The sequence below is a fragment of the Lynx canadensis genome, chromosome D4, assembly GCF_007474595.2.
Source record: "Lynx canadensis isolate LIC74 chromosome D4, mLynCan4.pri.v2, whole genome shotgun sequence".
Classification (NCBI taxonomy): Eukaryota; Metazoa; Chordata; class Mammalia; order Carnivora; family Felidae; genus Lynx; species Lynx canadensis.
This window is the reverse complement of record NC_044315.2, coordinates 87,767,297-87,835,125: the sequence shown is the minus strand read 5'-3', so window position 1 is coordinate 87,835,125 and position 67,829 is coordinate 87,767,297. Positions and strand designations below refer to the sequence as shown.

General features: G+C 60.3%; 3 protein-coding genes across 8 annotated transcripts; 1 reads left to right on the top strand and 2 right to left on the bottom strand.

Moving 5' to 3' along the window:
• The first annotated feature begins 9,322 nt into the window (after positions 1 to 9,322).
• ASB6 (ankyrin repeat and SOCS box containing 6) lies at positions 9,323 to 15,610 on the top strand. Of its 2 annotated transcripts, XM_030293230.2 has the most exons (6): positions 9,323 to 9,583; positions 11,075 to 11,256; positions 12,306 to 12,412; positions 12,518 to 12,626; positions 13,928 to 14,014; positions 14,124 to 15,610. In XM_030293230.2, the coding sequence occupies exons 1-6, from the start codon at positions 9,471 to 9,473 to the stop codon at positions 14,789 to 14,791; spliced, it is 1,266 nt and encodes a 421-aa protein (XP_030149090.1). In that variant the 5' UTR covers positions 9,323 to 9,470; the 3' UTR covers positions 14,792 to 15,610. The 2 variants fall into 2 exon arrangements, with proteins under 2 accessions (XP_030149090.1, XP_030149091.1); XM_030293231.1 differs by lacking the exon at positions 12,518 to 12,626 and having other exon boundaries at positions 14,124 to 14,323.
• Positions 15,611 to 15,808: 198 nt separating this feature from the next.
• Positions 15,809 to 25,698, bottom strand: NTMT1 (N-terminal Xaa-Pro-Lys N-methyltransferase 1). Of its 5 annotated transcripts, XM_030293234.1 has the most exons (6): positions 23,041 to 23,346; positions 22,699 to 22,862; positions 18,871 to 19,082; positions 17,784 to 18,036; positions 17,500 to 17,595; positions 15,809 to 16,734 (listed from the first exon to the last, which is right to left on the bottom strand). In XM_030293234.1, the coding sequence occupies exons 3-6, from the start codon at positions 19,030 to 19,032 to the stop codon at positions 16,478 to 16,480; spliced, it is 768 nt and encodes a 255-aa protein (XP_030149094.1). In that variant the 5' UTR covers positions 19,033 to 19,082; positions 22,699 to 22,862; positions 23,041 to 23,346; the 3' UTR covers positions 15,809 to 16,477. The 5 variants fall into 5 exon arrangements, with proteins under 5 accessions (XP_030149094.1, XP_030149096.1, XP_030149092.1 ...); XM_030293236.1 differs by lacking the exons at positions 22,699 to 22,862; positions 23,041 to 23,346 and adding an exon at positions 25,478 to 25,698; XM_030293232.1 differs by lacking the exons at positions 22,699 to 22,862; positions 23,041 to 23,346 and adding an exon at positions 24,865 to 25,009.
• Positions 25,699 to 61,316: 35,618 nt separating this feature from the next.
• Positions 61,317 to 62,199, bottom strand: LOC115499146 (40S ribosomal protein S2-like). The gene is given in 3 exon segments (XM_032595528.1): positions 61,317 to 61,645; positions 61,648 to 61,722; positions 61,725 to 62,199. Coding segments are annotated over 3 exon segments (879 nt in total).
• Between the last annotated feature and the right edge of the window lie 5,630 nt (positions 62,200 to 67,829).

Sequence of the window (67,829 nt, the reverse complement as noted above, 5' to 3'; positions counted from 1 at the left end):
CAGTGGCTGAGGACCAGGCAGGGCTGGAAGGCGGGGGGACGAGGCTTTCCGCTCACCAGCTTAATTGGGGATATAATATTTATTGTTATTTATAACTTGCTCTTGAACCCACGGCAGGAGAGTGTGTTTGCAGCCTGCACAATCCAGGCAGGCGTTAAATAATTAAACCAAGGGCCTAATCGGCAGTGAAACTCCCCAGGGCTCCCACTTCCTTTAGTTTGCTGATTGCTGATATTTTGGGGGTGAAATATGACCATTTTACCATCAAAGAGATCAGAGTTCCAAAGGAAAGAAATGGGGGAGAAAAAAAAAAAAAGGTAGGGGGGTGGGTTCTCCCAGTTTTCTTTTCCTCTGACTTAGTGGTCTGGTAAAGTTTCTTTAGACACGCAAAGATTTACACACCTTTCTGCAGGGAGCCTTAAATTACTCCCCGATTCCTCACACATTTCCCCGAGCGCGGGAACAGTAAGTCATTGAGGAATGAGCAGGCCGCCCCATAATCGCTCCGGCGGCCTTTGAGAAGGAGAATGTCTAATGACTTTTTTTGAAGTGGAGGTCAAGGTTTTTTAAATAAAACAATCTGTATTAATGCAATTTCCTTTTTAGCTGTAGCGTTGGATTTTTTTCCCCCTTTTGGGCGGGGGCGGGGGTGGGGGGAGGGGGGCGGGAGGCAGGGGTGGGGAAGGGCATCATTTTTCTCCTGCCAGACAATACGGCCCTAATGAGATACATTTATTTAAAACTCTGTATATCATCACCCTGTCAGGGCCTGCAAGAGGGACCCCACGTCTCCCTCTGCGTTTGTTTCGGATTAGTGCGGGCCCACCGATGGCCTTGCGGATCTGGTGGCTCTTGGGGCCTCTGGCCTCTTGCTCCGGCCCTTAGTATAGCCTCGACCCTTGCATTCTGTGCCCCTGCCCCACCACCCCCCATCTGATCACCCGGATCGGATCGTAGTACAGCCCTTGGGTCCCAGATCCCCTGCCTTTCCCCACCTGCCTCTCGCTGCTCAGACCTGGTCCCCCCGGTCCCTGGAGGCCTTCCTCCCTGCACCCGGGACGAAGTACGGCCCTGAGGTCATACCAATGATGCCGCCCCAGACACAGCCGAGTTCCAGTCCTAGCTCTGCCGTTCAACCCCATAACTGTGGGCCAACAACCCAGTTTCTCCAAACCTGCATTTCTTTATCTACCAAATGGGGATAACAAGAGTCACCCACCCTCCCTCCCCGGGGTTGCCATGCGGCCGTGAGAAGGTTCTGCTGGGCTCCCCGAGCATCTGCCTGGTCCCCAGCGCACAGCACGTGTCCACTTACAGCCGCAGCCCCTGTCAACACCACCTACCTTTACAGCTTCCCCAGACCTAGAGCAGAGCCGGCGGGCAGGACCTGGCCTCTTCCCCCCCCCCCCCCCCCCCGTTAACAAGCTGGCAGGACCTGAATGCAGGGCTCAGTACACCTATAGACACATTTTCACGGGGTGCCTTCTGGTGTGGGGGGCCGGGCTGGGACACGGGGATGGAGTGGTGACCCAGACAGCCCAGCAGAGAATCTAGAGAAGCAGGAAGATCCGGGGAGCATGGGGGAAGGGGTACGGGGAGGGGGCATTGAGCGGACTGGTGAGGCACGAGCAGAGTTCGGCAGGTGGAAAGGGCTGGGGTCCAGGGACGGCCAGGCAGGGGACCCACAGAGGCTCCCCCCTGACCTGGGCCCTGCTGCAGCGTCCCTTTTGGTCTCACCGTGACTCACTTTCCCCTCCCTGCCAAGAGCTTGAATTACATGATTAAGGGCTCCGTGCGCACCAAGGTCATGAGACATCCATTCCACAAATGTGTGCCACGCTCCTTCGTGCGCCCCCTCGAGGCTGGGCCTGGGGCCACTCTGAGGACAGATCGGAGCTGGCTCCCACCCTCCCGGCTCCCGGCCTGCAGAAGGAAAGGACGTGGGTGCTGCATATGAGCTGGACTTCGGCATCCCAGGGGCAGGGCGTGGTCAAGGGAGGCTATGCGGGCTGCAGGGCGGGAGCTGAGTTTTAGGGGAGGAAGGGAATTAACCCCAGAGTCTGTCTGCCTAGAGCAGAGACCATGTTCTCCCCCTACAGCCCTGGATGGCAGCAGACACTGGAGCCTTGTTTGGGCCCAAGGGCTCTGGGACCCGGGGGGGAAGAGGGGGGAAGCTTGGAGACCAGGGGCAGGATTGCTAATGTGCTAAGGCGGCCAAAAGAGGGGACTAGGCCGGTGGCGATGGCTCAGCCATGGGGTCAAGGCTGAGAAGCTGTCCACTCGTCCCCATTCCCACGAGCACCTACTTGACCCAGCTCAGGGCAAGACCGTGGGGCCTGGAGGGTCCCGCCCCTGCAACAGAGAGACCCCGATGCCTCCGTCCCCACCTCCTCTCTTAGGCAGCAGGTCCTGCCCAGGCATAGGACCCACGTTAACCGCTGCCGACTGCCCAGGAGAGGTCCGGAGTTTCACGCTGCGGCCTCCCCAGAGCCTCGCCCGGTGCCTGGCACTGGGGAGCGCGACACGAATAGCCACCAAGTAATTACCAACACAGTGACCCACGCAGCATGTCTAGACAGCATCCAGATGGGCCTGAGATCGGACACCAGCGCTGCCCCGCGTGTGTTCTGTGACCTTAGCTGAGTCACCTCCTTCTCATCTGTAAGTGGGAGGAGCCACACCCCGCGGCGTCTCAAGCGGGGCCGGGGCTTGATAAACGCTGGCCACCGGAGGGGACCCTGGCCAGGCGTGTGGTGCTCTCTCGGGCTACACGGGGACCCTCCTCCTCTTCTCACTTTTGACACCTCTGAGGCCAAACCCCGAGGTGCAGCCCTGACCCCACAGCCCTTCCTGCCGCCCCCCCCCGGGCCCTCCCCCTACATCTTTGTCCCGGCCTGTTCTGTTTTGTCCCTTCTGTCTGCGTCTCCACTGGTTTCACTGCCTGTGGTTTCTCTCCGCGTCTGCCAGGAATCCTATCCCAGAGGAACCCATACTCCGGGGCTGTACTGGGTTCCTTTCACGCAGTGAGATGGGAAGAGAGAAGGAGAGAGAGAGAGACAGAGAGGAGGAAAAAAATCAAAGCCCACATATTGGTTCCAGATGTGGCCTGCTCCCCCAGCCCTTCTCCAACTATTTAATTAAATTCCCCCAGACAGCCAGGAGGGTTTCTTAATGATCAAATTTCCCGGCTCCCCTCCACTCTGTCTCCCTGACGGATGGCCGGCCAGATTCTTCCTGCGTTCGCTTTGCCAAGCAGGGCCGGTGGGGGTGGCGTGGAGGGCTTTCTGGGGGGCACAAAGAACCCTGTGCCCGCCTCTTGCCCTCCCTCCTTCCCCAAGGGATCTGAGCCATCCCTTGGTGGAGCCTGATGGGGCCTGGCGACAGTGGCTGGAGGGGGGCCCCGCGGTCCCGTCCTTCGAGCTCTGCCTCTGGGCTGGCCTGCCAGGAACTGAAGCCGACTGGGCACCAGCAGGTTTCAGATGGGGGAGTCTCTGGGATCAGGACTCTGGGCTCACGGACCAGCCAGAGATGGGGCTCAGACCTCCCGGGGGCCCTCCCCACGCCCATTTGGCTCAGAGAGGGCAACGCCTGTGCCGAGACCACACGGACCTGCTTGCCAGGAGAGGCGGAGGCAGGGTGACCAGCATTTAGGAGGTGAGCATCTGCCAGGGAGAGGCCTGGCCACTATTTCTCAGGATGGTTCCCCCACGTGGAGCTAAGAGTGTCTCTCAGTAAGCCCCCCGACTTCTGGAGCGGGAGGACACGTGGGCAAGCCTCGAGACCACCAGCTTTTTCTTCTTGTTTTTTTTTTTTTTTTTTTTTTTAAATGTTTATTCATTGTTGAGAGAAAGAGAGGGAGAGAGACAGAGCGTGAGCGGGGACCGGGCAGAGAGACAGGCAGACGCGGAATCCGAAGCAGGCTCCAGGCTCCGGGCTGTCAGCACAGAGCCCGATGCGGGGCCCGAACTCACAGAACCATGAGATCACGACCTGAGCCGTAGTCGGACGCTCAACCGACTGACCGCCCCCAGGCGCCCCGAAACCACCGTCGTCTTGTGTAGACGGGGCAGTGAGGCTGGGAAAGGGCCAGGCCCGAGCCTGGGCCCCAGAAGGCTTCCTGTCTTGGGGCGAGGGGGCCTGAAGGGCTCTGTATGGACCGAACGTTTGTGCCCCCCAAGTTCATATGTTGAAGCCCTGACCTCCGAGCTGATGGTATTAGGAGGTGGGGCCGTTGGAAGGTAATTACCTAATTAGGTTGGATGAGGTCATGAGGGTGGAACCCCAGGATGGGATTAGCGCCCTTACCGGGAGGACGAGAGCTGCTGGAATGCGTTCTTTGCACGCGCAGGAAGAAGTGAGCACAGAGTGAGAGTGGCCGCCCATGAGCCAAGAGGTGAGGCCTCAACATGAAGCCCACCTTACTGGCGCCTTGATCTTGGACTCCCCAGCCTCCGGAACCGGGAGGAATGAATGCTGTTTAAGCCCCCCAGTCTACCGTATTTTGCTACGGCAGCTTGAACAGCTAAGACAGGCTCGGAGCACCTTCACAGCCTGTCCTCCTGGGCTTATAAGGCCCTGAGGACCCACCTCATCTGGAAAAGCCAGGCACCAGGACCTCCTGGTAGCGTCTGGGGGGCATGGGGAGGGACCATGTCAGGGAGGAGGCTGCCCTTGGTCAGCAGGGGTGGGTTCCCCTCGGTGCTTCTTAGGAGAACAAACGGAGGGAGGGAGGGGACAGGAAAGTCTTCCCCGGCCCAGCCAAGATCCCACCACCTGCTCCTCCTGGCTTCCTGGTCCCTCAGTTTCCCCCTGCGCCCACAGAGGATTGGGCCTCTGGGAGAGGAGAATCGGGGCCTTGTCCTTCCAAAGAGGGCCAAGCAGGTTCTGGTCTTGAGGGTCCGGCGTCAGGGTGGGGTCAGGGTGTGGGGGCGGGGAAGGAGGACGGGGGAGGGGGCGAGCGGCGGGGGGGGCGGGGGGGGGTGGCCAGGGAGGAGAGCAGCCTGGAGGAAGCCTGGTGTGTGTGTGGCGGGGAGTCGGGGGGTGAGGCGGGCCCATGACCGAGCTTCAGAAATATGCCCAGCCCTCCAGCTCTGTGCCTCGGTGCCCCTGCGCGCGCGTGTGTGTGTGTGTGTACAACGACGTGTCTGAGAAAGTATGTGTGAGAGAGGGTGGGTGTGTGAGGCTATGTTGGGGAGAGTGTGACAGGGTGTGAGCACATCTTGTGAGTGTGACTGGTGACGGGCACACACGTGTAAGCGTTTCTGAGAACGGGTGGGCACGTGAGGGCTGGGACAGGTTAAGAGCCAGGGTCTTAAGAGCCAGGGTGTGAATCCCGGCTGGGCCTGCTGGCTGTGAGTCGGCCTGTCTCTCAGCCTCAGGCTATGACGAGGTAGGAACCCTGCCACCGCTTCCTTCCGGGGGTGTCACGACTGGTCAATGAGCTCACACACGCGTCAGGCTTCTAATTCAATTCACAGGACACGGCGACGCACTCAACCAAAGTCCGCCACTCAACCAAAGTCCGCCGTTGTTAACAATTTATCCCTCACCTTCCCGCTGGGCCCTGTGATGCCCCAGGGGACAGGGGGGAAGGAAACGAATCAGGTGCTAATTCCAGGCTGGGAGGGCCCAGAAGAAGGGGGCTGGGGGGGGGGGGCCTCCGGGGCAGGTGACCTGTGTGCTGGGCGGATGTCACTTGACAGCGTTGGGAGGAGAAAGATTTTGTGGACAGCGGGGGGCCCGGCCCTGGTGTTCATGGATAGATGCCCGAGATATGGGAGGAGTGTGCAGGGCCTGATTCGCTGCCTGTGGCTGATTCGGCGTCCCGAGTCTCAGGCAAGAAAGACATTCATTGGTACAAAGGCAGGAAATACGCAGAAACACAAAGAAGATAAAACTTCCCGAGATCCCAGCGCTCGGAAGCCATCACCGCTGACATCTTCCCGTGGGGCCGTGGCAATGACCCCTGCCTCCGTACACATGCATACACGGGCACACATATACACGGCACTTTTTCCCAAGGGGGAATCGTACCGTACCTACTATTCTCGGACTCACTTTGTTGAACCGCTCTGGGGCAGAGTCTCATATGAGGTAAGTCCCATAGGGCAGCTCTTATCACTGTTGGCGTTGGACACCCGGAGAGGCTAGACTTCTCCCTTCATGTCTGTTAACAGCTTCTCATCCTTTGTGACTCACCGGGGTGTGTCCTCGGCCCATTTTTCTGTTAGTGCTTTTGTCTGCTTGTTGTTGATTTTCAACAGTTCTTTATATATTAAGGCTATCCCTCTCTACACATTGCGCAGTCAGAGGGACTCCCAAGCTCCCTGGGGCAGGGACAGATCAGCCTGAGTCCGAGCATGCAGTGCCTGGCTCCAGGACACCCAGGCTGCCCAGGAATCCTGGAATTGGGTGGCCGGAGGTGCCTAGGCTGGCAGGGCAGCGAGGGGCAGTGGCAAGGAAAGGAGAGAGAAGGTTCAGAACTTGAAAATCAGAGGCTCTGAGTGACAGGGCCTTAATGGGAGGCAGATGGAGAAAACAAGGTTGCCCTTGCTGACAGGAGGGAGGGCAAGGGTCAAGGAACTTTCTAAAGATAGGGGCCTGGGCGACAGGCAGGCGGCAGGGCGGCTCCACAGTGTGATGCCCAGGGGCTGTGACAGAGCAGGGGTCAGCTCCTTACTCCTGCTTGTGCAGACCCTCTGAGGCCCACACCCAGAGGAGCCGCAAGGCAGAAGGCCAGATATTTGGAAGAGCACCCCCCGCCCCCAGACCTGGGTTGGAGTCTCAACCCAGCTGTGCAACATTGGGCGAGCCTCTAAACCTCTCTGAGCCTGCTTCCTCGTTTGAAAAATAGGCAGATACCATCATTCACTTAATGGGACTTGTTGAGATTGGCGAGTCAAGCATTTAGCACAGAGCTTGGCACATTAGAAGGGCTCAGGACACGAAAGTTAACTCGTTGTTCCTTTACCGGTCACAGGACAATCCCAGTCTTCTTGTCGGCAGAGCCCCTCAGCGGGCAACAAGGACCTCTTCGTGGGCTCTGAGACCGTCAGAGCTTGAAGCGCCTTCAGGTTACAGGTAAGGAAACTGAGGCCCAGAGACCAGAAGGGCCATGCCTGGGGTCACCCATCAGAGCGGTCTCAACTGGGTCGTGCAAAGAGACATGTTCAAGCCCCGGCCTCTGGTACTTTTGACTGGGACCTTATTTGGAAGCAGAGGTTTGTTTTTCTTTGGCAAATGCGATCAAGTTAAAACGAATTCATACCAGATCAGGATGGGCCCTCAATCCAAGGGCTGGGGTCGTTCAGAAAGGACAAGGTGACTTGGACAGGGACACGGATATAGGGAGGAAGGCCACTTGAACGCAGAGGTAGGCAAAAATTGGAGTGAAGCGGCCATAAGCTAAGGAAAGCCGGGGGCCACCAGAAGCTGTCGGAGGCAAGAAAGGAACTCTCCCTTAGAGTCTTTGGAGGGAGTCTGTCCCTGCCGACGCTTTGATTTCGGACTTCTGGCTCCCAGGACCGCCCAGTTTGTGACGCTTTGCTACGCCAGCCTTAGGAAACCAGTGGAGGCAGGCAGAAGCTGGCCTCAGCTGAGGTGGTCGCCCCCGGTCTGCCCTGGAGCCCATTCTCAACAGGCCTCCCCCAGTTACTCACCGCCTGCCCTGGGGCAAGTCAGGCCCCTCCGGGTGCCTCAGGCCCCTGACCTGTGCCACGGAGCAAGGGACCTTGAATCAAATGGGAAGGGCTACGGAGGCTCTGGGTTGCCTGTCGGCTGCTGCCACACCATTCAGGACCTTGGAATCAATCGAGAGGCAGGCTGTGGACCCTTAAAATAGAGGCAGACATCCCTCCCCCCACCAGGGTAACACCTTGGGGGGACCGAGGCACACGGGGGCAAGTGCCCCATTCAGATGCTCATTGTGGCCAGATGGGAATTTGGGCCCGGGTGCCCAATCTTCTGATTTTATGAGATAGCGCCGTATCAACGTGAGCAAAATTTCCCAGTGTCACTCAAGACGACGCTTCTTTTCTGGGGTGAGGGCCAAGGCAGGCATGTGCTGGGAGCCACAGACCCCGTGGTCTGCATCCCTTCTGCCAAGCCCAAGCTGCCCACTCCCACCCCTCTTTCTGGCCCCGTTAGGCAATGATGGTGGAGGCCAAAAGGTGTGTTGAGCGCCCGATGGGGATTTTGACAGCTTGCCACTTGATGGGCACAACAACCTTGTAAATTTAGCAACAGTAACAGCCAGCAATGAACTGTGCAGCCCCTGCCACCTACTAGTCGCTGCTGGGTCCCCAGGGAGCGACCTAGCAAGAGTGCTTGATGGTGTCTCCTGGGTCAATCTGTTCTGCTCTTGGAGGGGGTGGAGGGGAGCACACAGACAAATCACAGGCACGTCGGATTGTCTTCAAACGCCTCTCTAGACCTTCTCTCCTTCGCTCAACAACTCTTGCCTCTGGCAGGTACCAGATGGGAGGGATTTCCAAGGGCACGTGGTGGGGGCGGGAGGCCGAGGCACCATGCCAGCGCCGGGACCCGCACACCTCCTCAGAAAGGGCTTTTCCAGAATCAGTAAGACATCAGGCCTCCAATATGGGACTCCGGGTTGTGGAGGTTCACATGTATGGCCTTACAGGAAGATGCCTAAGTGGCTCCAGGTTTGGGTTCCTTCCTGATAGATTCCACTTCCCTGATATTAACAGAGTTCCTGATCCAAGAATCTCGGGTGCGTGCGAGTATCCCCTCTTTAACGGATTAGAAAATTAAAGGTCACTGAGGCCATCCAGGCGGAAATTGGAAGGAGCTGGCACGGCAGCCTGAAGGGCCAGGAGCTCCTGGGGACAGAGAATAAGGAATTGTCCCCACCACCCGTCGGGGCGTGTGGGCATCCACTCAGCGTTGGGGAGAGGCGAGAGCCAGGCCAAGCCGGAGGGAGTCCTGGTCCGATCCGAGTCCAGGGCGGCTGGGCGGCGCCCGGGGTTCGAGTCACCTCCACCGCCCGGGTGCTAGCGCAGCGGCCAGCCTGGGCGCGCTATGGGCGGAGCTCGGACGGCGCCCAGCGGCCGCGGACGGGATCGCAGGGCGGAGCAGGGCCGGGCCGGGCCGGGCCGGGCCGAGGCGGGCCCGCGGTGGGTGGCGATCAGGTTGGCCGGCAGGTCCTCGCCCTCCACTCCCCGGGGGCCGGTGTCCGGGACACCCCCAGCGCTCTCCCCGGGTCGCGCCGCGGTTCCTCCGAGCCCGCAGGGGGCGCTGTCGCCGCCGCTCGCTTTCCTGAGCGCCGCGGACCGGAAGTGCGGGGGTCACTTCCGGCGCGGAGCAGCGGGGTGGAAGGCGGGCCGGCCGGCGGGGCGCGGGGGCTGGACCTGCAGAAGCCGGGTCGGGCCCGCTGCCTCCCGAGCGCGCACAGTCGGCGTCTGGGCCTCGGCGGAAGGTGCGGCCACCCTGCTGCGCCCGGGGCCGCCGCCATGCCGTTCCTGCACGGCTTCCGGAGGATCATCTTCGAGTACCAGCCGCTGGTGGATGCGATTCTGGGCTCCCTGGGGATCCAGGACCCTGAGCGGCAGGAGCCTCTGGACGGGTAACTAGCTTCCTTGCCGCCGACGCTGCCGCCCTTCGGTTGTCACTGCAAGTGTGGCGGGGACGGGGGCGGCTGTGGCCCCGCTCCGCAGATGAAGTTGCGTTGCTTCGAGCGTGAGCTCCTGCACCTGGCTCGAATCTTGCCCTCGGCAGGATGGAGGGTGCTCGAGGCCGGCGGAGGGAGGCCTGCAGGGTGGAGTGGCGGCCGGGCCTCCGCCTCGGTGCCCCACCCTGTGCGCTGTCGGCCTGCTGCCGGTTGCAGGGGAGCAGGGTGGAGTCCGAGGGCCTCGGGTTTTACCCCAGAGCGGTGCGAACCTGAACTTTCTGTAAATGAGTTTGCATTTTACGTAGACAGGAGCGGGTGTATCCGTGAACTTGTGGGAACGGTGTCAGAGAGTGAGGCGTTCAGGGATACGTCAGCGAGCTAAACAAAACCCCCAGCCTTCCTGGTGCTTGTGCATCAGAGGAGAGAGACTGAGGATCACGAGTCAGGTGTCTGCATATTCCGTGTAATGGAGAAGAGCGCAGAGGAAATGGGGAAGCCGGTGTGTGTTTCTGGGATCCTTTGGAATTTGAAACACAGCGGTTATCATGCGTCTCTCTAGGGACTTGGGTGGAAACACAGGTTTTTCTTCATCACCGCTCTGTTCACTTTGAGACTTGTTCTGAAAACACAGTGTAAGGTGTTTCCTTAACTCCAAGGCAGTTTGGGGGGGCCTTTTGTAGTCCCAGGATTTTTGCTTTGTATGCATGGTGCGCTCCCCCCTCCCCGGGGCTGGGGAACGAGAGGGATTCCTGCCCAGGCAGTAAGGATGGAACCGTGATCTTGAGGACTGAAGGGTGGCGGCGGATGGATGACGCTAAGGGAGTGGGGAGCACTGGTGGGGTGAGGAAGCCTCACTCAGAGGAGCAGGTGGCGGCCGGGGAAAGAGAGCTGCGTGCAGGTTCACGGAGCTGTCCGCGGGCCTGCGCTTTTGGGGAAAGGCTCGGCAGGTCTTGGAGGTCCGCGCTGGCCGGGCAGGTGGCGTTGGGGCTGGGGTGTGAAGGGCCACCTTCTGGGGACTGGGAAGCTAAAAGCCTCCGAGTGTGGGCGGGGGAGGAGGGCCTGGCTGCGGGGGTGTTGCCTGGGCTGCTCGGGCAACTTCTGCAGCTCAGGGATGGTCCGTGCCCGGGGAAGGAGTGGTCGCAGCAGCACGGCTGTGTGAGGCTTTGTTCCCAAGCCAGGGACCAGATTCTCTGGGCACCTTGGGAGGAGGCTGGAGAAAGCCCCAGTTCTTTCTCAGCAAACCCGAGGGGCCGGCTGGGGTTAAAAGATCCAGCTCGCTCTGTCTTTACCGCAGACCTTTTCCGAAGAGACGTTCTGCCCCGCAGAACCAGGGCCCTGCCATTTGGGGGGGGGGGGGTGTGGGGAGGGGAGACCACCCGCCCGCCCAGGCTGGCGGGTCCCACAGCCGTGCCCACCCTCACCCGGTCCGCCCCTCTCCTGCCCCAGGTCCAGTTATGTTGCCAGCGAGGAGAGCCGGATCCTCGTTCTCACTGAGCTGCTGGAGAGAAAGGCCCACTCCCCGTTTTACCAGGAAGGTGTGAGCAACGCCCTGCTGAAGATGGCCGAGCTGGGGCTGACCCGGGCGGCCGATGTTCTCCTGCGCAACGGGGCCAACCTCAACTTTGAAGGTCAGCTGGAGCCCAGGGGGGCCAGGGGCGGGTAGGTGGCTTGAGTGTGGCTGGGCTTTGGGTGGGCCACGTCTTCAGGAGCTGCTGTTCTTGTTCTCTCGGGAGCTGCCTCCCTCCTTCCTTTCGCGAGGGACCACTGAGGCAGCCCGTCCCCCTGCTTCCCACCTCTGGTCCAAGAGCGAGTTTGTTGCTGCTTCCGCCGTGTGACTGATTCAGCAAACTCTCCCGGCTCCCAGCGAAATCCCTGCTTCCGTTATCGTGAAAACGCGGCTGGTGGCACTGTGCCCAGAGCGCGGGGAGAGCAATTTCTGCCGCTCGTTCTGAGCCATCTCACATTTTGGCTCACGCCAGAGGGAGAGGGGCAAACACAGAAGCTACACTGGGTGTAAGTCACGGCAGGACTGGGTTGGCTTCTAGCTTCTAAGTGCCGGCGGTGGGGATGGAACCGTTTTCCTCTCTGGCTTGCTTGCCAGGAGGGCGGGGTCAACCAGGAGAGGTTCAGGGCTGACCTGGGACCAGATGGGGTCTTTGAGCTGACCCAGGCTGCGGCCAGGCGTGCCCCCCCCCCCCCCCCATCTGATGACAGGCTTAGAGGGCGCTAGGGTCCTAGGCTCCCAGAGGGCCGGCCCAAGAGCTGAGGGGCGGGGGCTGTTACAAAGTCAGTTACCCGGACACTGGCTTTGAGGACGTGGCTGTCACTACTGGGGTTGAGGAGTTGTCACTCTGGGTGTTTCTCCCAGCCGCCCGAGAAGGGGCGCCCTGTCTTATGGTTCCGTTTTACAGAAGAGGAGAGTAAAACCCAGACAGATTAGCTGCCCCCCCCCCCCCCACTGGAATGGCGCCAGGACCCTGACCGAGCTCTGACTCTAGACCTTGTGCTCTAGTATCTGATGAGGATGGCCGTGTCCTGACCCTGACCCCTGGTGGTGCCGGGAGCCTGGGCCACCCCAGGGGCGGGTGTGCTGGGGCTGAGCCCGAGGCCAGGTCCTGGGGTCCCGCAAGGAGGTAGTGAGAGGCAGGACTGACATCAGCCGTGTCTGTGCCTTCAGACCCCGTCACCTACTACACCGCCCTGCACATCGCTGTCCTGCGAAACCAGCCCGACATGGTGGAGCTGCTGGTGCGACACGGGGCCGACATTAACCGGAGGGACCGGGTAAGGGCGGGGCCCAGCCTGCTCTGAAGCAGGGACGTGGGGGGGGCGGGGCACGAGCAGCTTCCCAGGCCCCCAGGCCAACTCCGCTGCGCTCTCTTGCCTCAGATCCACGAGAGCAGCCCCTTGGACCTGGCCAGCGAGGAGCCGGAGCGCCTGCCCTGCCTGCAGCGCCTCCTGGACCTCGGGGCAGACGTCAACGCGGCCGACAAGCACGGTGGGTGCCCCCAGCGGGAAAGCGGGACGGCCGTGCGCCAGGTGCCTCGTGAGGGACACCCACAGCAGCCCAGGACAGCGGCTAGGTGGGCGTGCGGGCTGGACGCAGCTCGTGCGATGACGCAGCGCAGCGGACGCACGGGTGCATCTTGCTGACCCGCCGCAGAGGCTTTAGGGAAGTAGAAGCGGCACAGCCCTTGGCCCCGCGCCGGCCGCTTGAGGGCTCTCTGGGGGAGGAGGCGGGGGCACGCGTGCGCGTGCGCTCAGATTCTGCCGAGGGAGCCGTGGCTTCTCGGGAAAGCCTCGGCCCAGGCCTCAGGCAGCGTCTGAGTGTCCAGGAACCATTCTGTTCCTGGTTTTGTGCCGGTGGAAAGACGACCAGAAACCTGTCACCCTCAGCCCTGGCTCTGAGAGGTCAGTCCTTTTTGAAGTTGGCCTTCTGGGGGTGTCTGGCTGCAACTCTTGATCTCGGGGTTATGAGTTCGAGCCCCACGTTAGGTGCAGAGATGACTTAAAAAAATAAGATCTTTGGGGCGCCTGGGTGGCTCAGTCGGTTAAGCGGCCGACTTCGGCTCAGGTCATGGTTTCGCGGTCCGTGAGTTCGAGCCCCGCGTCAGGCTCTGTGCCGATAGCTCAGAGCCTGGAGCCTGTTTCAGATTCTGTGTCTCCCTCTCTCTGACCCTCCCCCATTCATGCTTTGTCTCCCTCTGTCTCAAAAATAAATAAACGTTAAAAAAAATTTAAAAAAAAAAAAAAGAAAAAAAAAAATAAGATCTTTGGATGGGGTGCCTGGGCGGCTCGGTCGGGCACCCGACTCTTGATTTCAGCTCAGGTCATGATCTCAGGTTGTGGGATTGAGTCCTGAGCAGGGCTCCTTGCTGACAGCACAGGGCCTGCTTGGGATTCTCTCCCTGCTCCTCCCCTGCTCATACACACATTCTCTCTCTCTCTCAAAATGAATAAACTTAGGGGCGCCTGGGTGGCTCAGTCGGTTGAGTGTCCGACTTCGGCTCAGGTCATGATCTCACGGTTCGTGGGTTCGAGCCCCGCACCAGGTTCTGTGCTGACGGCTCGGGGCCTGGAGCCTGCTTCAGATTCTGTGTCTCCTTCTCTCTCTGCCCCTCCCCCTGCTCACGCTCTCTCTCTCTGTCTCTCTCTCTCTCAAAAATGAATAGACGTTAAAAAATTTAAAAAGACACAAAAAACAAAGTTCATTTTCTGATCCTGTTTTCCCTGCACCTCAGGGGTTGCCCTGACCTTGGCTTCCTGGCCCAGACTCCTCCTCATTCTCTTTCTCTGTAGGGAAGACCGCGCTGCTGCACGCATTGGCCAGCAGTGACGGGGTGCAGATCTACAACACCGAGAACATCCGGCTCTTGCTGGAAGGAGGTGAGGCGCGTCCGCGGTTCCCTGTCCTCTCGCTGTGAAACGTTACGCGTCACTTTGCAGGGGTTTGAGATCTTCTCCCACCTTCTGTTTTCTTGACCGGCCCTTGCAGGGGCAGACGTCAAGGCCACCACCAAAGACGGGGACACCGTGTTCACCTGCATCATCTTCCTGCTCGGGGAGACGGTGGGAGGGGACAAGGACGAGGCCCAGATGATCAGCCGCTTCTGCTTCCAAGTCACGAAGCTGCTGCTGGCCCACGGGGCCGACCCCAGCGAGTGCCCGGCCCACGAGTCCCTCACCCACATCTGCCTTAAGAGCTTCAAACTGCATTTCCCTCTCCTGCGCTTCCTGCTGGAGTCCGGAGCAGCCTATAACTGTTCCCTCCACGGTGCGTCCTGCTGGTCCGGCTTCCACATCATCTTCGAGAGGCTCTGTTCGCACCCGGGCTGCGCGGAGGACGAGAGCCACGTGGACCTGCTGCGCAAAGCCGAGACCGTCCTGGATCTCATGGTGACTAATTCCCAGAAACTCCAGCTGCCCGAAAACTTCGACATCCACCCCGTGGGCAGCCTGGCAGAGAAGATCCAGGCCCTTCACTTCTCCTTGAGGCAGCTGGAGAGCTATCCCCCGTCCCTCAAGCACCTGTGTCGCGTTTACATCCGCCTCTACCTTCAGCCCTGGCCTGTGGATGTGAAGGTCAAAGCCCTGCCTCTGCCCGACAGGCTGAAGTGGTACCTCCTTAGTGAGCACAGCGGTACCACGGAGGAGGACATCTGATCACTCCCCGACTGAAGGCGGCGGGGTCTGGGCAGCTCGGCCCGCTGGCGGATTTCGGTACCTGTGGCAGCCTTGGGGAGAACCTTCGGGCCTTCTGTCAGAAGGTACGGGTTGGGAGACGAGACTTCATCCGTACTGAGTACCAAGAAAACCAGGTGGGGCCTGGCAGCTAGTCATTCCAGTGGGAAACGGCTCGGTCTTCCAGGGGGACCGCCCCCCAAGTCTCAACCACACTGGGAAAAGGGACAGGGTTTAGATTTGGGACAAGCATACACTCTGTTAATTTGAGGGGAGCGCCGGGCAGGGTAGCTGTGAGGCCGGGTCCCGCTGAGAGTCGCAGGAGGCTGGTCTGTCCTGCGTGGGGCCCGGCGGATGCGAGTTAGCACGTGGGCCCGTCAGGGCACGGCCCGGCCTAGGCCGCCCCCCCCCCCCCCCGTGAGATTACGTCACCCACAGAAGTGCTTCTGGCGGACTAAGGAGAAGAGCGAGCCGAGCCCTGCTGCCTCTGGAGCTCTGGGGCCAGGTCACCCAACGGCCCCGGACCGGGCTCTGGTGGCAGCTCTGTGCCAAACCTGGGATCTCGGGGGACCTGTGCCTTCTGCTACAAAGTAATCCTGCGTGACCAGGGACAGCCCTTTCCAAGATGTCTCCATGTTGCGCGGGGTCCGTCTGGCGAAGAAAGCCACCAGTGCTGACGGCTGACTGTGCTGCTATACAGGCTGAGCCCCCAGCAAGCCGAGTGCGAGTCGCGTGGGTCACTGAATTGTGTCACTGCCTAGGAAGGAAGCTGAGGCAAGTAAATGATTCACGCTAACGTGAGATGTTGTTCTTGGCTCTCAAGATCCTTGTGTAACGTTCCGGCTCCTCGGTGCCCCTCCCCGGCCTAGGATCAAGGCTCCCACCGCAGCCACTGTGTGGGCAGCACGAAGGGATGGCGGCACGTGGGGGGCACGGTTTTCAGGTAGCACGACGCTGCTGCCCCGTAAAGACGACCTCCGCCCCAGACCGGCTAGGACCTTTCCAATACGGGATTCACCCTTTTATTTTGTGACTTTGGCGAACGTTCACCGAGAAGCCGCGAGGCACAGCCCAGAGTGAGGCTACGGACTCCCCTTGCCGTAGGCTGTTGTGACGCTCACGTTAGGGACACCAGGGCTCAATCGCCAAACAGAACTTAGAACGTGAATGTCCCAGCGGCTGCAGGAGGCACCGCAAAGGCTCAGGCAGGGAGGGTGCAGACGGCCGGCCACGGCTCGCTGCCCCGGCCACTCTCCCTCCTCCTCCCCCCCCCCCCCCCCCCCCCCCCCCCCCCGCCCCGGGAAAAAGTCCTCAACGGCCAAGAGTTCTCTTAAGGCACCCAGGCCTGGGGCCGGAAGGCCAGGTGGTGGTCAGGGGCATCCAGGGACTCGCCAGGGGCCCTGGAGTCACACGGGTCTGTAGCGCGGTCCCTGCCTGCCAGGGCAGCGGAGCCGGGCTCCAGCCTCTCCGCTCCGTGTGGGCCACACCCTTCCCCGCTGGGTCCCCGTCAGGCCTTTTGAAAAAGAGTCCAGTGAGCGGCGGCAGACAGGTGTATTTCGAGGTCTCGCTCCGCGTCCCCGAGCCATCGTCATGGAGCCTCCGGGTCTTGCCCCGCTGCCAGCCCCCCACCCTGCGCGGCGCTGGTCCCTTACTCCTGCCGGTCCCTGCTCATCTCAGGGCTAAGCTGTACACGTGATAGATCTCGTCGGGAAGGTTCTCCTGGCGCTCCTGGGCTAGCAGGCTGAGGCCCGCGCTGCGGATGATCCTGTGGACCACCTCGAGGCCCCGGCACACGCTGCTGTCCACGTCATCCAGGATCACGCCCTCCTGGGCCATGTTGTCCTTGATGACAATGATGCCGTTGGGGCGCAGGCCCTGCTTGCAGCGCCGCAGGAACTCGGCCAGGTGCTGATCAGTCAGGTGACCTGGGGACCGCAGAGGCCGGGGTCGCTAGGGAGCGGCACAAGCGCGTACCTGCCACTGGCCGTTCCCTTCAGCTTCCCGACTCACCGAGCTCGCCCTCCGTGTGAACACAGCCTCCCTGGCTCTCGGCAGCCCGGAGACGTTTACCGACCCCCAGGTGACGTAAGAGAAAACCGGCTCAGAAGTCACCCACCCAGGGCAGTCACAAAGCATGCGGCTGGGATCTCACCCTCACCGGGCGACTTCTGGGCCCTGCCCAACCCCACGCTCCACCCACCCCCGTCAGGCCTGGATTGCGGGAGCACGCCGGAGTTCCTTCCCTTCCCTGCCCTAAAACTCCAGACAGGCTTTCTAGAAGCCCAAAATACAGGGCCGGGCCCAGTGTGTCCCTGGCAGGTCTGGAGTCCACCGCGGAACGGGTGGCCAGCTGCTGGTCCTGTGGCCTGCGGCCGGGTCGGCAGCCCAGGAAGAGCACGCGGGGTGCGCCGTTGGGCTAAGTGGGTGCGGGAGGGGGCGGCAGGGCGCGGCTCGCTCTCTGAGCAGCAGGGACAGCCACGGCTTCGGAGCTTCCTCTTACTAAACACTGGGGTGCCTGGGTGGCTCAGTCAGCCAAGCGGCCCGACTGGATTTTGGCTCAGATCATGGTCTCAACGATTCGTGAGCTCAAGCCCCGCATCAGGCTCTGCGCCAACAGCTCGGGATTCTCTCTCTGCCCTTCCCCTGCACGCGCGTACGTGCTTTCTCAAAATAGACTTAAAAAAACTTACAAAAACTCATTCCCACTTTCTTCAGTGTGCCTAAGTTCTTGCTCATTGACGTTTTTTCAACACAAAACTGCCCCCAAATGGGTCCTATAGCAAGTACTGACACAACACGGAAAGGGTACTTGCAGGGAATGTTTCCCACGGTCCTGGTGGACCCAGGGAGGACCGGAGAAATCCCCGCCGCCCCGCCTGCCGCAGGGGCCCCCAAGGCCTCAGGGCGGTGGGGGGGGGACCCACCTCTGCCGCGGGAGGTGTGTGGGAGGTGGAGAGGGCCGCGAGAAGCTCACCTATCACCCACTGAATCCAGATGACGTCGTAGGAATTAGGCTCGGGGCTGAAGTCCTGGAGGCCGCAGCAGAAGTAGTTCCTCACCCTCTTGCCCTCCTCCCCCAGGTAGGTCTTGGCTTTAATCAGAAAGTCTTCGGTCACGTCCACCATATCCACCACTCCAAAGAGCGGCAGGAGCAGCCGCTTGGTGATCCGGCCTATGCCGGCTCCGCAGTCCAAGGCACAGGAGGTCCCCGTCTTGTTTGGGCCTTCCTAAGAAGCAGGGAAGGCACAGACTCCGTGAGGACGGCTCAGAAAGCCAGAGGGACCCTGTCCCCGTGAAGGGGCCGTTCCTCCCGAGCTCCCAGAGTTACTCAAATCAGAGGACCGGGCACAGGCTGGGGGCTGGCAGGCGTGGGGTCGTCAGTGGGTAGGAGCGCGGCACATTCTCGTCCCGGGCCACACGTTTCTAAGCTGAGCGCCAACCTGCACTTACAGGTGAGCGCCTGAATGGGTGCGTTTAACCCCTCTTACTCCCGAGACCCCGTTAAAACAACAGAACGTGAAAAGAACTCAAGCAGTGAGAGAATGAAAGGGCGGTCAGGGATTCTCACCCATTTCCACAGACCTGGAAAGATGGAACGTGGGCAGGGGAACAGCAAGTAGCGTGGGGAGCACGCAGCCTCTGTCGCTCACCAGGGGAGAGAGAGGAGGAGGAGGGGGAGGGCCAGGGAGATGCCAGCCCGGCACAGAGGAGGGCAGAGCGGGCGAGGGGGTGAGGAGCTGGGAGCCTGCCTTCAGCAGAACAGCCAACATCATGGCCCAGGGGCCCGCAAACTCGGCAAGACAGCAAAGGACTCGGCCTCGGCAGAACCGAACAGTTAAGGGGAGACTCCGTTCTGGTGTCCGGGAGCCCCGGCACGGCGGCCAGCGCCCGTCTGGCAGCCTCGAGACAGAGGCCCCGGTCCACGCGCCACCCCCGCCCCAGCCTTTGAGGCCTGGGTCACTGACGCCAACAGCTAACCAGAGGGTGGCGCCCCGTGCAAACCAGGTGGGGCCGCCAGGGCGACATCCTCTGCTCCTGGAGAGCACACCAGACCTGCCTACCCTCAAAAACCTCTGCAGGAACTTCCGGGAGCTGCTGATGTCGATGCTGGAGATGTGGCCATACCCCCCGAGCATGCCGTCCACGGTGGGCGGGACTTCCTTCCAGTACGTCTTAGCCTTCGAATAGAACTGTTTCTCATCTTCGATCACCTCACTCGTCATGCTGTCACCAACCGACTCAGCTCAGGCACCAAACTCAGCAGCAGTGCCTCCTGAACAAGAAAAAGAGCAAGTCAACAAGGCAGAGAGCCCCAGTCTCACCTCCACACTTCAACGGTCACACAACCCTGCCTGCTGCAGGGAAATGTCCAGTGTCCCCAAAACCGCGTATACGCGTTGGATGACAGGGCCTTGCCTCTTGTATTCAAGTCATTTTGCAAAGTTCCCTTTGTACCCGAGGAGGAGACCCAGAGTCCTGGGCTGCGAGTCCTTCCCTTACTGTACGTGACACCTGACCCCACGGCTTCTCACCCTCAGCTATAGAGAACCCCAATCTACACTTGAGGAAAGCAAAGCAAGGAACCCCAGCCTTCCACGGTGGACGTCCCGGCTGGTCCCGGGAGGGCCTGGGGGAGTCCACACACCTCCCTCCCTCTCTCTGCGGAGCACAGAATGAAGCTCGCTGTGGGGTCCGGTCCTTTGTTAACCATGAGCCGGACCCTGTGCCAGGCGCTGTGCTGGGAACGGAGGAGACAGCCCCACGGAAACCGCCCCCCGCACACAATGGCAACCGTGCAGGGCCGCAGACAAACACAAGGTGCGGGCGCGGCCCACCCCAGGGGAGGCACTGCCCCGGGGAGTCAAAGAAGGAATCCCCAGGGATGACAACACGTCAGCCGAAAGGAAAGGTGAGGAAGAGCTCACTAAGCCAACGGGCAAGCCTGCCCCAGGGGGAGAGGTGCGAAGGGCGCACGGAGAGCCGTCGCGACTGGAAACACGGGGTCCGGGGGGACGTGACATTAGACTCCTCCCTAAAGAGCAGTGAGCCTGAGCTACTCTAGGTTAAGCAGGCGGACGTGTTCTGGAAGGCTGTGTTGGCAGCTGTGTGGAATCCGGGCAAAAGAGTGAAAGCAGACAGGACAAGAGGGTGTCGGGAGAACAGGGGAGGGGCAGCTACAAAGCAAGAGCCGGGGCCGGGGGGCGGGGCCGGCCACTCAGGCCAGGGAGGGACAGAAGGGTCACACCTCTGCCGGGAGGTTCCGCCAGCTCACTACACACTTGCAAGTGCTGGTCTGGTTGCTCTGAGATAAAGCCCGGCCCTCAGAGAGCTTCCGGTCCAGCGGGAGACAGAAGCGAGCGGAACACAAGGCAGAAACAGGCCGCGTGCTGAGCCACAAGTGCTGTGGGAACTCAGAGAGGGGCAGATGGGTGGGGGGCGGCCGGGTTGGCAACCCGAGCTCCCTCAAAGACCAGGAATGCTAGGCGGCCGGGGAGGGCACAGGCAGAGGCAGAGAGACGGCCTGGGCCGGCAGGAACGCAGACAGAAGAAGAGGGTGTTATGGGAGGGGGGCCCAGACAGGCAGACTGGGCCTGGATTGCAGGGGGGCCCCCCCGAGGACAGGTGAGGGGCGTGGATCTAGCCTGTTGGTAATGGGAAATCAACCAGCCGAGGGTTTCTGAAGGGCCCCAGGTGGGCGGCGGGACCACGGGCACACGGGGACCAGCAGGAGCCGGGGCAAGGGGTGGCAGCACAGAAGCGAGACCAGACAGGGTCTGGGGCGGGGGCGGCAGTGCATGCTCCGCACGCGTGCGCTTCCCATCGGCCACCGGATCTTCACGACCGACCGTGAGCCCGGCGCCACGATCACCCCGCCTCACCCCGCCTCACCCCGCAGTGCAGCGGGATCTGATGCAGAAGAGGGCTGGGTGCCTCACCCAGGGTCAAGAGGCCACGCTCCTCCCTCGTGGGCAGCTCATCCTCGGCACAGGCTCTCAGCCTGAGTGTCACGTGCTCAGAGGCCCTCCCTGACCAGCCCCGCCAAGGTGGCTTCCTCCAGCCCCCCGATCCCGTCCGCTTGCTGCCTCCAGAACGCGTACGTGTATCTGCAATTACACTGTTGCCTCCGCCCGGATGGAAGCTCCGGAGGCGTGACCGCACCTTTTCACCACTGTGTCCCCGGCACCAAGCCCACACGAGTCCCTTAGCGCGGGGATGAAAGCCCCCCCATCCGCCACCTTTACATCACTCCACTGGGTGGCCGCTAAGTCGCTGACTCCTGGAACGCAGGGCAACTGAGGGAAGCCTCGTGTGGAACCCGGGGAGAGTGCTCGAAAACGAGAGAAAACCCCCGGGATGGAGAACTACTTAAGGGTTCCGAGACAAGTAATCAGACCGGAAGCAGGAAAGTGCCCCCCCCCCCCCCCCCCGAGGACGGGCACGCAGCCCTCGGATCAGAATTTAGAGACCACAAGAGAAGGACGGGGAACGGAACACGAGAAAAGCTGAAGCATTTTCACCGGCCACGTTCATTACGAGCCTAGCCCCCGATGCACAACTGTACTCTGAACTTGTCCTACGAGACCAGGAATCTTCCAGAAGCAGCAGGCTCACCTCTGCCCAACAACTCAGGACTGCTCCTCACTGATGCCTCGGTGAGCCCTTTCCGGGCAACTCAGCCAGCCAGCGGGGCCACCAGGGGAGGGCCCTCCTCCCCACCTTCCTGGCTCCTTCCCGGACTCGGACGTCCCCCACGGACGAGGCCACACGCCGGCCCCCCGAGGAACCAGAAGAGAACCGACAGCTTCCACGTGCCCTAGCGGGTCCAGTTCTGAGATCTGTGACTGTCACCGTGTCCACCCTCTCGAGCCCTTCTGCGGCGCAGGGAGAGTCCTCCAACCCCCCTCAGATCCTCCAATCGGCTCTCAGGCTGATGTTCCAGCTCCACTGTTCAGGTACGAGGGTCTGGGACCACAGTGAAGACAAGTTCCAACCACCGTGTCCATCGAAGAGCCCTTCGGGGGAGCAGGCCGGAGGGGCCCTGGTTCTAAATACGGCGTCTCTCCACGCTGGCTCGCCGCCACGTCCCACCCAGAAAGAGACAGCGGCACACGGCCCGGCAAGAATGAACTCTCGCTGCGACCCTGAGATACACGGTGAGCAAAGGAACGCAGAAACCTCCCGATACCCAGGAACGCCAGCTGCGGTAGAGTGGGCATCACTGCGGGCCCCGGGCGGGCCACTAGCCTGAACGTCACCAAGGAGCTGGGTTCGGGGGCCCCACAGCCACCACCACCCACGAAGGACGGCATCGGCCAGCGGCGCCCCCACGCAGCGCTCACACGGGAGCCTGGCAACGCCGACCCTTCCCCACCAGCCCCCACCGGTCCTGGCGAACCACTGGTTTCGCCCTCGCAGCTGTCTCCCCACTGGCCCGGGAGCTCCTTGGAGAACACCCGCGACACCCTGAGATCGACCCCCGTATCGCTCTCGAACCACACACAGCACACAGGCCTTCAACAGAAAGTTCGCTCCTGCCAGCTGACCAGAATAAATGTGGGGCCCGACCCTCCCCTGGCGGTGTCTGCCTTTCCCCCCAGGAGGTAAGCTTCCTGGAGGCAGGGACATGACCTCACACCCCCTTAGCGCAGCACCTGATACAAGGTGGCTGTCTGCTAGTTGGTTGTTGAATGACCCAAAGAATGAGCCTTGTGTGGCCACAGTCATTTTCCACTTTTCAGAAAACCTACAGAAATCCAACCGTTCCAAACTGGGAACACTGAAGGCCATTACCGACAACGTGAGTTTTTGCTTTACCGAAAGCTTTCCAACATGGTCTCTTTAAATGTCAAGGTTCTCTGAATAATCTAATTTACAAGAACTCCACTTACAGGCAGATTCTAGGAACAGGCCAGGGGAGGGACGTCTGGGCCGAGACATGGCAAGCATAATTTTGACATTTGTTCCAACAGCTGATTCATTAGTAAACGTGACTCCGTGGGGCCCTGTCTACACTTTGTCTCCCAGCGTCCCGACTGGAGTGGGCAGGAGGTCCCTGGGAGCCAGAGGGAACAGTCGTCAGTCAAATGGCAGGAAGTCCCCCTATACTCTGCCCGGCGGGGGTGAGGGGCTGCAGGGCTCCAGGGCTAGGGAAAGGGCAGTCTGGCTCTGTGCGCACGCCAGGCGAGCCGGAAGAGGAAGAGAGGCCCTTTGCTCATAGTGGGCTCTGTCACCTCCTCTTTCCCTCCAAGGTGTTTAGGGTGACAGGTGGGCAGTCGCCCCAGCTACCACTTCTCCTAGGATCCCTGGAAAAGAACGGTGTCCGAGCCGTGCCGGTCAGTGCTTTGTGGAGGCATCACACCCTCTCTGCAAAAGCCTGGAGGCCACAGGAGGCAGGAGTCTGCCTGGAGTTACCTCCTCCCCCTTGCAGCCTGCTGGACAGGGCCTGCTCTCCCTGGATCGGTGACAGCAGCTGGACATAAGGGAATGGCAAGGTGCTCAATGAAAAAGAAAGCAAAGGAAGGAGAAAGAAGACCAAAAAAAAAAGGGGGGGGGCAGTGGGGAGAGATTTAAAAACAAACTAAGGCTCTGGGGCGCCCGGGGGGCTCAGTCGGTTGAGCGGCCGACTTCGGCTCAGGTCACGATCTCCCGGCTCGTGAGTTCGAGCCCCGCATCGGGTTCTGTGCGGACAGCTCGGAGCCCGGAGCCTGCTTCGGATTCCGTGTCTCCCTCTCTCTCTGTCCCTCCCCCCCCCCTTGTGCTGTCTCATTGTCTCTCTTAAAAATAAATTCAAAAACATTTTAAAAATTTTAAAAAAACAACCAAAAAACCCAAGTCTCTGGTGGAGTCAAATACACCAGGTCTGAATCCTAGCTTTGCTTCTCACTGGCTGTGTTGTGTAAGCTCACATAAGACACTTCACCTCGGTTAAGTACACTTCTTTATAAGACAAGAACAGCAATGCTGACGTCACAGGAAGGCTGGGATGATTAAAGGTGGGTATAAAAGCATCAAGTGACCCATAGAGTGCCAGGCACGCATTATTTCTGCCAAATGAGATTCTCATCAATTCTCACTGGCAATCCCAGAGATCAAACGAGATAAATACCCTGAAATGCCCTATAAACTGTAGAGCGTTGGACACATCTAAGGGATTATTACTGTTACGCTGGGTGGTGGATTCGAGACACTCAAACAGCTCTGCAGACCTGCAGGAGAGGGGAGTGGGACGCTATCTCTGTGACTCTATAGCTTCTGGTCGCCACCAAAGCGTTCCACCCCCCCCCCCCCCCCCGCTCCCCCGTCTACCGCTAGAAAACCGTTCCACTAAGGGAGTGATGTGCCTTCAATGCACACAGGAAACCAGGAAGAGCACACGGAGGGAACCCAGACGTCTTACCACAGTCAAGGCCCTACCAGGGCAATGATTCTATACGTCCAGACCGTCTGCGATCCTGCCCCACCCCACCGTCAGGGCCTCTGACACCAGCTGTCTCTGTCCCAGAGACATCCCGCCGCGCTGATGGGCAGCAGAGCCCGGGCCTTTCGTTCGATCTGGCAGCCCCTCCGCAAACAGGCTGACCTTGGCTCCAAGGGCTCTTGGCTGGCGAGCTCTCTTCTGAGCGGCACCTGTGTCGACCGTAACTGGGGCTGGATCCAAGGTGAAATAAGATAGCAACTCCCATGCAGCGGGCACTGCTCTGTGCCCGGCTCTGACCTGAGCATTTTACTGAACCCTGACACCGACTCTCCGAGTGCCTGCTCTCCTTATCCCCGCTTCTCCAGGGGAAACTGAGGCTCAGGCAGGGAAAGGGACTAGCTGCGACCCCGGAAGGGCGTCGGGGGAGGGGCTGCCCCGTCCAGGCTCCCGGTGCCCCGGCCTTCCCCTTCCACCAGCCCCCAGCGACCCCCTTGTCCGACCTCCCCGGGACGCGCACGTGGGGCCCCGGCAGCTCGCGCCGGGTCACGTGACGAGCCGGGACCTCAGGGCGCCGAGGCAGTTGGCGGTCGGGGCCACCTCTCCCCCGCCGGCCGCCGCTCCGCCTCGCGCTACTCACCCCGGATGGGGGCTCCCGGGACCCGGGAGAAGAGGACGAGGAACAGGAAGCCGAAGGGAGGGCGGCGGCGGCAGCGAACCCCCGACAAGCCCACCACCAGCTCCGTCAGACCACGGCCAGACGCGACACCTCGCGGCGCGCGCTGCCTTTGTCCGCACACGTCACTTCCGGGCGCCCGGGGGCGGGGCCGCGACTAGCTCCGCCCCACGGCCGGTTTGCCCCGCCCCGGTCGGCTTTCTAGTTCCTGGAAGCACCTCTCAGACTTAAAAGAGCCTGGGCGCCGCCGAGCCTCTCCTGCCTCCAGCGCGTGCACCGGTTCGTTTGGAGGCTGAAGGCTGGACTTTTAAAAACGAGCGTTCTGTGGGTTTTCCACCGGGGAGAAAGAGGGGAGGAGCCTCATTCCCCAAATCGTACCCATAACAATTTGCACCTTAAAATAATATGCAGAGCCAAGAGAGAGAGAAAGAAAAAAAGAAAAGAAGAAGAAAAAGAACCCTTGATGGCGCCAAGGGGATGCCTCCTCAATTAAGCAGAACAAATCCTTGAAGTTTCCATTCCAAAAAGCCTGCCCTCCCACAGGTTCCTCCCATGTGTAGGAATTCTGGAGGGATACCTGAAAGCAATCTTGATGGAAATATGATGGGTTTGCACATGGGAGGCCTTGTGACCCTCTCCAAGGAGACCTCTTCTTCCAGACTGGCGTGCTTACTCACTTCCCAATGCTCTGAGTGTTAAATTTGTAGGATATTGCCGGTGGAGCCTTCAGCCCTGTGCCTGCAGTGTGCTGTCAGTAAATAGACAATATTTATCATAAGTTCATTTTTCCTAAACTGTCGTCCTGGTCTTAGATGCCTTCCTCTGGGCTTTGCACACAGGAAGTACTTCAGGTGTGTTTGCTCTAATGACATGAAAGCTGGGGAGGGGGACAGGCTGCAGCTGAGTCCCCCAAATCTGTTTATGTATATATTATTTGGCATCCTCTCCAGAGTACTCCAAATCAGACTTGGTTCCCCTGGCCTGGGCCCCTCTCCCAAGCTTCATTTTCCGTGGTCTCTAAGGGAAGAGGATAAATCCCGAACAATCTCAATTGCTGGATGTGGATTCTTCCTTTGGGGGCAGCTCTGAGCCCAGCTTTTCCAGGGGTGCCTAAAAATCCACCCCTCCCTTTTTTTTGGATGGCTCAGTCGGTGAAGCATCCAACTTCATCAGGTCATGATCTCATAGTTCATGAGTTCGAGCCCCGCGTCAGGCTCTGTGCTGACCGCTCAGAGCCAGGAACCTGCTTCAGATTCTGTGTCTCCCTCTCTTTCTGCCCCTCCCCGCTCATGCTCTGTCTTTCAAAAATAAGTAAACATTGAAGAAAAAAAAAAGAAATCATGTAGTTAGTCTGGTGTTCCTCATCCATTTTTTTTTAAAAATTCATGTACTCTTAGAATAAACGTAAAAAATGTTCACCTTTCCAGGGAATAGATATAAAAAGATTCACCTTCCTGGGGTGCCTGGGTGGCTCAGTCCGTTAAGCATCTGACTTTGGCTCAGGTCGTGATCTCATAGTTCATGCGTTCGGGCCCCGCATTGGGCTCTGCGCTGGTGTGGAGTATGCTTGGGATTCTTGCTCTCTCCATTCTCTCTGCCCCTCCCCTGCTCATGCTTTCTCTTAAGATAAATAAACTTAAAAAAAAAAATGTTCACCTTCCCCACTCAATATTCCAACTTCCCAGGGAGGTACACCCTTCCATCCCTGGTTGAAGAGTGTTTGCAGAAAATGGAAATACATCGGCTATGGTACTTCCTCCAGGCCGACTTGTAAAATTGTCAAATTATACGATGCCAGTGAAATTGCTGGGCCAAACAATCCTTCTCCCCCACTCCAATTTCACAACGCAAGCTTCTCCCCTGCCTCCTCCCAGCCAAGAGTCACGGATGGGGTCCAACAGTCTGTTTTACCACGGAGCCCTGAGAAAGGACAGCTTGTCTAGCATTTTGAACCAAATAGAAGCAGAGCCTGGACTGGAAATCAGTTCTCTTGGTTTCCAAGCCCACTGCCTTCTTATGGCCCAGCCTTCCAGTGGAAGCTGGGCTTCCAGACCTACCCAGCCCAAACTTGACCCACCTGGGCCTCCCAAATCCAGAGAGGATAGCGGAACCCTGGCGTTTCCACCACTGGCTTGGGCCCGGCTGCCCTGGTCAGGAGTCCCACCACCCCCTTGTGCGGGCAGCTTTGGCTTTCTGGGCACAAAGCCCCACCCTCTGTCTCCAGGCCTGAGAGACCACCGCTCCTCACATGGCCTTGGGTGAGGGACGGATCACAATGACCCTGAAGAGGCCCAGGAGGGAGGCCTGGAGGGAGAGCAGGGGGAGTCCAGCAGATGGACCAGGCCGGGAAGATGGGCTCTCTCAAGGACCAACCCACCAGTTAGGGGGCTCCAAACTCAAGGGACCTCCTCAGGACTCACCCAGAAGCCCCACTAGGGTGAGTGTGATACCAGGAGCCAGCTCAGAGCTGACACTAATCTGGGGGTGGGGTGTGATAGGGAGGAACCAGGCTCCAAGACCTTCCCCCGACCCCCAACCCAGCGTCAAGATGCTGGGGGCAGGCGTGGAGCTCTGTCTCCCAAAGGGGAAGTTTGTTAAAAATAGGTGTCTTGGCCCCACCCCAGACCTACTGAGTTAGAACCTGGGGCATCCGCATTTTCAGCAAGCTCTCCACGCAAGGGGCCTGGGGCCCCAGCAGGACAGCGCAACTGCTGGGCGGGTCTCTCCTTTCAAGCCTAATTCCCCGTGGTTTCCTAATTCCCCGTGGAGCGCTAACAGCGTGAACAGGACAGCAGCACTCCCGTGTGCTGAGCCACAAAGGGGGCAGGTGCTCTGTCACCCCCATTCTACAGATAAAGGCACTAAGAAAAGGTAATCGATTGGCCTGTCCAAGGTTGCGAAGCTAGTAAGCAGCGGAACCGAGACTAAATCCTGAATTTCAAAAAGTTTAAAATGCTAACAACATCGAAAATAGTAGCGCGCCCCCTCACCTAGACGTCACAGCAACTCAGAGAGGTCACAAATGACGTGACCGTTTGGCAGGTGAGGAAACAGAGGCTAGGCGAGCTCTAGCCTGAAGCCGCTCACTGCCTGGCGAACCGGGGGCGTTACCCCCAAACCACACGACCCGGCTCTGGGCACTATGGCCTGGGGGCTGGTCTACGCCCTCCTCTGCACTTTACACGGCACCCCCCGCCCCCACTGAGGCGTGAGGACGCCCTGAGCTGAGCGCAGGGCCAGACATGACCCGGCGTCACCCCAACCCCTGGACGCAGCAGGTGGCGTCCCCCAACCCCTGGACCCAGCAGGTGGCGCCCAAGGGGCTCCCCGGCGACCGCGCTCGCCGTAGGAAAGACCCGCTGCTGCCCAGTTTGCCCCTGCCCCAAATCCGGGGAGTATCTGGCGCGGGGGCCACCCGGGGCTCGAGGGCCTCGGAGAGCGACGACGGGTGGTGGGGCGGGTCCTCGCTCCCAGAGCTGGGGGTGGGTGTCAGGAGCGCCCCGCTGAGCCTGTCCACCCTGCCCACTGGGGCCCAGCGGGCGGCGCAGAACCGGGGGAAGCTGAGGTCGCTCCTGCTGCCGCCCCTGCTCCGGGCCGGTGCGCCCCGGGACCCCGCGCCCCGGCGCCCCAGGCCTGGAGAGAGCGAAGACCCCTGCAGGGGCTCGGCCAGGGAGACCCCGGACTCCCTGCTCGCGCTCCAAGGAGAGCTCCTCCCCAGCAAGTTCCGGGAGTTCCTGCAGCGGACGGGGGCAGAGTGCGTCCGGGCGGCGCCACCGAGTGAGGCCCCGCCCAGGACCCCAGGGGGCGGGGCGGAGTCATTTCTGGAATGAATGAAGCTACTGTTAGTTGAGGATGCCTGGCAGAGCCCTGACGACCGCCCCTTGAGGGCGGGTCTACCGTTGCCCCTGTAGTACAGATGAGGAAACTGAGGCCCAAGGCCGCGTAACTGGGAAAAGCCTAGTGAGGACTGTCCCCAAGGGAAGGCTCATAGCTCTTTCCCCCTCCTCCTGGCTCCCAGCATCCTCAGCACGGCAATCAAAAAAGAGTGTGTCAGAGCACTGCCAGCACCTTCCCCGGTGTCCCCACTGTTCCTTCCCTTCAGACCTGCGGTGAGTGTCGCTGACCTGCTGGTGGGGACAGGGTTGCCATCAGTGCTCCGAGGGTGGGGACCCTGGCCACTCACGCCAGGTGTGGCTCGTGTGTCTTCAAGGGGTCAGTCATCGTACTTCCAGAATAGTCTTAAGAAGATTTTGCCGCGTCGGATACCTGCCCTGGGGACCCTGAAGAGAGATCGCTCGCAATTCATCACCTTCAAAAAGGCCAACCAGTGAGTTACAAGAGGCTGGCATTATGGGGGGTGGGAGAAAGCGTTTCTTCTGTTCTTTCCTCGTCTTTCACCTGTGAGTCTATCCATCTGTCCACCGATACATACATCTATGTGTCTATCCGTGAGTCAGGTCTTCTGTTGATCCGTCAGTCCCTCCGTTCGTCCATCTAGCCGGTCATCCCTCTATCCGCAAACTCTGACAATTCCACCCACCATCCAGGAATCCAATGATCAATCATCTACAAACCTTTCCACGCACTTGTAAATCCAGGATACTGTCCATCTGTAATCTCGTTATAAAGCCAGAGATGAGTCCACATGCCTGTCTGTCTAGCCATCCATCCACCCGTCCATACGTCTACGCCTCCTCCTAAGATCCAGTCGTTCTATTCAGACCTTTTCCTGAACTCATTCATCAGTCCGTCCGTCCATCCACCCACCCAGTCGTTCGTCCCATTCGTCGGTCCATTTCTTCCTCTAACTCTGATTAGGTTTTACTGTATGTCAAATACGGGGGGAAATAAGACAAGGGATGGAGGCTGGAGAAGAGCCTGGGCATTAGAGCTTACCTGCACTCGATGCCATAGCTCTAACGGAGAGGAAAAAGAATGCAGAAAAAATTCCCCCAGCATACACAGGCTTAGACGGAGGTGAAAGGTGAAAAACATCGCCCATGAGTTTAAAGACCAAAGAGTAAATACGTGACATCCATGCCGTTCCTTCTCGTTCTGGGCCCAGGGCTGACAGTATCATCGGATCACAGCATTTTCCCCCACTGGGCCTCGAACCCTCCCTGACACAGCGCTCCAGGCCGGCGCCACCAACGGATCGGCGCGGGTGCCGGGAGCGAAACCCATTTGCCAACCCGGGAACTTTAAATCAGTGGGGCCAAATAAACACACTTCTCCCAAGATATAGTAAGGAAAAGTATGGAACTCGTTACCCCCACTATGACACACGGGGGAGAGAGACACATTCGCAGCGTTTCGCATTGAAGACCGAATGCTTGCGCACCTTATGGTGTGCGAGATTCCCTGGTCGGCCCTGCAGGGGACAGCGGGGTGCATCGGATTAGGCTCCGGGAGCCTTTGACGGGAGAAGCTGAGATTCCAGTCCTAGGGGCAGGGCTGGGGTGCACCTGTATATGGCCCTGCGGCCAGCACAGAGCAGGGAGCTGGGGGAGCGCTAGGTCCCAATGCCCATAGCCTGGCACTGTCCTGACATCTCCTGGCTTCCTGGCTCCTTAGTGGGCTGATGATAGGATCCCTTCCGGGGATCCACTCAGACACAGAGATGCAGTCGGATAAATGGCTGCGGATATGCCCATCTGCGTGTACTTAAAGTTGAACGTGGCATTTCTGAATAACAGATCCACGGACGGATCGGGCCGGCCCTTCTGCAGCCTTGCCCTTGAGGCTGAAATGAATAGCAATAAATGCGTACTGGATGCCTCAAGTAAGTTATCGGAGACCTAGCACCCTCTCATAAGGATGCTGTTATCATACCTACAATACACAATACATAACTTAAAGGGGGAAACTGCAAAATGGAGACGTGAGTGCGGGCTGCCCCAGGTCACGTGGCCGGGAAGGGCCGTATTCTCGCTGCTGAACAGCTTGATATATAAGAGTGCCGGCTCTGGAGCTAAGATTCGGATCTTGGCTCCACCCTTTACCGGCCGTAGGACCTTGGGCAGTTGCGGAACATCTCTGTGTGCCTCAGTTCTCCTCGTCTGTAAAATGGGAATAATAATCATGTTGCCCAGGGTGGTGTGGGCGTGACGGGTAGACTGATGCCCGTTACGTGCCTGACCCCATCGCCCGGCCGGCGTGGGGTACTCAGGAGAGGCCGGCTGCTGGGGCTCTCAGGATGCACGGCGAGCTCTGGTCCAGCGGGTGTGTGTGGCCCGGGTGAAACGTGGGGCTGGGGACTCAGCCGGCCCCCTTGCCTCTCTCGCCAGGCCCCACGGTGTCCAGGCCCCCAAGCTCAAGACTGTGCCCACTCACAGCTCCTCGGGAGAAGGCTCGAAGCAGCGTAGGCGCTTCTGCCCCTTCCGCGTGCGATTTGCCGATGAGACCCTGCGGGACAGCGCGCTCCGCTACTGGGAACGTGCCTTGGCAGGTAAGCAGACAGCAGGGGGAGCCCCAGGACTCCAGAAAGTTCCAGCCTGGAGCCCAGAGAGCAGAGGCCGCGGCCCTGGGTCCCGGGAGTGAGGGCCGCCCAGAAAAGGCCAGGAATCCACTGACCCTACGGAAAAGGTACCTGCACTGGCTTCTCCGGAGAGTGTCGGAGGCTCCTCGAGGGCCAAGGAGAGGGGCTGAGGTCCTGCAGAGGTGTCCCAACGTGGGTGGCACCAGGGAGCAGCCGCCATGGAGGAAACAATGGGTGCCCGGGCCCGGGCACCACGGGAGGACTTCTTCCTGCCAAGGGCTCGCACGTGTCATATCTGCCCACGTTGGGGACAGGCTCCCGACCCCACGTCTGGTCCCCTCCGTGGCCTACAGGGGCTGAAGAAGACGGGAAGCCACCGAAAGCATCTTCTCCCCATATCCATGAAGGCCTGCCTGGCTGAGGAGGTGCCCAGAAAGCTCCAGAAGATCGAACCGTCTCTCTGGGGGAGGCAGGCACTGCCTGGTCCAGCAAAGAAGCCGGCAACCACCGGGCCTGGGTTCTGGGATGGAAGTTTGCTCTCTCAGCTCTTTGGCGGGGGATGGATGTGGTAGTGTCCGCGTTGGCATAGTTTCCAGTGTTTTCTAAACGTGTCAAGAGGCAGGTGGGAAGAATACCGTGTCCTTGCTCTGGTATAACCTTTATCACCTGCCCTGCCCCCCCCCCCCCCCACCCCCTTCTCCATCTGCCTGGCCTCTTCACTTCACAGGATCTAGCTGCCCCAGGGCCTCCAACAGCTTGCATCCATTTATTGAGCACCGACTGTGTGCAGTTTGAGCAGAGGCCGCTCCAAAGCCTAGCTGTGGGCTAAAGCCCCCAAATCCCGGACCTTCGCTGATTAGGAAGGGACCCTCCCCAGGCCCCTTAAGGTCATAGGAAATTGCAAACAGAAGCTGCAGTTTCGCCCAAACTTCTCGTCGTTTGATGGGGAAGCCAAAGCCCCGAGAGCAGGTGACACACGGTGGCCGAGAAGAGAAGCCGCGGTTCCCCCCGGGAGACACGGTTTCGTGCGAATGGCAGTTGGCTGGGAGAAGCTTCCTTGTCAGCCACGGGCCCCGGGAGCTGTGGTCACATCCCGGGGCGCCAGAGTGGGGCTCGGCTGCTGACTTCCCAGCCCCCTCCATCCCTGCAGAAATCTCAGTATTGTCTCTGGATTTCGAGGGGGGCGTGACTGGCCTTCCCACTACGGGAAAGAAGGCCCTTGTGGGGGCTGCCGCGGGAGTGGGTATGTGTGTGGTGGGGCACAGCGTGGGTAATAAAGGCAGAGACAGTCACGCAAGATAGTTTTAAAACCTGAGCCTTCTCTGGAGGCAGCCATAAGGCGCTGGGGAGCCTTGGGTTGCCATGGAGACGGGGTTCGGCCTGGCCTTGCCTGCCAGAGGGAGGAGGGGAGAGTGGGGGTGCCACCCGGTGCCCCCTCCAGGTACAGTTCTCACTGGAGCCCTCTCTCCTCCAGTCCGGCAGGGCCACATCGAGAAGGGGATAGCCACCGGGTCAATGACGTCAGAACGGGTGCTCAGGAGTGTCGGGAGATGGCTGGAGAGTTTGCCCAAAGCCCTGTGCCCCAGGGCCCAGGAGGAGGCCACGGCCAGCACCTCATTCAGCTGGGACTGCCCGGGCCTGTGAGGTTTCCAGGGGGAAGAGGCAGGATCCACACGCATCTCCAGGGCGCGCCCCCCCCCCCTCGCCCCGTAGACTTCCCCACCCCGCAGCCGGCAGGCTAAGGGTCTGGGCCTCTGAGGGCCCGGGGGAAGCCACGGGGGGACTAGGGATTCGGGGGCCGTGCAGCTCACAGACCTCTGTTCCCCTCAGGGCCCCCCAGGAGCCACAGGGCCACCCCTCTGAGGATGCCTCCATGAAAAGCAGCCTGCCCTTCATCCCCAGGGCCACCACCCAGAGGCCGCGAAGTGGCCTCAAAACCTTCCTGGAAGCCCACGGCATCCTGGAGCAGGTGGACAGATCGCCCAGCTCCTGGAGCCAGAAGCTGGTAAGCCCCTGCTGGCAGCGTCTCCTAGAGCACCCCTGCCCAGCGGGGTGGCCGGGCCCCCTGGGGCTAAGGGGTGGGACGGATCCGGATCCCAGCCCCCCAGCCCAGTACTTGCGAGCACGCTGGGCTCTCTTTGCATTTCCGTCTCTTCCTCTGGAAAACGGGGCTGACCCCAGTTGCCTGCCCTCTTGGGCAGTGGCAGAGAATCCCCCTGGGCCCAGAGAGCCCCGTCTCCTGGCCAGAGGCCCCGCAGCGCCCAGCTGTTCCCTCCCTGTCGCTCCAGGAGTCCTTCCTGCCCAGCGTGGCGCTGGTCCTGAACCGAGGAGGCCGCCCTAAGGGCTCCTGCCTTCTGTGACGCCACAGCAGGCGCCCAGGTGCATGACCACTGGAGCCCAAGCCCACGTGTGGACACGGGGCTGAGAAGAGGCCCTTCCTGTCCCACAAATAAACATACATTCTAGGTGGCTGGGACCTGCTGCCGGGCCTCACCCTACAAGGTTCTCTAGGTGCCAGACTGCTGCTCTCTGGGAGTCCTGGACCGAAGGGAGGGAGAGGACAAGGTCATGGCTGGGATGAGGCTGAGGGGTGGGGGCAAGGCACCCTCAAGGCCCAAGGCTTATTCCAAGTGAACCCCTCTCCTGGAAGATGGGAGGCCCTGCCACGCCTCAAGTCTGGGACCAAGCCTCTGTCGACCTAGATCAGCCCACACCTGCCCCGAGCCCCAGCCCCAGCGTCTATCTACCTGCTGACCCCCACCATGGAGGGAAGGGGGCCAGACTCCCACCGGGTGGACAAGCGTTTGCCTTCTGCGTTCCCCAGGCCAGGTTCACACCACCTGGTCCCGGGGGGGGGGGGGGCGGGGAAGGGGGCGAGCAGCAGCGTGGGTGGGGGCCAGATGTTTCTCCCCCAGTAGTGGGGGGGGGGGGGAGGAGCGGGCGGTGCTCAAAATCACATCAAGAGGCGGCAAAAGACGAGGCGGAGGTTATCTGATCCCTGCACCGACCCCCACCGCCACCCCGGTACAGCCGTCTGCCAGGTTGGGCCCAATCTCCTGAGCGAAGTTTAAGCCCCCTCCTCCCCCTTCCCTCTGTCCGCGAAGCTGCGCTGGGGCCCCAACCAGGTCTTTATCGCCACCTCCTGGCCAGTGAGGAAACAGCCACGGAATCCACACCCAGGCACCTGCGGAGTAGGGAAGGATGGGACGCGGCGGCGGTAGGGGAGTTGGGGGACGGGGGGGGGGGGGACAGAAGGACGGCTGGAGGGGACAGGCTGTGGAGATCTTAGGGCCAGGAGGGTAGTGGATGGGGAAGATTTGCTTTTCAGGGGTGCCCTGCTTCCAGAAGAAAGGCCACAGGTCTAGGCAGTTTGGAGAAACCCTGTGGGGAATGGGATGGGGGCAAGGCTACACCTCCCCTTCCCAGGGCGCCGGGTGGGGTTTCGGTCCCTGATCCCCTTTTCTGCGCATCCACGACACCCCCACCCCGCCCTGCTATCTCCGTTTCCTGGAGAGCCCGCGGGTCTCAGAGGAGGCCTGGTTCTACCGCACCCCGTCCCCGCGACCTTGCGCCGCCCCCACCTCGCCCTCTCTGAACCTCAGTTTCTCCCGGAGGGCCGAGGCGCGCCCTCGCCCCGCCGCCCGCTGCAGCGCCGCGCCGCGCCCACCAGGGGGCAGTGTTGGCCTGGCTTTGGCGCCGCCCAGCGCGGCCGAAACTTCTCAGCCTCCGGCGAAGGGGTCGGAAACTTTTCCCCTCGCGCTGAGCTCGCTCGCGTCTCCCGCCCGCGCGCTCCTCCCGCCGCGGGCCCGCGCCGCCGCCTTCCACCTGCCCCGGGTTCGCGGCGGACCTCGGGGGGACGGCCCGCTCCCCACACCGCGGCTTCCCACGGCGCTGGAAATCGAGGCCCGCGTGGAGCACACGAGGGAGGGGGAGGGAGTGGGGGCGGCTGGGACCATCCCGGTTGGCGTCCGGGGAGGAGGGAGGGGGGACCCTGCACCCGGGGCGGGGGGGGGGGTCCCGCGCCTCCCCGCCTCCCCGCGGCCTCGCCCATCCCCTCCTGGCTTCCTCCCCGCCCCGGGTTTCTGCTTTTCCTCTCTGCCCAGGCTGCCCTCCTCCCTTCTCTCTCCCTCTCTGCCTCCTCGACAACAGGGATTCTGTGTCAAGAGGGCCCGCCCCAGAGCCGGCTGTCCTGGGGGCTCCTAGAGGTCCAACACGCCCCTGGGCGGGCAGGGCTTCCTTGAACTTGGGGTGAGCAGCAAGGTGGGGAGGGGGGAGCAAGGGACGAAGGCTGCAGGAGGATGGGCGCCTTTCCAGGTTCTGTCCAGCTGTTCCCGGGTTCTGGGTCTCTCCCTCCCCCTCCTCCTCCCTGATAGCACCCAGGGTCCTCTCCCCCAGGGGTCCCCATAGGGCCCTTTCCGCGGGTGCATTTCCCCTGAGAGCTGGCAGGTGGCCAGCCCCCTCCTGGGCTGCAGGCAGAAGCATGTCTGGAAGGCCCGGAAAGTGGCCACGGCGGCTTCTGTTCCCCCGAACCTCACACCCACCGGAACGGACCCCCCCATGGGGGGCGGGGTGCACGGGCAGGTGCACTCTCCCCCACTCACCCCAGCTCTTCTGCCTCGCCCCGAGCTCTCATATCCCCGGGCCCCATTCCATCCCCGGCACCCCTGCACCCCTGCCCCTGCCCTGGGCCACGTGGCAGAGCTGTGTCAGACCCAGGTGGGGGCCTGGGGGCTGGTTCCGGCTGGTGGGTGGCCGAGAGGGAGGAGTGACCCCTGACCCAGGGCAGAAGGAAGTGATGGAGAGGCAGGACAATGGCTGCTCCTCTCCCCTGTCTCTCCCTACCTCCCCGGACCTCTCCACCCTGTGAGGGCGTCGCCCGAGCCCCATTTGCTCATAAGGACTCCAAGGTGCAGAGAGATTAGGGGTCTTGCCCAGGCTGGCACACACGTGGGAGCCGGAGCTGGGACTGGGTCCTAAGCCAGCGCCCGGCCTCCGGCTCATCTCTCAGAAACTGCTCTCAGTACAACCGTTCATGTGGGACCGGGACCCAGAGAGGTTAAGCTCTTTCTCAAGGTCACACGGATTAAGTGGCAGAGTCAGGATTCAAATTAGGCAGATGACACGAACACACAACTGCGTCACTTAGCAGGTGCCCGTGTCCCCATGCGGTGTGGGCTCCCTCTCCCCCTGGGGCGAAGTGGAATGTTCTGGAAGACGCTTCCTGCCCGGGTCCACACTCCAGCACAAGGGCACCGGGGAGAAGCAGGGCACGATCAGGGAGAGAGGTTTTTTTGTTTAAAACAAATTTTTTTTTAATGTTTGTTTTTTAATTTTTTTAATGTTTATTTTTGAGAGAGAGAGGCAGAGTATGAGTAAGAGAGGGGCAGAGAGAGAGAGACAGAATCAAAAGCAGACTCCAGGCCCCGAGCTGTCAGCACAGAGCCCGACGCGGGGCTCGAATTCACGAACCGTGAGATTGTGACCTGAGCCGAAGTCGGCCGCTTAACCGACTGAGCCACCCGGGAACCTCGATTAGGGGGAGAGGTTTATTTGGAGAGGTGGAAATTTGGGGAGGGCGTGGAGACAGGGAGTCGCAAGATTTCCCAGGGGGGATGAAGTGGGAAAGGCCGTCCTGGCTCCAGGCGGAGGGGCCAGCCAGAGACAGGCTTCTAAGTCCCTCTAGCAATGGGAACCCAAGTGAAGCCAGTCCCCAGTGGGGCTCTGGGGACATGAGCCGTCCTGGGGAACACAGCCCCTTGCATTACGAAGGCGCTTTGTTGAGCACCTACTGTGTGCCACACACAGGCGGGGCCCTGGGCACGCAGCAGGCACCAGAATGATCAACTCGGCTCTCAGGAGGCCACAGTCCGGCGGGGGACATGGGCTCAAAGGGGCAATTCCGGGACAGAGTGTCAAGGCTATGGTGGGGGTCCCGTGGCTTTGGGAGCACAGAGGGGGACCCAAGCCATTTCACGGGGCATGGGGTGGACACCTGGGCCTTCCGGGGCCATGAGATGGGGGCGCGGTGAGACCTGGACGGAGCCACGGGGAGCTCTGGGTAGGGAGGTGGCAGCCACGGTCTGCCGTGAGGCTGGTGCCACAAGTCCCAACACGGGCTGGGGGGGGGGGAGGTGTTCCACGAGCCATGAGGGGCTGTCCACTGCTCCTTCCAGTCCCTCTGCCCTTGTCTGTCATTTATCTAAATCCCTCCCCCTCCCTCTCCCCAACATTTCTGCCCCTCTGGGCCCCTTTGTCATTCTCTCCTAAATATGTCCTGAGTGACAGGTGGTCTGCACCTTCCAGGGGCTCCTGTCGAAGGCCATCTAAGCCCTGCTTGGAGACAACGCATGCCGCCTCCTCCAAGCAGCCCCGTGTAAGCCTCAACATTCTCCTATAAACAGCCTCAGGAAGCAAGACGTGCTCGTTGTGTCCCCGGGGTCCATCGGAACCAGTTTTGGGTGCTGGGCAGAGTCCAACCCAGAAGCAGGGATGGGACCCACCAGGATGGGCTCCGGAACTTTCCTGAAGGGTGCACTCGGACCCCAGGAGCGGCTTGCCTGCCATCTCCCATCAGGGGGCCTTGGGGACCACTAATGACTCACCCACCAGGGTTTGCCTGGTTTATTTTCTGCAGCTGGCCGCTCTGGGGACTGCGGTGACACCCCCAAGCTTCCAGGGAGCCCCCCTCCCCCTGCTGGGCTCTGGGCAGTCTTCCCGCTCTCCCGGCTGCAGGGCCCAGCAATCGCCTAAAAGGATCTTCCTACAAGTACCTGCTGGCTGAGACACTTTCCAGGTACCGTGAGGACCCGGACTGTGTTCTCCGGGGGAAGATGCCCCTGCCCACCGCCCCCCTCCCCCCCGCCCCCGGCCAGGTTGGCCCGAGAGTGACTTGTAACAGCCACAGCCATTCTGTAATATCAACGAGGGCGAGCAGGACAGACCCGGGCCCTGCCCTCACCGAGCTTAAAGCGCAGCCGGGAGTCAACAGAGGAATGATGACTGTGTGGCAGTTACTGAGCTGGTGACTGCTGGTGGCAGAAGGGGGTCGAAAGACGGCCAGGTTTAAAGCTTACCTATCCGGGAAGGAGCGCACAACTCTGGGATGCAGTAGAGCCCCGAGCCCAAAGTTACTGATGAAGAACAGGGCACAGAGAGGGTAAGTCACTTTCCTAGGGTCACACAGCTAAGCTCCAGAGAAGATAACAGTGGCTGATGGGAGGGGGGAAGCAAGGCGGGTGTGCGGGGAGCGCAGGGCAGAAGCTCCGATTTCCTCCTGCCAAGAGGGCAGGGCTGCGGCCCCCGTAAGCAGGCTGGCTCTGGTTACTGCTCCTCGCTCCTCGGTTCCACTGCTGCTCCTTCATTCACTCACAGAACACATTAATGGAGCGCCTACTGTGTACCAGGCTCCGTCCTGGGCTCCAGGAACAGAAGAGACGGTGTTCCTAGCTCAGGGGGCCTTGGTGAGGGAGATCCAGAGGGGCCCGGCTTCACCGATGTGTGACTCCTGCGGGAGAAGGGCCCTGCCCCGGGCTTAATGGTCTTCTGGAGTGATCTAGAAATTCTCAATCCATTTTATTTTTATTATTTACTTGGATCGATCGAGCTATCTACTTATTATTTTGAGACGGGGAAGGGGCAGAGAGAGAGAGAGAGAGAGAGAGAGAGAGAATCCCAAGCGGGCTCTGCACTGTCAGCACAGAGCCCCACAGGGGGCCCGATCTCGCGAACCCGTGAGATCATGACCTGACCTGAGCCGAAATCAGGAGTCGGACGCTTCACCGACTGAGCCAGCGAGGCGCCCCCCGCGATCGACTGTAAGCAAGGAGCCTTGCGTTTCCGTTCTGCCCTGGGGCCTTGCAAATTGTGTGGCTGGTCCCGGACACAGACGTTAAACTGGCGAGTGCTTTGCGGGGGCCACACAGACTGCCCAGGAAGAGGGTTCGAGCCACCCGCAGGTGCACTGGCCTGAAGCCTGGACCCCCGCCTGGCTGGTTGGAAGGCTTGTGGCGAGTTCCGGCTGGCTGGGCAGAGACGGAGAGGCCAGACAGAGGGAGGCTGGACAGATGGGCAGACACAAGCCCCAAACACCAAACCCCTCCCAGCACCCCACCCCCAGCACCCAGTCCTGGCCGCTCCCACTAGGTAACCCTGTTTCCTGGGCACCTTCCAGAGATACTCCGCGCACAGACGAGGGAGTATGGACAGGCCTCTATTTTTATAGTGTAATGTCAATTCTCCATACGTTCTGTATCATACACACTATTTTGCACTTTGTGTTCTCACTTCACAGTCTGAGATACCATAGAAGGCTCTTTCGGGGGGGGGGGGTCGTTTAACTTTACTGATGGAGACATCCGGACTGTCACCCAGCAAGGGTGGGCGTTCTGGTCACCCATGCACGGTGCCTGCCTTGGCCAGACACCCAGGCCTCCCCCGCAGCCCCTCTCCTGTCCTCAACAGGTAAGAATTGGGCAAAAGACCCTTCCAGCCTGACAGAGGCACCAGAATGGAGCTGGTGGGGGTCCCAGCAAGGCCGGGAGGGTGGGGCTGGGCCAGGTGGCCTGCTGGGGTGGGGGGGAGGGAGGCAACTGAGGATGCCTGGTCCCCCCCGCCCCCCCCCCCCAGGCCCCAGCCCTAAGGCCCTGTGCCTATTGTCAGGGAGGGCTCGCCTGGGGCTGTGATTCAGCATTTGGGTTCCCAGAGTTATTTTTATTGTGTTTTGTTTATTCAAAGCTTGCCTTTGAAGTCTCTTTCTAAGCCTCCCCATCCCGAGAAAGGAGCCGGTTTGGATACAATGTGCAGTGTTGCTGGGCCTTAAAAATACTTCCCTTTGGGGCGCCTGGATGGCGCAGTCGGTTAAGCGTCCGACTTCAGCCAGGTCACGATCTCGCGGTCCGTGAGTTCGAGCCCCGCGTCGGGCTCTGGGCTGATGGCTCGGAGCCTGGAGCCTGTTTCCGATTCTGTGTCTCCCTCTCTCTCTGCCCCTCCCCCGTTCATGCTCTGTCTCTCTCTGTCCCAAAAATAAATAAACGTTGAAAAAAAAAATTAAAAAAAAAAAATACTTCCCTTTGAGTTAGGGGCTCATTGTCTCTGCGCACACATGCCCCCCCACCCCCACGTGTGGGTGCCGGTGGTGGGTCTACAGGACAGCTTAGCACCCACCTGCAGGGGCCCAGCTGGGGGCGGGCAACACGCAGCCCCTGGAAAGTTCTGTAAAGGTGGACCCTCCAGGCACAGGGGACGCCGTCGACGCTGGCTCCGGGATGCTCAACTTTTGGGGGGTCGTGAGACTTTGTGATGAAAGCTGAGGATCTTCTTTCTCAGTTCAGAAAAACGTACCTACGCCCAAAGCTTTGCAGTCAGTTCCGGGAGCTTCTAGAACCTTCGGAGGACCATCCACAGACCCACTCCCTTCAGTTTGTGTGTTTATTTACTTATTTATTTAATGTTTATTTATTTATTGGGGGGAAGGAGCAGAGAGAGAGAAAAGAAGAAAAAGAATCCCAAGCAGGCTCCACGCTGTCGCAAGGGCTCGATCTCACAAACCTTGAGATCGTGACCTGAGCCGAAATCAAGAGTCAAACCCTTACCCAGGGGACTGAGCCACCCAGGCGCCACTCCCCTCCCTTTAGTGTAGAGCCCGTCCCTAAATGAATCTTCTGGTCAGCCTTTTAGTAGCTAAAAGTGAGCACTTACTCTGTTTCAGGGGCTGTGCTATGGGGTTTCTCAGATTAACTCATTACCTCCTCACAACTGAGGCACAGAGAGGTTGGGTCGCTCACCCAAGGTCACACAGCCCGCAAGTGGCTAAGCCAGGATCTAAGGCCAACCAGTCTGGCCCAGTCTGCACTCCTAACCTAACATCTGAGCGCGTGCGCGCGCGCACACACACACGCGGTGCCGGACATCTGAGTAAACCTGTGGGTTAAGTCCGGAGAGACGTGGGGATGGAGAGCCCCAGGTTGAGCGGCCAGGCTTGGGGTCTGGCCAAGCAGGGTGACTGGGGTCCAGTCCTTTGTGAGGGTCAGATGAGACCCACCTGGAGATTCCCTTGGCCTGGAGCCAGCACAGGGGCACCCCCACTGGCGGAGGAGTTGTTACCGTCAGGGAAGGAACCGAAGGAACCGACAGCGGGGGTCCCCGTGGTGCAGACGCCTCCTTGCGGTGACTGCTACCCGGCATGGCCTTCCCCTTCCCTCCCTTCTCTCTCCCTCCTCTCTGCCCCTCTTCCTCCTTTTCCCTTCTCCCCCCTCCCCATCCACGGAGGAGGATACGTCTTGCCCAACCCCCACAAGCAGCTGTGCGTCCCGTGGTCCAAACAGCCCACAGCACACTTCTGAGAAGCCCAAACCAAGTCCGGGTAGCCCTGGGCTCTCCCTGGGAGGCCTCCCCTTGGCCTCCTGCATCGGCTGAGCCCACAGCACTGACTTGGCCGAGGCAGGCTCCCCCAAGACCCGGGTCCTGCCCCCTCTGTCTCCTCCTGGCTTCTCCGCCATGCACTGCCCCCCTTACTCTTGCCGCAGGCTTCTGGTTTCTTTACTCTCCTGAGCCAAACCCCTTCATGCCGCAGGACCTTTGCACATGTCTTCCCCGCCGCCTGAAATGTTCTTCTCACCAGCTTCACTGACTCCTCCTTAAGATCAGGTCTCAGCTTAGATGTCTCCTCCTCGAGGAAACCCTCCTGGGTCAGAAGCGAACAACGGTAAGATTACTGCCACACCGGGGACCGTTCTCGGCAGGCCCGGAGCTCAAGGGCGTAGCCCCAGAAGGGGGGTCGACAGAGTCCGCCACACAGGAGGCCCTCCATACGTGCTGGGCAAGGAGAAGGGATCCTCTCTGTGCGACTCTCCCTGCTATGTTCTGTGCCTCAGTTTCCCTGCCTGCAAAACGAGGGGGTGGGTCACCCGCCTGTACTTGCCACGCGATGATGTTCTGATGCTCCCTCTGGGTTTCTGGCAGGGATCATACTCATTTCACGGTAGTTGACTTCCTTGATTATCTGATTTTCCAGGGAGGAATTTTAAATCTGTGGGTTGGGGTGGTATTTGCCTCATACCCGGGCACCCATCCCGTCCCACCAGCCTGAGTGCACCTGGCATCCCGGGGAGGCCCGTTAAAACTGCCCCCTCTTGGCAGCTAAGGCCCTGTGCAGAGAAACCCTTCAAGGGCTCTTTAACTGCGTTGCCTGGCCCATGGGGGTGGGCCGATGGCCATGGCAACGGCAGTCCTCTCTCCCACCGAAGCTATCAAGTGGAGCGCTGGGGCCCAGGAGCCAGACAGGCCGTGTGCAAAGTCGGCCTCTGTCACTTCCCGGCCACTGCGGCCCATCCTCCACTTCTCTGTGCCTCCGTCCCTCTGCTGAATAGCAGGCATAGACCAGCACGTCCCAGCTGGGGTTCAGGGGCTGACTCAGCTGGTTCCTGGCCTGGAAGCTGACATCCGGTTAAGTGCTCTGGGGGTCAAGCGCTCCGGTTTTCTCACCCCCGCGGCAGCGGCTAAGCCTCAAGTCCCTGGAGCCAACAGAAACCTAGGTCAATACCCGACCTGGCTGCTTAGCTGGCCGTATGACCTCCCGGTGCCTCAGCTTACCCATCTGTAAAATGGGGGCGACGGAGACACCTTCCTCTTGAGCTGCTGCCGGCTGTCCGTGCCAAATCAGTCATCGACCCTCATTATTCCCATCCTGGCCGCACCCTACCCCTTGCCTGGGTCCTGATCAATACGGGGACAGCGGGCCCGAACAGCGGAGCGCAGAATCCACGGGAACCAAGGGCATCGTGTCCACACAGCGTGCGTCTGGCTCCGGTTTTTTTGGTTGTGCGACCTGGGGCAAGTCCAGTCCCCTCTCTGGGCCTCAAGCTGTTCACCTGAGGAAGGATGTCCCTAACCACCCTGTGAGGCTTCGGTGGGACAGCGTGTGGCCATTATCGTTGTTACTGTTGTGACGTCAGAAAGTAGATTTCACAAGAAGGGGTGTGTTCAATCTCAACCGCGGGGAAGGACGGGCAGCGTCGACTCCTTCAAGCTTCGGGGCACAGTGGGCGGGTAGGGTGGGGGGGCTCGGAGGCTTCCCTCCCGCGGACTGAGGGGCAGTGAGGGGCAGGTGCGCCACCGCGGGCCCCGGCTCCCTGCCCGATCTCGTCGGTCCAGACGTCCCCGGTGTCCCCCAACGTCCCTCCCAAGAAGGCCCCGCGCCGAGGCTTCCTGGGCACGGGGGTGGGGGTGGGGTGGGGTGGGGTGGGGAGAGGTGCCCGAGGCCCGGAGAAGGGCAGGGACCGGCCCGAGGTCGCGCCGCCCCGCCCGGCCCGGCGGCGCTGCTCGCGGCCGTGCGCGGACTTGCCCGGCAGGGACGTGCGGGGCCTCCCGGAGGTCTGCGCCCGCCCAGCCGCGGGATGAAAGGGGAATCCGCCGAAACCTGCCTCCCGCCCCGGCTCGCCCGCCCCTTCCGCAACCGGATCTGGCTGGGGGCGCCGGGCTTTGAAGTCGGCGCAGCGGCCCCCCCCGCGCCCGGCCGGCTCGGGAGCCTCCGGGAGGCCGACTTGAAAGGGCGGCCGCGGTCGTCCAGCCTTTCCCCGGGCCCCGCCCACGGAGGCGGGGGTGGCGGGGGTGGCGGGGGTGGCGGGGGTGGGGGGGGAAGCCCCGCCCCAGGAGCGAGAGGGGGGGCTGTCCTCGGCGTTCAAAGCCCCGCGGGTGGGTGCGCCGCCTCCGCCACCCGTTGCCACGCTTCCCCTCGGCCCGCGGGCCGGACGGAACGACTGTGGTTCCCCGATATCGCCCCGTCCCGGGCCCTTGCTGTTCCTCCTGCCAGAAACGCCCTTCCCATCTTTGACTACCCGGCCTTAGGGTCGGCCCCTCGGTCTGGGCTTCGTCTCGTTGCGTGGGCCTGTCCGGAAACCGCTCCCCCTACCCCCTGCCAGGCCCCCACGGCCTCAGCGATCCCCCCCCCCACCACCGCCTCCCCGCACCGTCGCAGCACAAACTCTGCTAATCCTCCACCTTCTGCCCCCTAGCTGTGAGCTCCAACAGGGCACCCTCGCAGCCCCCTGCCTGGCCCTGGGTGGGTGGGCGCCGGGAAAACAGAGAGGAGTGCTTCAGCCATACCAGTCATGATACTAAAAGCCTTTGGGGCAAGCCAGCGTGAGGGGGGGCAGCGGAGAGAATTCCAGACTCCTAGGGTACATCACAGGTAGGCGTCCGCCATATCCTTGGATCGCAAAGCTGGGTGACCTTTCTCCCCACCTCCGGCCTGGGCCTTGTCCTGACTGCACAGGGCCCCCAGCTGCTGCCCTTGGCATCAACCACTGACGGCCCCAGCCTCTTGATTCCCTGCCCCGGGATCCCATGATGCTCTGCGGCATCATGGGCGCTGAACCCTCTGCTCAGTCTGCTGGTTTCCTGGGCCTCTCTCAGCGCAGTGCTAGGTAGGGCTCAGCAAAGAGAGCCCCCCCCCCCCCCCCCCGTCCCCTGTCCCACCCCAGGCTAGATTCCATCCTGGGACTCTGTTCAACCAAGGCGCCTCAGAGGGAGACAGGGCCCAGGTACCCTCCTTTGGGGGGTTTCCATAAGTTAAAAAACACAGGAGCAAATTGGCCAGGAGCCTCGAGTAAGTTCCAGTGTCTCAGGAACTGAGGTTTTCACACACACACACGCACACACACACACACACACACCACCGTATAACTGGCTATGTACATGCACACAGACCCCAGGGCAGCTCTGAAAGGGGCCCTCCAGTGCCTCCCCAGGAGGAGGAGAATGGGGGGGGGGGTCAGGCAGGGTGTAGGGGGTGGTAGTGATGCAGGGATGAACGCGCTACCCGCAGGAGCGCCTGCCTGGGTGGGCAAAGCCAGATGTGAGCCTCAGCCTCCCCTCCCCGCCAGCTCCAGCTTTTCTAGAGACCTCAGAGCTCAGCTTTCCTCTCCCCAGGGCATTGGGCATTCTGTCTGCAGCTCCCTACTACCGCCACTCCCGCTTTCCCCAGCCCAGCCCACCCCACTGTGCTGTCTGCTGGGTTCAGCAGAGGAGAGAGAGGACAGAAAACAGGGGGCTCCCATTGTGGGGGGGCAGCAGGCAGGAGAGCTGACCCCCACCCCTGTCAAGCTTCTCAGCCTGTTTTCTCCTGTTTCCCGGAGGGCTGGACTCATCTGCTCCTTCCCACCTTTAACAAATGTTTACTGAGCACCTACTGTGTGCCAGCTTGGGCAAGGGCAGATCCATCCCCGAGTGGGGGAAACAGACAAATAAAATAGACCCGCAAATAAGGGCTATGATGATAGAACTACACCCAGCGGCAGACATCAGGGAAGGCTTCCTGGAGAAAGTGGCAGCTTGGAAGCAAAGGCCAGGACGGGGAGAGTTAAGCGGTGGGAGGGCAGAGGGCACCGTGAGGGGGCTGGATTGTGTGAGCGGGAGACACGGGAAGGACCTGCCGCAGAGGGGGAGGGCAGGTTGGTGTGGCACAGGCCAGGGGGACCGCGCAGGGTCTGGGCACCTACAGAACCCAGCCCAGGCTGTCCCCACTCCTCCGGTGAGGGGACTCACTGGGTGGGACCCACAGAAGCAGGAGGGATTAAGTTGGGCTAGAAGAAAAGCCCAGCCTGGATTTCAGACCACCTGGAACGGACTGGCCAGAGGTGGGAATGGAGAAACGGGAAGCGAGGCTCCGAGGAGGAGGCGTGCTGGTGGGGGCTGGCCCCAACGTGGCCGGAAGTAGAAAGGGCCTGACCCGCTAGCCTAGAATACCCTTTCTTCCGACTACCTCTTATGGAAGAGATCCCTGGCAGACTGCCTCCGGTCCCGGCCTCCCGGCTTATAACAATAGGGAGAATCATGGTCATTGCCACCATCATGGCAGCTAACGTGTATGTAGTATTGTCCTTTGAAGTCATTCCTATAATCCTCACAACAATCCTTGAGTATTGGTCAAGTCAGCTGCCCCTGGCCACCCAGCTGGTAAGTAGCAGAGCTAGGATTTGAACCTAAGGCCCTCTGGCTCCAAAGCTGATTGTCTCTATGGTGTTTGACTTGACTGAATGTGCTGTTGTCTCCATGTGCCCCATTAATGGACTGGGTGCCCCTCGATATGGGTTCCTCCCCCTGCCCCTCGGGCTGGCTCGGGGCCCGGGCTGTGGCCTCCAGGACTGAGCCTGGCCTGATCCAAGGCGACTCAGAGAGGCCACCTCCTGAAGCTCCTTAGACACCGGTCACCCGTCTGCCAAGCCCCCTCCAGATTCCCCGCAGGCTCCAGCCTCAGCTTGTCCAAACATCCAAGGTCCCGAGCCTTTTCCCAGCAGTGTGTGTGTGTGTGTGTGTGTGTGTGCACATACGCGGGGCACGGGGTGGGTCATGACTTTTTCTGTGCCTGAAACACAGCTATCAAGATTTTTTAAAGACACGTTTGTGATGTCGTAATAAGTGTGCTTCTTTATTAAGCACGAACAAGGTGCAGCAGCGGGTATAAAACGCAGGAGTGAGGAAAGGCCCTGATAAAAAAGAGGCAGGAAGATCAGCGTCAGAGAGAGAGAAATCGGAAGATGCTTTGCCGTTGGCTTTGAGGAAAGAGGAAGGGGCCGCAAGCCAAAGACTGTGGGCAGCCTCTAGAAGCTAGAGAAAGCAAGGAAACAGATTCTCCTCTAGAGCCCACGAAGGGAACACGGCCCTCCGACACCTTGGCCTTGGGTCTTCTGACCTCCAGCCCGTAAGAGAATAAATGCGTGTCGTTAACGCCACTAAATTTGCGGGTCATGGGTCACAGCAGCCACGGAAAACTGATGCAGAAGGGCTGCACCACCTCACCTCCAGCTTAGCCGGGTCTTAGCCAGCTCTGATGTTCCAGAAAGAAAAGAAATAATCTGAGCGACCCTGCTTTGCGAACGATTAAAGGGCCAAGGGGCAGGGGTGGGAGCTTCAGGAAGCCACCTGGTCATACGAGGGTCCTTCTCTGGGCCTTTCCATCTGTAGTTTCCCCAGGGAACAAGTACAGCCTGTTTGACCGGCTGGGCCTCTGGGCCCGAGCCTACAAGGTGAGTGGAGGGACACATTAGCACCTCCTTCGAAAGGAGAGCTGCCCTCTAACCCCCTGTCTGTCTTCACCAGGAGCCCTGTGGTCACAAGCACAAGCTGGAAACAAGTTGCCCAGGCTCGGAGTCTCTGAGCCATCGCGGGCGTCTCTGGGCAAATCTCTCCATCTCTCCGAGCCTCGGTGCCCTCCTCCGTAAAATGCACAGATTAGATACACTGGATGCCGTGTTTGTGAAGAGCTCTGCGCGGGGCCGGGCACGCAGGCGTATCCCTGTGTAGGTACTTGTGAACAGGGGCACACGCGCAGGTTCACTTGCACAGGAACGCGTACGCAGGTGTATATACTGCGTGGAAGAACATTCCGAAGTTTACCTTTGACCTGGTTCTCCCCTGCTCACAGCCCCTCCCTACCCAAGGGAGAAGTTCAAATCTTCACCATGGCCTACGAGACCCCAGCCCGGTCTGGCTCCTGAGGCCCCTGTCCAGTCTTTGGGTCTTGGAAAGCTATCGCCTCCTCCAAGTAGCCTTCCCTGAATGCCACCCCTACTGGGGTGATCGTCCCTCCGGTCTCACTACGTGGTCCCTCCCTCCTGTGTGCTCCCCTGGTCTCAGCACTACCTTGTTCAATAATGGCTCCCGAGTGTCCTTCTTTGAGGCCATGTGCCCCCAATGGTGGGAACCCAGAATCCTGTGTCCTCCCCTGTCACCAGCACCCAGCACAGAATCCGGCCCAGAGCAGGTGCTCAGAACACTACTGAATGAATGAATGAATGAATGAATGAATGAATGAATTCACACATCTGGATGCATGAGCAAGGAGGCTGCAGTCACATGCATGTGACTCAAACCCACAAACCGTGAGATCATGACCTGAGCCGAAACCAAGAGTCGGACACTTAACTGTCTGAGCCCCCCCAGGCACCCCTGTTCCTGCAGTTAGTGATGGGGGGTGGAGGGGAGGATAGTGATTTGACCCAGACTGGGCCTTGGAGGGGGCTGGAGCAGGGGGAGGCCACAGCGCGTGGCTCCCCACCTTTGTCCCCTCCCCCCACCTCCCCACGGAGCAGACTCACTGAGGCTCCTTTGTTGTTGGAGAGAGAGCAGAACACGGCCCCCCGGGAGGACACATTCTCCTTCCTTCCTCCCTGACCTCCCCGTGACCCCCAGCCAGCCTGGGCCCCTCCGCTGAATGGGGGGAAGGGCCTGGAACCTTCGGTGTGTCCAGGGGATGGTGCTTCTGGACCCCCCCCCCACCCCCGCTCTGGGTACTACCATTCCCACCCCACCCCCCACCCCCACACCTCAGGTCTGGAACCTGGGGAGGACCTGGTCAGGCCCTGAGGCAGGAAAACCAGGCTCTGTGGGAAGGTGGGGGGCAGGGGCCTGGCCTGGCCACCTCTCTGACCCTTAATCCTGTCATCTGTACAATGGCCCAACAGGGCTCGCTCGCAGCCACGAAGCAATGAAGGAGATGGCGTTTGCAGAAGCCTGGACACAATGTCTGGCGATGGAAAATTCTCGGTAAGTGTAATTTCGTCATTAGCATTAGCGTTTCTGTCTCTCCCTCCCCCTCTCCCTCCCTCCCAGCCTTCAGGACCCTGGAGGTCCAGCTGGGCTCCCCCTTCCACCCCCACCAGCTCCCCACCCCCCACCCCCGCCCCCCACCCAGAGCAGCAGGACATTATCCCCAGACCCTAGCCCGGCGCCTGGCGCCTAGTAGGTACTCAGTAAACTCAGCTGAATGAATGAACCGGCAGAGTCACGTGGGGGCAAGACGGTTCCTCTCTCCGGGCCTCTGTTTCCCTGCACCTGTAAAACCCCTGTGTCCACACGCTGGGAATCTCGGAGGCCCCCTCCCGCTTTGAAGACTGGATGTCATTGCCCCGCTCCTGTGCGGAGTCTTGGGTCTTTTTTTTTTTTTTTTTTTAAATATTCGTGCCAGCTGTCACTTCCCCAGGCCCTCTCACCTGGACCCAAGCCAACCCCTCGCTTTTCTACCTGCTTCTGTGCTTTGACCCTATTCTCCATCCCAGAGAGCTGGTTGCGGGGATCTTCAATACACAAATCTCTGCTGAATAGACAAGAACCTTTAATGTGGCTCACAGGGCCCTGCACAGCCCAGCCCTTGGGAGCCCTTCCAGCCCCTTCCAGAAGCCTCCACCAGCTCCAGTGCACAGGCCTGCTCCTTTTGTCTGCCCCGTCTCCTCCCTCTGTCCCTCCCTGTACAGGCCCTTTGCACAGGCTGTTCCTTCCCCTTTCACCTGGCTAACTGCTCCTCGTTCTCCAGATCTGCCACTCCCATCACTGACCGCCTTCACCCGTCCCAGCATCTGCTGAGTCTGAAAGTTACAGCTGCTGGTGGGATAACTGGGTGTGTTTTCTCCACTAGACCAAGCGCTCTGGGGGTCAGAGCCCAGGCTTGGTTCCCCCTTCCGTTGCTATAAAATGACCAGAAGCTCGGCACGTCGGAGGTGCTCGCAAAAGGTTGGTCTTTGCCTACGTCCCTCCCCGCCACCCCCCCGACCCCACCCCCGCCAGAGTGGGACCTTTGATGGTCTCTACACAACACCCTTATGCCTGAGGGTCAGGTGGCCACACAGGAATGAGCGCAGACTGGACGGAGGTTCATACTTGTCCTTTGGAGGATGGAACTCTCAAGGGCCAAGTGGTGGGGGAGGGAGCGACCTCTGGCTGTCCTGCTCAGTCCTTGCCCTCTGCCCCAAATTGCAGTCCGCTCTCAGGGAGAGTTCCGTGACATCTTGGAATAAATTCAATTCTCTTGAGTTTGGCCAGGATGAATCCCAGCCCTATCGCTCACTGCTGTGAGTCCTTAGGCAGAGCCCTGTCCTTCTCTGGGCCCCAGTGGCTCCTGTATGAAATGGAGACAATACCAGTCTCTGCCACAGGGCGGGCGGGAGCCAGTGAAACGATCTGAGATCTGAGCACGATTCCCGGCGTGGTGCTCGGCACAGGGTGCCGCTGAGGCAGGAGGGGGCTCACTTGGGCACTGGGGACACAGGGAGGGACACAGTGTGGTCTTCGGGGGGGGCATCCGCAAAGCCGCTCTGCAGCTAGTCTGCAGCAGGCCTTAGGGAGGCCTTAGGGAGGCCTTAGCAGGCCTCAGAGTGGCTGCCAAAAAGAGGTGAGCACCGAGTGTGTGCGCGCGTGCGTGCGTGTGTGCGTGCACACGCGTGTGCGCTGTGAGCGAGTTAGCTGGTGAGGAAGAGCCTTCAGAGGAGGGGAGGGAGGGAATGAGCTGGAAGAGCTCAGCACTGCAGCAGCAGCCGTGAAAACAGAGGCCCGGAGGAGGGGAGCCGGAGGGTCCTCCAAAGGCAGGGCAATCAAAGCGTGTGGACGGCTGGTGGGGGGCAGGGGAAGAGGGGCCTCTGGATTTCTGGACCAGAGGCTCTCCCTTGGTTCCCTAGCACCTCTAGTGTCAAGGGCTTGCCCTCCACCGCCCAAGGACCCCTGTTTGAATTTGGGCCCTGCCTCTTACCAGTTGTACCACCCGGGGCGGGGCGGGGGGGGGGGCGTCCTTTGCCATTTGAAGCCTCAGTTTCTTTGGTGGTAAAAACTGAGATGCATACAGAACGGACCTGTGTATTAGTTCGCCAGGGCGCCTGTGACACAGCACCACGGACTGGGGGGGCTTAAGCAACAGAAGTGTGTTTTCTCACAGTTCTGGAGGCTGGAAGGGCACGATCGAGGTCTGGGTAGGTTTGGTTTCTCCTGAAGCGAACCTCCCTGGCTTGCACACAGCCGTCGCCTCCCCGTGTCTTCGCACGGTCCTTCCTCTGTGCATGTCTATGTCCTAATTTCCTCTTCTTAAAGGACGCCAGCCATGTTAGATTGGGGCCCACCCTAATGACCTCATTTTACCTTAATTCCCTCTTTAAAGGCTCTATGTCCTAGTCCAGTCACATTCTGAGGTACTGGGGGTTAAGACTCCACCAGACGAGGGGCGCCTGGGTGGCTCCCTCTGTCAAGCCTTCAGCTCAGGCCATGATCTCGCGGTTTGTGAGTTTGAGCCCCGCGTCGGGCTCTCGGCTGTCAGCACGGGAGCCTGCTTCGGATCCTCTGTCCCCCTCTCTCGCTGCTCCCCCCCAAATAAATAGACATTAAAAAAAAACTTAAGAAAAAAGACTTCGCCCTATGAATGGGGGGGGGGGGCGTTTACATAATTCATTAAAAACAAACTTAAGAAAAAAGAAAAGACTTCACCCTACGAATCTGGCGGTGGGGCAGGTACACAAGTCAGTCCATAACGCCTGTTTCGGGTCCCTGAAAGCAGGTGAAAAGAAGGGCCAGGGAGTTGGCTTGGAAGCGTGTGCCCAGGGGCAAGAGTGAGGGGTAGAGAGGGGGGAGAGTGACACAGAAAAGAGCAGATACAAACACACGGTATTGAGCTCACCATTAGGGAAGTCTGGGTGGCCAGTCCCTCGGGCTTGTCGGAGATTCCTCATGACGTGCATCTCAGGACCACCTGCTGGAGGAAGAACGGGGGGAGGCGTTTATCCCGAGGCTATGTCTGCCCTGGATCAAGGGTTGGCCTGTGGGGTGTTGTGGCTGGGCCTCTATGGCTGCTGAGCGGGTTCCCTGGGCAGGGAGGCGTGTCCCACCCCGGGCATCGGAGAAGCCTTAGGACAGGAAGTGAGACACAAGAAAGACGCAGGCCGAAGCTTGGTGGGGGCTGTGGCTGCCTGGAGCCGGCCCCTGCAGCTGGCCTGGCTTAAGAGGCTTGAAGTCCTGCACGAGAGCGGCTCATACAGTCCACCCCTTGCAGCACCCGGCTCTGTCCCTGTCCTCCACGGGGTCCAGGCCATTAGAGCCCCCTTCGCGTCACCGGCTACCTGCGGGCCCTGCAGAGACTTTCTGCAGACAGTTGTTGCCTCTGGGGTGGACGACCCACGCCTGAACAGTTACTCCTGTCTTTGCCCACTGATCTCTGGCGCGGGGACCCCAAAGTGGTCAGAGGGCAGTCAAAGCTCTGAGTTCAGTGACACCCGGAGAGTGCGGGTTGCAGCCCTCCCCAACTGTCCACAGCCCGGCCTCCTGGCTCCCCTCCCCCTCCCCCAGCGCAGGAAACCGGGACCTCTTACCCGACAAACCTAAGGTGGCCGGGAGGAGAAGGGCAAATCCAATAGAGGAGGAGGGGGGACATTGGAAGGGACGGAGGGAGGCAATCCTATTTCCACAGCTTGATCCCAGACGGCGGGTGCCAGCTACTGGGGACGCAGCATCATTGGCTGGCCGTGGCTTCTGTGTACCGGGCAGCAGAACGCCAAGGTGCCAAGAGGCCAAGGAGCCTGCCTAGGCCACCAGGCGGACCTAAGTCCGGCCTTGAGTACCCATCCAGTGTTCCCACGACCACACTCCCCAGAGAAAATATGGGGGTCGTGGGGAGAGGGAGAGGATGGGCCAGGTCACTCCCCTCCATAGTGCCTCGCACACAGTAGGTGCTTCCTAAATGTGCCGAACGACTGATCGGAGGTCTGGGTAGGTGGATGGATGGACGATCTCGGACAGAAGGGTGGGCGGGGCTTCGCCCGGTCTTGTTCTAAGTCCCCGCCAGCCAGCCCCGGCCCGCTTCCCACTTCCGGCTTCCTGGGCTAGCCTCATTTGCTTGCTAGCAATCTGCCTTTCAATTCTGCGGAGTCACTGCTCTCTCTCAACCCCTTGCGGGCTCCGTGTGCCAGGAATTTGGAGGGAAGAGAAACCGACAGAACCTCAGAGCCCCAACAACACCTCACCTTTCACAAGATGAGAAATCCGAGGCAGGGGGAGAGTCCTGAGGTTTGCTCAGCCCTGGATTGCACACCCCCTCCACTCCCAGCAGCCTGCCCCCCCCCCCACTCCTGCCCGGCTCCCCTACCCTGCAGAGAAGCCTTAGGACTTCTCTGTCAGAGTTTGGGTAACTAGTTTGCCCAGATGGGGGCAGGGAAGGGTCTGGTCAGCAGATGGGATTCCCTGAGTCCCAACCAGTCATTCCGAATCCTCCGGAAGGTGTAGAAGTTGTACTGAGCCCCAGGGAAGCTCTGGCTGGCCTCTGAGAGGCACAGTTAAGGCTCCCCAGCGCCTCCTGACCCAGCCTATGGGCCGCCCCCCACACCACTCCCTCCCCTCCGTAATTCTCTCTTCTCTCCTTCCCCTGTGCCTCTCACCCTTCTCCAGGGTCTGGAGACAGTAGCCAGGGGCCCACTGCTGTCCCCCTCCTATATACTGTGGCATGGGTCAGACTCCTGCCCCTCTCTGAGCCTCAGTGACCCGGCTAGGGCAAGTCAGCTACCCGAGTCCCTTCTGCCCCTGACCCTCTTGCCCTCCCTTCTCCCTCTGCCTGCACCCTCTTTCTCTCTGGACCCCCTCCTGCCGCCACTCTGGCCTCTGACTTGCCCCCCTCTTTGACTCCTCCGATCCACGTCGTGCCTCCTCCCTCCTCTTTCTCTCCCTCCTCCTGACCACCCTCCTCGAGAGAATGCCAAGTCTGCAGGTTTCCTGCGACCTTGAGCAGCCAGCAGGTTGAGAGCCGGCAGCGCAGAGCTTTGCCAAGGGGCCTCTCCCTCTCTCCCATCCCCTGTCCCACTCGCCCCGCTCGTTTCCTATCTTCTCACTGTTTACGTCGCTTATACACTATATCTATCGTGCATCTCCTCGCGAGAACACGAGGGCAGGGATTTTCGTCTGTCCCCAACGCCTCCAACGGGCCTGGCGCACAGTAGGTGCTTAGTAACTGCTGATTTCCTCCCCGCTCGCTCGCTGAGAGCCACCATTGATGTGCACCGCCCCACTGCCTCTGATCAACAGCTCTGCGTGCCCCGGACTCTGTCGGGCCCCTTTGGGAAGACGGGGAAACTGAGGCTCAGAGAGGCAGCGCCCAGAGGGAGGACCGAGCCCAAGGTCACGGCTGTAAGCGCTGGAGACCGGGTGCGAAGCCCAGCGTCCGGGCCCCGGCGCCGGCGCGCTCAGCCCTTCCACCCAGCTGCCAGGAGTGGCTTCGCCCTCCGGCTCTGGAAACAGCGAAGGGGGCGGGGCCGGCCCTGCGTCGAGGCCGTCGGCCACGCCCCTAGGCGTAGAGTGGAGAAACTGAGGCACGCCCCACGCCCTCCCCTCCGGCTTCCTCGGATTCCCCGGGAGCCTCCTTCCCGCCTGCGTCCCCCCCCCCCACCCCGCCACTCCACGCCCTGGGCCCTCCCCTCGTGCCCCCCGCCCCGCCCCTCCCCTCCCAGCCCCCGGCCCGAGGCGGGGCTTAGCCCGCGCCCACCGGGAGCCGGGGAGGGAGAGAAAAATGAGTTTTCCTGCCGCCCGGTGGCGATGTCAATTGATCGGGCGCGGGCGGGGGCCGCGCGCCGGGCCGGGGGCCTCGCTCGCAGCTGCCGGCGCACAATTATCGGGAAAAAACTGGGGCGGCCGCTGCGGCGAAATTAGTTATCGATCCCTCGGCGGGGCCGCGGGGCCGCGCTCGGCGCTGACGGCGGCACACCCGGGCCGGGCCCGCCGGGCGGGGGTGGGGGTGGGGGGCGGGCAGCCCTCCCGCTCCTCCTCTGCCCCCTCCCCCTCCCCCCTCCCTCCCCGCCGCCCGGCTCGCCTCTCCCATTCATCCCGCCGCAGTATCGACCCACGTCCGCCGGCGCGGGGCAGGCGCCCCCTCCCACTGCCCGCGTCCCCGCTCACTCGGCCACCCCGCCCGCGGGCCCTGCTTCGGGGGAGCCCTCGAGCTGGCCCCGAGGAAGGACCGACGCGGGGGGGGGGGGGACGGGAGGGGAAGGGAGGGCGGGGCAGGGTGGCTCCCGCGGAGGGAGGGCGGCAGGTGCAGAGGGTGGGAGCCACTCCCGCCCCTGGAAGCTCGGCTTCGGGGCCCTGCTGCCTGGGGAGGTGGCGTGACCTCTCTGAGCCTCAGTTTCCTCCTCTATAAACCAGGGTCGTTCGTTCCCACGTCTTGCTTACCGAGAGGCTACAATGAGAGGGTTCGTGAGAAGCGCCTGCGTTTGTGGCTGCCCGGGAGCGTGTTGGGGGGTTATTTTGAGTTTATACCACCGATTCTCCCCAGCGCCTCTAGGAGATGTGTCTTATCCCCATTTTGTAGATGAGAAAGCGGAACTCAGAGAGGGGAGAACGCCTCATCTAGGCCACACAGTGAGCTAGTGGCCCCAGGACTCTACAAAGCCACAGCTCTCAGAGGGGAGACCCCAGGGGGGTGGGCTCTTCTCAGCAGGGTGCTGACATATCCCAGAGCCTGGGCTAGGGGTGTGGTCAGGGAGGAAGGAGCCGCAGGTCGGGGACCTCCAACCCCCTGTCGTAGGGCAGTTTGGCCCTGCATCCTCTAGGAAGGAGGGAGAGAGGAGAGAGAGGGGGGAAGGGGGGTGAGGAGGGAAGGGTCTCCCAACCCCGAACTGGGCTGGGGGCTGGGGAAGATCTGAGTTTTAATCCTGCCTGTCCACTCACCAGCTCGTGATCTTGGGCAAGTCCTTGTCCCAAGCCCAGACCTCCTACACAGAGGGTGCAGAGGGTGGGAGCCACTCCTGCCTTGGCCACTTAGTCCCATCCTATCCTCATCCAGTCACAGGAGGCTCCTGGACAGTCCTCAGAAGTCTCCTGCCTCTGAGCCTTTGCCGAGGCTGTTCCCCGATGTTCCACCTAGCAAATCCCTCCGCATCAGGCCCCTGTTTGTGCTTACCAGCCTTCCCTCTGCTGACCTTCCCCTGCCTGCCAGTCCGCCACAGGCTCATTCATCCCTCCACTGAGCACCTACTGTGTGCCAGGAAGCGTGATGTGCGCAGTGGGCGCAGCTGAAAGGAGACAGCGCCTGTCCGTCCTCTCCTGGGACAAGATGAGTACCGAGCCCCATGGCAGCTGCATGTCGATACCTGGAGTCCAAAAGGCACTGGGGTCATCGATCTGGGAAGGACCAGTGCGCTAGTGGGCAGGAGAGGTGGGTGAGGTTGGCAGGGTCAGGCCATGGAGGGCTCGGGACCTGTGAAGGAGGTGTGTCCCGAGTGAATGGGGAGGGCTTTGAGCAGGGGAATGCCGGGGTCAAGTTCAGCCCCACAACCGGAAGCCTGGCGTTCAAAACTCCTGCATGGGAGTCTTGGTTCTGTTCTTGGTCTCTCTGAGCCTCAGTTTCCTCATCTGTAAAATAATGGTCGTGATCTCCGCTGCTGAAGGGGCTATGGGGTTTGGAGTGGGTCGGCCCTGAGTTCGAGTCTTTCCTTAAAGCCATGGGGCCTTGGGCCGTGTCAACAAGAGGCTCAAAGGGGTGGGCCAGCATAGACACTCAAGGGCTCTGTGCTCTTTCCCCCCAGCTTTCCTGGCTTCCAAAATGGGGGCTCCAGAGGTGCTGCTCAAGATCTGGAACAAGGTCTCTCCCCCGATAGGGGAGATGGTGACCCCTCGGCTGGCCACAGGAGCCTGGGCCTGGTGCGGAGGTGAGGCAGGACCACAGGGTGGGGGCTGACGAACTGTCCCTGCCTCTCACCCATGGGGGCTGCTGGGACCCTGGCTAACGTGAGAAGATGAGGGCGTGGTGGCCCGGGGCAAAGGGGTCCTGAGCTGAGTGTCCCCTTGCTGGCTACAAGGGAAAACAAAGCTCACAGTCCGTGCGTGCGTTCGAGCCCCCTGAGTTCGAGCCCCGCGTTGGGCTCTGTACTGACAGCTCAGAGCCTGGAGCCTGCTTCGGATTCCGTGCCTCCCCCCTCTCTGTCTCTCTGCCCCTCCCCTGCTCATGCTCTGTCCCTCTGTCTCTCAAAAATAAACATTAAAAAAAAAAAAAGACCCTCCCTGCCTTCTAGAGAGCGGGATATGTTGTATTTATTTATTTATTTATTTATTTATTATTTATTTAGATAGATGCTGGTTATACAAGTAGATTCACTTTGTAGAGTTCCATATAGCGGATCGCCTAGAATGTGCTTCTGGGGGCTCCCAGGAGAATCAAGTCCTCACCCTGTGACCTGCCTGTGGGTCCAGGACCTGCCTACCTGGCCTCAAGGCCATGTGTTTCCTGTGACCCCTCTCCCTCCTGCCCTATGTTTTGCCCCCCTGCCAGTATCTGAGTGCACCTGCTGTCAGCACAATGTGAGGGGGCGTGGGGGGAGTGTGAGTGGGGATGGAGGGGAGGCCAGGGTGCAGGGAGGGAGGTGAAGCCCAGGAGGGACCTGGCCCTGAACACCCCCCTCCCCAGTCGACCACTGGAAGCCTTGGCCACCCAGTCCCATCCTATCCCCACCCAGTCCCATGAGACTCCCGGCCAGTTCTCAGGAATCTCCTGCCTCTGAGCCTTTGCCAAGGCTGTTCCCCGATGTTCCGCTTAGCAAATCCCTGTGCACCAGGCCCTGTGCTGGGCATCAGGGATGTAGCTGTGAACCAGGGGGGGCGCTCTGCCCTCTCACCAGCACGTGAAGCTTTCCGCGGAGCGTGCCGATATCTGTGTATGTCTCTAGGAATGTGCGCGAGCGTGCGTTCGTAAGCATGCAGGAATTTATGGAGACACATACATCCTCGCAAGTACATCTTTGTATGTGTACAAGTCTATGCACGGTGTACGTGGGCGCGTGTGTATTATTGCTACGTATGAGCGTGAGTCACTCTGTGTCTGCGTGAATAACCATGCACCTGCCCATATGCCCGCATGCGCTTATGTAGATGTGCGCCTTTGCACATGTTTGTATGTGCATCTTGTATGTGCCTGTGTGTATCTGTTTGCACCTGGTTTTCGGTGCCCATCTGCGCGCGTGGGCGCACCTCTCTGGGAACACTTGGAAGCACACGGGGCGCGTGGAGTTGCGTGAATGTGTACGGAACGCGTGTGTGCCTGTCCATCTGAGGTGCATTGGCGTTGCGGGTGCACGCACCTGGCGCACACGGGGATGCACGTACCCATGTTTTGCACACCCACCTTTGTGGTTTCATTTCCGCCCCCCCCCCCCCCCCCCGTGCTTGCGTGTGAACGTCAGGGCAGGGGACGCTCCCCAGCGCGCGCGCGCGCGCGCGCGCGCACGTTTCTGAGGCTGCTTGTGTTTGTGCCTGTGTCTGTGTTGGCCCCCGCGCACGTTCCAAGCCTACGCGCGGGGGTGTGCAATCCCACCCTCGCTAGGGAGCACAGCACACTGCCGTGGGGAGGTGGGTGCTTTGGATATGGCGGCAGAGCCCTGGAGAACAGAAAGAACAGGGCAGCGCTTGGCTGCGGTTTGCCTGCTAGGGGATGCTGAAGAGGGAGGCAGAAGCCGGCCAGGACCGCCCAGCTGCCCCCCTGCGCCCAGCTGGGGTCCAGGAAATGGCCTCCAGGGCTGATGGTGGGGGGGGGGCAGGAGACAGTAGGTGGCCTTGATGAGCGGGCGGAGGGCTCACCCCTACAGGGTCCCCTGCCAGGGGAGGCTCTCAGGAGCTTCTGATCTTTCGGAGGCCAGCCTCCGCCGCCCTGCACCTGCACCCCAGCCTCCGCTCAAGCCGTGGGGGGCTCCGGCGGCCAGGCCGTGGGGTCTGGCTCCTCTTGGCTTTCTCGCCATCCTGCGGCCCCGGCTTCAAGGCCCAGGCTGGGGCTGGGCCGGGGGTCCCCTCCTAGGCAACCAGAGCTGCCTACGAAGGCGAGATGCGCAAATCACCTTCCTCAGGTGGCAGGAACGGAGCCCGCGTGCAGGAAACCAGCACGCGCGCGCCCTCGCTCTCCCTCCCTCCCTCTCACTGTGATCCCTCACCTAAGTCCGGGATGCCCCTCCGCCCACCACCGCGTGCCTCCTTGTGCACCGCTCCCCCCACCCCCGCAACTTACTCACCCCCCCCCCCCTTGTGGCTCCTGCACCCCCGTCCCTGGGGTCACTACTCACCCCAGGTAGAGCTACTCGTCTCTGGAAGTCTTTGGGGGCCTTCTCTCCCCGCTCAGAGGAACCCTCCGGGGCACCACGAGGACCCGCGGGCCCACACGCTGGCCTTTCCTTTCGTCCACGCTGTCATCGCGGGGGTCCACCGGTTGCCCTGCACTGCGGTCCTCTCCACCTGTGGTCACGGCTTGCGGGGCTGTGCCTCTGAAGCTGGAAACGCAGTCACCCCCGCCTCCACCCCACCTGCTGCCCAGAGAGCCCTCTCGCTCCTGAGAAGTAGCTTGCGCTGGCCGGTCCCCCACCCCGTCCCTTCCAGAAAGCCCTGTCCTATAGGTCCTGCTCCTGCCCGGGACCCCTCATGGCTATCACTTTCTGTACAATATTGTGGGCCAGTCCTGCCCTAGGGCCAGCCCAGGGCCCAGAGGAACCCAAGCCAGCCTCACCAGGCTTCACCTCTTAGTGACGTCATTGCCACGTTAGACCAAGCTCTCCTCAAAACGGCTTCCCCCCCACCCCCCGACGCCACGCCCTTTGGATTTCCTGTGCCCTCTCTGCGTGTCCCATCTCCCCTGCTGGCTCTGCTGGCTTTGCCTTTTGATGAACTGAGGGTGGGCCAGGGCGGATGCCCTCCCTGGAAGTGCCCACCGCGTCCACGGGCTCCCGGACTCCCACCCCCAGGTCATTGCCTTCTCAACGCCAGACCCGTCATGTCTGCTGTCACCGTGTCCCCACGGCCCCCCACGGGTCCATCCCACCCCACGTGTCTCCCGCTCAGCGGGTGGTACCCCAGCCCTCGGCTCCCGGGCAGGAAGCTGGGACCTCACCCTTGCCCGATTCTCCTTCCTTACCCTCCACATCCAATCAGTCACCAAGTGTCTCCACTTGGGGTTCATTGAGCTTCTCGGACATACATTTTTTTAAGTCTGGAAACACAGCAGCCACCATTTCCTCCAGTGTTTTTTTCCTGTTCTTTTTCCCCCTTCCTCTTGGACTCCAAATACCAATACATCAGGCTGTTTGGAAACGTCCTACAGCTCACTGATGCTCTTTCCACTAGAAAATTTGTGTGTGTGTGCGGCACCTGGGTGGCTCAGTCGGTTGAGTGTCCAGCTTTTGATTTCGACTCCGGTCTTGATCCCAGGGTCGTGGGCTGGAGCCCTGCATTGGGCTCTGCATTGAGTGCGGAGTCTGCTTAAGATTCTCTCTCTCTCTCTCTCTCTCTCTCTCTCTCTCTCTCTCCCTCTCCCTCTGCCCCTCTCCCCGGCTTCTGCTTTCTCTCTCTCTCTTTTTAATTTTTCGAGGTTTATTTATTTTTGAGAGAGCATGAGTGGGGGAGAGGCAGAGAGAAAGGGGGAGACTGTGAGATCATGACCTGAGCCGAAGTCAGACACTCAATCCACAGAGCCACCCAGGTACCACCCCCTTTCTCTCTTTTTAAAATTGAAAAAAAAAAATTTTTTTTTCTGTTTCATTTTGGATAGTTTTTTCCTGCTATGCTTTCAATCTCCTTAATCTTTTTTTTTTTTAAACATGTTTATTTAGTTTTGAGAGAGACAGAGAGAGAAGAAGAAGAAGCGGGGAGGGGCAGAAAGAGAGGGGGACAGAGGATCTGAACGGGGCTCTGCACTGACAGCAGTCAGCCTGATGCGGGGCTTGAACTCATGAACCTAGAGATCATGACCTGAGCTGAAGTCGGAAGTTCAACCGACTGAACCACCCAGGCGCCTCAACTCACTCATCTTTTCTTCTGTTTTGTCTAATCTGCCATTAATCCCATTCAGTATACCTTTCATCTCAGACATTGTATGTTTCAACTCTTCTAAGTTCAATTGGGATTTTTTTTGATATCTTAATGTCTCTACTTCACATTTTGAAAATATAAAATACAGTTATAAAAACTGTTTTAGAATCCTTCTCTGCTAACTCTAACATCTGTGTCAGTGCTGGGTCAGTTTCAATTGCTTAATTACTCTTTTCTTTACAGATCATTTTTTCGTGCTTCTTTGTATGTCTGGTAATTTTCTCTTTCTTTCTTTCTTTCTTTCTTTCTTTCTTTCTTTCTTTCCTTCCTTCCTTCCTTCTTTCTTTCTTTCTTAATGGGCTTTAACTCACTTTATTTTTCTTGTGTAAAACCATGTGGTGGCCACAGCTGGAGCCTGGGTCTTCTGCACAGAGACTCTGGTGTGGGTCTTCGCAAGCTGGTCAGTGAATTCCTGACAGGGAGACTTGGTGAATACCGTCTCTTTCCAGAGGTCAGGGGCACAGTAGCTGTAGGTCTTGGGAATAGCATCAAAAGTGGCCTTGGTGAACTGGCCAAGGGTGGCAGTGTAGCCCCTGGTGGAGAGGTAGCAGTCGTCAATGCCTCCCATCATCAGTATCGTCTTGGGCACAGGGGCCGAGATAATGCCCCTGCCCCTGGTGTAGGGGATAAGGCGTCCAGCACAGAGTCACAGTGTCTGGTCCCCTTGCATGGGATAGTGTGGGCCTCGCCGATCTTGTTCCCCCAGTAGCTTCACCACATGAGATGGTGGAAAGCTTGTCCAGGACGATGGCCTCATGGAAGGCAGTGGCTACCTCCTTAGAGAACTTAACACCCAGACCTATGTGTCCTTTGTACTCTCCAATGGCAACAAATGCCTTGCACCTGGTCCTCTGGCCAGCCTGGGTCTGCTTTTGCACAGGCATAATTTTCAAAACCTCAAACCTCATCACTTCCTGGGATGTCTCTAGGAAAAAGTCAATGATCTCAGATTCCTTGATGGGCAGGGAGAAGAGAGAGATCTCTTTCAGGGACTTGATCTTCATGATGTCGACCAGTTGGCTCAGCTTGTTGATGGAGATCCACTCCTTGTCCTTGGTGTTTCTTCTGTGAGTTCCGTGGTCCTGGCCCAGCCTTGACCATGGCCATGACTCCGGCCCCACATGTTGCTGCCGAAGCCTCTGTGGAAGCCACAGGCCTGGGCTCTCCAGGCCCTTCCGTGGCACCAGCATCGTTCTCCATTTGGTGTTTTGTCAAAGAAGATGTCTGGTAACTTTCTTTCTTTCTTTTTTATTTTTTTAATGTTTATTTATTTTTGAGAGGGAGAGACAGAGCGCGAGCAAAAGAGGGGCAGAGAGAGAGGGAGACACAGAATTGGAAGCAGGCTCCAGGCTCTGAGCTATCAGCACAGAGCCCGACGTGGGGATTGAACTCACGGACCGTAAGATGATGACCTGAGCCGAAGTAGGCTGCTTAACCGACTGAGCCACTCAGGTGCCCAAATGTCTGGTAATTTTCTGTTGGATACCAGACATTGTGAATGTTGGATATTTTTGTATTCTTATCAGTCTTCTTGAGTTTTGTTCTGGAAAGCAGTAAATTGCTTGGGAACCAATTGATCCGTTTGGGTCTTGCTTGATGATTTGTTAGGTGGGTTTTAGCAATGCTCGGTCTGAGACTAATTCTTCCCCATCTCTGAAGCAACACCCTCCTGAGTGCTCTACCCCCTGCCCCGTGAATGTTGAGTTTACTAGTCTGGCTGTTGGGAACGGGCACTATTCCCATCCCTGTGACGGTACCAGACTATTGTTCTCCCATGGTTCCTTCTTCATTTTTTTTTTTTTATTTTTTAACGTTTTATTTATTTTTGAGACAGGGAGAGACAGAGCATGAACAGGGGAGAGTCAGACAGAGAGAGACACAGAATCTGAAACAGGCTCCAGGCTCTGAGCTGTCAGCACAGAGCCCGACGTGGGGCTCAAACTCACGGACTGAGAGATCATGACCCGAGCCCAAGTTGGCCGCTTAACCGCCTGAGCCACCCAGGTGCCCCTACTTCCTAATAATTCTTAAATCTATTGGCTTCTCTCCCGGCCCCTGTCGTGGCTCCCCAGACCCCATTACCTCCTGCCTGGGATGACCGTGTCCCCTAGGTGGGGCATCCCCGAGGGCGAGACCTTGGCCCCTCATGCTGAGCCCAGCCCAACATATCTGCTGAATGAACGAATACGTGAATGAGTGAATGGATGAATAGAATGGAATCGTGGACAAGGCTCAATAAGGAGGGAGGCCCGGACCGCAGCTCAGGAGACTAGCAGCCATCTCCCAGCCCTGCCCCAACTTGCTGCGTGATTTCACGCCATCACTGGACACAACCCAGTGGTCTCCGAGGTCTCGTCGGGATCTGTCATGACACCGACGCGTGTCCACGGCGTCATGGAATATAGACGTCATGTAGAGGATTACCACTCTGTAGTCCTGCCGAAACCATCCTCCTTGCTTGACTGGTGGGGAATCCGAGGCCCGGTGGAGGGGGGTGGGGGACAGCTGGGCCCCAGAAGGCTCAGTGCATCAGGGACGGAGCCCAGCTGGAGGCCCGTGTGCCTGTGCTCAGTTCTGCCCCTTCTGGGCTTTGGCACAGAATGTGGAGGTAAGGGAGTCCCCGGGGAGGGGGTGGCCTCACGAGCAGGGTGGAGGGCCCCAGGGGCAGGGCCACGACTTCTCTGCGCCTGGCACTTCCCCGTGATGCCGATGCCCAACACAGCAGCAGGGAGGAAGGGAAGGGTCACTCAGAATCGGTCACATATCTAGACTGGGGGGTGGGGGGGTGGGGGGAGGGCGGGGATGACCTGTGGGGAGGCTCAAGGTCAGCCTGAGGTCAGATCCTGTCCAGCTTACTTATTCATTAACCAGGCAGGTCCAGGCACTGAGTTAATGACCAGCACAAGGCTGGGGAGGGAGCAAATTCCTCCCCGGAGGGTGGGCGTGACCTGCAAGGATAGGGGAACCTGTAATGAGCAGTTGGTGGAAAGGCTCTTCATTCATTCATTCGTTCGCTCGTTCGTTCATTCACTCCCTTATCTCCCTGTGCCTGTCAATGAGCAGAACCGTAGAGTGCCGGCTGGTGTGACGACAGAGCAGTGGAGACAAGGACAGCCCAGAGTGGTCAGCGCAGGGGCCTGGGGGAGCACAGAGGAGACCCCCAACTCAGCCAGGTAAAATGGGCTAAGCTGCCTGGAGAACGTGAGGCCGCAGAGGACCCCTGCAGATCTCCTGTGGCTGGACCACATCTGGCGGGTCCTGTGCCCTGTGGAGGGCCCGTCAGCCTCTTGGCCCCACCCCATCCCAGCTCAACTTCTGGAACATTCCCTGCTGTCGGGATGGCACCATCTGAGCTCACCTCTGCCTTTGCTTTCCTTTCACTGAGACACCAGGTTGGGGATTTCCTCCAACGGGCTGGCTGTCCCGCCGCCCCCAGCCCCAGCCCCAGCCCCTGACCCTCGGCGGGGCAGTGCTGGTGGACTGTTGGGTGAGGAGAGGCTGAGGGAGGCCTCAAGTGCAGGCTGAGAAGGGAGCGAGGGGTCCCCACGTGGGGTCCAGTGGGTGCGCGCCTCTGAGGCCGAGGTCCCGTCCAAGGGCAGCAGGCTCCGTGGATGGAAAGGTTCCAAGGGCCATTCGGTGGTCTTGTCCGTGGCCTTGGCGGAGTCTTGCGTGCTAGGACTGGGTGCAGGTGGGAATTGGGGGGGGCGAGGGTGGGGTTCAGCCATGGGAGGGCAAGAAAGGAGGTAGGAGGGGGAGGAGGGGGCTGGAAGGAGGTGGGTTCTCAGGACAGGGAGGAGGGACAGGAAGACGGGAGGGAGGCCGAGCTGGGGACCTCAGCGGTGGGGCGGTGGGTGGGCCAGGGCGTCTCCTGGGAAAGTGGCTGAAGCCTCCACAAGGCTGGGCTTTCCAGAGGACACTCGGGGGGCTTCAACTGTTGGCAGCACTGACCGACCTGGGAGCTCTGTGGGAGGCAGATCCGTGTGGCCCACGGGTGCCCGTCTGTCATCACGGGCGTAGGTCATCGTGTGTGGACTGCAGGTCAACACTCTCAAGCCTCCGGCGTGGCTGGCCCTGTCTTCACCCTGGGAGAAGTCTGAAGGAGGAGAGGGGCCGGCGGTCACCAATGCCCCTCTGCTCCCCAGTTTTCTTACTTGGGAGTGGGACCAGCCTGGGGCAATCTGCAGACAGGGCCCCCCACAGAGGCCACAGCCTCGTCTCAGCCCCATGGCACTCTGGGAGCTGCAGGAAAGCCCCGGATGAAAGTAGCTCTTCTTCCTGAAATGAAACAAAACCCACACTGGGGCCAGTTCACAGCCCCCCCCCCCATCTCCCCGTCTCCCGTCTCGGCCTGTCGGGGCTTGAACACAGAATCCTGGCTCTGGAGCCGCAGCCTCAGTGGGGTGCGCAAGGGGAGGTGTGAGCAGGCGGCAGGTCCCCCCCCCCCCCCCCCCCCCCCCCCCCCCCGCCCAGGGTGGCAGGTAATGGCATCCTACGACCTCAGTCGCTGCCTCCTCCCCCCAGGGCCCTGACGGGTGGGCCGGACATGAGGGTCCCCATCAGGTGGTAGAAGAGCCCCCCTGGGTCTCCTGCTCTGGCCCCAGGGGAGCCGGGGGTGAGCTTGGGGTGATGGCCAGCGGGAGCAGGACGGCCCAGAGGATGGGTGCGGGGTGGGGGGTCAGGATGTAGGCCGGTGCCCCTCCAGCCCAGTCTGGGGCTGCCCCGGCAGCTTGGGGCCGGCCCCCTCCACTCCCAACAAAGACTGGCTGGGAGGAGAGAGCCTGTTTGTTCAGTGCTGGGGCTGGGGCTGGGGCGGGGTGGGGGGGGTGGGGGGGCGGGTATGGGGAAGGGGGGGGCAGGAAGCAGAATTTCAAAGCGGCTTCACCCTTTGTTACCCCTTCCCGGCCCCGCCCCCCACACCCCAGGCTGCACATTCCAGAACCGGAGGGGGTCCTGCCCCGGGAGAAATCCGCTTAACCGAAGGCTCTCGGGTTACAGCCTAGCTGCTCCGGGAGGTGCCGGAACGCCCAGCCCGACATTCCGGATGGCGGGTGTCCGGGTCCACCCCGTCTCCCCACCCTTGGAACCTCTCCAGGCCTCAGGCCCCAGGAGGGAGGGGAAGGAGCTGGAAAGAGGGGCGGGGGGTGGGGGGGGGTGGGGGCTGCAGGCTCACGTAGATGATGGAGAGGTGGGGTCTGGGTTGTGTTTCCAGTAAGGTCAGCCCCGGATCTGACCTCAGACGAGGCTCGCAAGATGCCTCCTGATGTGGACGAGGTGGGCTGGGCTGAGGTGGGCTTTTTTCCTTTCCAAATAGGGCCGACCGCGCTCTATCTTACTGCCCGTACTTCCTTGAGGTGAACTTTACACGGGTTGAAATGATCCAGTTTTGCGTGCACGGCGCCACACTGTCTCACATCGGTGTCACCGCATGACCGCCACCTTGAACGAGATACTGAACGTTCCCAGCCCTCCAGAGGGTTCCCTCGGGCCCCCTCCCCAGGCGAGAACCGGGAGTCTGGCCTCCATGACCATAGACACTCTTGCCCGTCTACACAAACGCACTGGGAGTGTGCGCTCGGGTCCCTCAGCGTGGTATCTCCGAGATCCTTCGCTTCGCTCCAGCTTGTCCTTTTCTCATTGCTCAGTTTATTTCATTGTTTGTCCCTTCTGTCCGTGGCTGTCCCAGTTCGCTTCTGGTCCCAGGCTCTGAGGAAGCTGCTCTGAACATCCAGGGACCTGTCTTCTTGTGGAGGGACTTGATGGGCCGCTTTTCTTTATTCCTCCATTCTGGCCTAGGAGCACACAGAGCCCCAGGGCCTTTGCACTTGCTGTTCCCGCTTCTGAAATTCTTTGTTCTCTGTCCTTGGTGTCACAGCATCCCTTCTCATCCTTCAGGTCACCTTCCCAGAGAGGCCCTGGCCTACCACCTGGTCTGCTAATGTCCCCCGGTCCTTCCTTCTTTGGTTTTGTGGCACTTGTTGCCACGGGCGACCATCTTATCCATGTACTCACTTCCTGGGTGCCAGGCCCCTCCTGGAAGCTTCCTGCTCTCTGAAGGTGGGCACTTCTGCCTTGTGTATCCCAGGGGCCAGCATGGCTTCGAGTAGTGATCAATCAGACACGTGCAGGTGCCTCTGTAGGAAGGTAGGGACTCCCCTGGGGAGTAGGTTCCCCTGCGGAAGTTCCTTGTAGCCATGACCTTTGACCCAGGAGGCCTGCCAAGGAAGGGGTGGGAACCAAGGAGGGGTGGGAGTTGTGTGGGCCACCTCCATACCTTTCTTATCTTTTGGCTAATGGTTTGCCAGCGGTGTGCTGTTGTGCTCGGAGAAGAGGGGAGGAGGGGAGGGTGCGGCAGGAGGCCAGCCTTGCCCCTCACCCCTGCCTCGACCTGAGCTGCTCAGCATTCGACAGTTTTACAATCATAAGGGCAGGAGGAAAGTCTCTCTGCTAAAATGGGAGGTTTGGAAACCACTGCCGGAGGCAACGGGGAGCCATCAAGGGTGTGTAAGGAGGGGAGTGATACCGAAGGAGCCACCGGTTGAGCCTGGGTTGGTAGAAAGAAGGGCTGGACTTCGCCCCGTGTGCCAACAGCCTACCAGGGGCCGGGCTGGGCAACCGCAACCCCTATTTGCAAGGTTGCTTTATGCCTGCGAACGGAGCGGGGAAAGACCCACAAGTCCTCGGAGCTGGGCAAGTTCAGCCAGTTGGGGTCGACAGCGGGGAGCCGCAGAGCCTGCTCCGAACTTGGGGGGGGTCCGCATCCCCACAAAAGCCATTAGTGCTAAAAGCAAACGCGTGGACGTCGCGCCTTCCAACGGGATAT

Bases quoted from the DNA above. Each gene is read 5' to 3' on its own strand.
- ASB6 (XM_030293230.2), top strand. From the start codon at position 9,471: ATGCCGTTCCTGCACGGCTTCCGGAGGATCATCTTCGAGTACCAGCCG. The intron at 12,413-12,517 runs GTAAGGGCGGGG...CTCTTGCCTCAG, and splicing joins ACATTAACCGGAGGGACCGG to ATCCACGAGAGCAGCCCCTT. The intron at 12,627-13,927 runs GTGGGTGCCCCC...CTTTCTCTGTAG, and splicing joins CAACGCGGCCGACAAGCACG to GGAAGACCGCGCTGCTGCAC.
- NTMT1 (XM_030293236.1), bottom strand. From the start codon at position 19,032: ATGACGAGTGAGGTGATCGAAGATGAGAAACAGTTCTATTCGAAGGCT. The intron at 17,596-17,783 runs GTGAGCTTCTCG...GTGTTGTGTCAG, and splicing joins CTGGATTCAGTGGGTGATAG to TACTTGCTATAGGACCCATT. The intron at 16,735-17,499 runs GTAAGTTTTTTT...TGCGGTCCCCAG, and splicing joins GAAAGTGGGAATGAGTTTTT to GTCACCTGACTGATCAGCAC.